Consider the following 72,089-nt stretch of genomic DNA (forward strand, 5'->3'; position numbering starts at 1 on the left):
CAGGCCAGATAAATTGTCCCAGGATCATGAGAAGCCATAGAATCTTAATGGAAACATCAGTGCAGCTACTGGAGATCTGAATTCGAGTTGGATACAGTAACTGCATAGAATTTTAGGATGTTTCTCTGGAATGGGAGTGAATGTATTCAGTGTGAGGAACAAGGGATTTACAGACATAGCAGATGTGGCAAAGACAAAAGATGTATTTGTCTCTTAAAAACTCATGCTCCCTTTCTATGGTGTAGAGTTGTTTCTGGGAGGCATGCATGTGTCTGCATCTCCCAGCATCTTTCGCTTTCAGGCAGGGCTTTTCCATTAGTTCTCATCAATGGGCTATGAGTAAAAATAATCACTCTTATTTCTGGGTTGAAATGTTTAAGAAGCAGGGATACCTTCTTCATTTTTTCTTTTCCAGTCCACTGGCTGGATTTGAATGACTCGAGTCCTACACGGTGGGGCGACAAGGCAGAAGCAGTCTAATCCACCTCATGGAAACATGCTTACTGAATATCAACACTGGACTCTTGTGTGACCAAAGGAAAACAATTCTATTATGTTAAATCATGAGCTTCGAGGTTTATCTGAATCCGCTGCTACTCATACTAGATAATTATAATGGACACATAGTTCTAAAAATTATTTTGTGGCTATAGGAGCAAATATATATTTATATGTCTCTCCCTGTATATTTCATACACATATGAATTTAAGGACAAACAAAAATTTACTTAAATTTATACATTTAGATTTTAGAAAACGGTGCCTGACTAGCATGCAATTACTTCAGGGCAACCTAAATCTAAGAATTTACCAGTTTATCCTTTTAATTTAAACCCAAGAGGTTAAACATAAAAAATGTGATAGGATTTAATAAGGTAGGCAATGTGTTTTAATATCATTGTATCCTTGGGGGCTTCCCTGGTGGCTCAGATGGTAAAGAATCCACCTGCAATGTAGGAGACCTGGGGTCAATTCCTGGGTTGGGAAGATCCCCTGGAAGAGGGCGTGGCAACCCACTCCAATATTCTTTCCTGGAGAATCCCCACAGACAAAGGAGCCTGGCAGGCTGCAGTCCATGGGGTCACAAAGAGTCTGACATGACTGAGAAATTAAGCACAGCATAGCACATCCTTCACAGCATCTATACAGTGATGGAAAGACAGTATTTTTTGAGTATAAGATAAAGAAGACAAATGCTTTTATGGATTGGTGATAGGAATTAGTAGTAAATCCATACATCATGCAAGATGACTGCAGGGTCACTAGCTACTGTGGAGCTAGGCCCCAGAACATCGAATCATTATAGTCTTATAGAGTTAGTGATATCTTTGGGCTTCCCTAGTGGCTCAGATGATAAAGAATCTGCCTGAAATGCAGGACACCCAGGTTCTATCCCTGGGTTCCGAAGATCCCCTGGAGGAGGGCATGGCAAACTGCTCCAGTATTCTTGCCTGGAGAATTCCACGCCCAGAGGAGCCTGGTGGGCTACAGTACATGGGGTCGCAGAGAGTCAGACACGACTGAGCGACTAACACTTTCACTTTATTCATGGCTCTTAAAAACAACTTTTAGTTGGTGCTAAGTGACAAGCTCAAGTCTATAGCAGGGACAATATCAGGGAAAATATCAAATGTATTTCATGCCTGTCATTTGTCTATTTATTCTCAAATCCATTCCTTTCCACTACACTGCTCAGTTCTGTATCACCAGGGGCTGACCCTGCAAACTACGTGCAAGAAAAAGCTATTCATAAATGATACTTAATTTGTGAAATGCCTTAAATTTTTATTAAATACGTACACTGTCAGACCTTTTCAGTGTCCTAAATTTATACACAGGGCAAAATTAAAAATTATCACATAATCACTTCTATTTTAAATGTTACTGCTGCTGCTGCTGCTAAGCCACTTCAGTCGTGTCCGACTCTGTGCGACCCCATAGACAGCAGCCCACCAGGCTCCCCCGTCCCTGGGATTCTCCAGGCAAGAACACTGGTGTGGATTGCCATTTCCTTCTCCAATGCATGAAAGTGAAAAGTGAAAGTGAAGTCGCTCAGTTGTGTCTGACTCTTAGCGACCCCATGGACTGCAGTCTACCAGGCTGCCCATCCGTGGGATTTTCCAGGCAAGAGTCTGGCGTGGGGTGCCATTGCCTTCTCTACAAGTATATAAAATTATGTTTATATGGGACAACTAAATGTGTGAGACATTTCAGAGTCATTATCCAATCTCTTAATCTTTTTTCAGTACCCATACATTTTTAGTTTTGCTACCTTGGGAGCCCTACTTCACTTACTAAGAAAAATTTGTTCAAAAAATTTATTTACATTAGGGTTTTCACTGAAAAATTCCATTTAAGATTTCACCACTCCCTTCCCTGGAAATTTAATATTTATTTTTCTTAACCAGTATATACAGCACCATATAACATTATGATTTATTTAAAGTTGTTTATAGAATAAACATTTTAATGTAAAAATAATCTTAAAAAATAGAACACATTCTTTCCAGTTTTACTCAGTATTTGGGTTTAAATGTCTGCATAGTTTATTGATTTAAAAACAATAATTCAAAGCACAATGTATAGTGAAGGCCACCAGTACAAAGACTTCTCCATAAATTAAAAGCTTAAGCTACAGCTTTGAGCATTACAGTGGAAGACAGAGTAAGATAAATGATATTCCTCATACCTATATCACTAACTGGTTTGTTACCGCCACAAGTTATGAACACGATTGTGCCTAATTGTACAACTTAACTTTTCTTAGATTTTCACTGATGTTCACTTCTTGGTGTTTTTCAAGTATGTGGACATCTAGACAACAGTTCCTCATATTCAATCCACTCCTTAAAAGTGAAGGTAACAGATCTCTATGGCAGAATTAAAACAGAGCCATAATCTGACAACTCACCAATATCTCTAAGAAATCCATACTAATCTCACATGGATGGATTTTGCTCCACCTGGGAGCTTAAGAGCTAGCAGGCAGAATGAGGTACTTTTCAATATTTCTACAAGGAAATGATTGATTTGGAAATCTTGCATGTCATTATTATTAGCATTAATTATTGCTTGCAAATAGCATTACCCGAAGCAGGTGCATTTAATGATCCTGTCTTAAAATACCTGACAGGAAAAATGGCAAAATACCACAGCTATTTTTACCTCTTGTTATTATGGCTTTGAAAACACAAAAACAATCTTCAGTTGAGGCTGTCACAAAATTGGTTTCTTCTCAACATCTCTACATAGAACACTGAGTGACTCATGAAGATTAGAAGAAAAAAAAGTTTTACTAAAAGCAGGCATTTTTGAAATTGGCACAAATAAAGAAGGAATCTGAAAAAAATTACATTTGTATTTCTTTCTTAACAAGTGTGTCTTAAATACAACATTTTAGGAGTACTAACTATGCTTTTTTGCTATAGCTATTAAAAGTTTCATTCCTGAGATTTTTGGAGTCAAAATTTTTAAAGCAAGCACAGAGGAAAAGATGTTTTCACCAGATGGAAGGGTGAACTGTAGATCAACACCCCAGCCAGTTATTTTTTTTTCATTTTTCCATACATTAGCTTTTTCATTTGGGATATATTCATACAATAATTTACTCCTTACCTACTGGGCCCTACATATGCCATGTTCTCAAAGAGCTGAAATAGTCAGCTGAAAGATGGTGCGTAAGTAAAAGTTATTGTTACTAAATATGTGCCATTGTAGGTACCTTCCTTCTCTTAAAGTGTGAACATAGAGACAAAATGAGCTTTTTACATCTGCTTTGACTTAAATAACAATTCAAGTATCTCTTTTAAAATGAAGTTCTGAAGAATTAACATTTATGAATCACAAATTTAAATATATCTTCTGAAAGGCAGAATATTCCTGGAATATCCCTTGTTTAGACTATAAAGATCAAAACCTAGCTTTGGTTCATGTCATATTTTTGATAGTTCCTCATTTTTTAAAGTCTATATACTTAACTAATAATTTAGAGAAAATGAACATCACATGCGTGAAAGGAAGGCTTAAAACAGTAACATTTCACTTAAAAAGCTATATTCAATAGAAGATGGAGTATGTCATTTGTGCTTATTTTCAGTTAAAGCTGACATATAAGATGTTCACTGCATTTTCATGTGAAATGGGGTTGTGTCGTAATCTTGAAAATGAATTCCCTTAGAAGTTGTGATCTTCATAATAGCACCATTCAAAGCATCATCCTCGATGAGTGTTATTAATCCATTGGCAATCATTGAAGGGCTAAATATAAAGGGAAAATCAATATTTTAAAATTAAAGAATAAGCCATAATTGTCACATCACTTTGAGTTATTTTTGAAGTATCTATTACCTTTAATGAATAATTGGGAAATGTATGTAATGCAGCACTGTTACCTGAGTTTTTAATTCAATGAGATATTCACTGAATTATAAATTTCTGTAGATGTCCACACCTAAACTTCTGTTATTTTGATAAGAAGGATTCATAAATTTATCCTTATTATTTACATTGAGTAAATGATTATTTTCCCAACTTTAGCCTACAGAAGAATTTAGGCCTATCAGAAATATTCTTAGAGTAGAAATTTAAAGAATTGTCAGTTTAGTTACTCAGTCGTGTCTGACTCTTTGCCGTCCCATGGACTGCAGAATGCCAGGCCTCCCTGTCCATCACCAACTCCCAGAGCCTACTCAAACTCATGTCCATTGAGTCGGTGATGCCATCCAACCATCTCATCCTCTGTCGTCCCCTTCTCCTCCTGCCTTCAATCTTCCCCAGCATCAGGGTCTTTTCCAATAAGTCAGTTCTTCGCATCAGGTGGCCAAAGTATTGGAGTTTCAGCTTCAGCATCAGTCCTTCCAACGACTATTCAGGACTGATTTCCTTTAGGATGGACTGCTTGGATCTCCTTGCAGTCCAAGGGACTCTCAAGAGTCTTCTCCAACATCACAGTTCAAAAGCATCAATTCTTCGGTGCTCAGCTTTCTTTATAGTCCAAGTCTCACATCCATACATGACTACTGGAAAAACCATAGCCTTGACTAGACGGACCTTTGTTGATAAAGTAATGTCTCTGCTTTTTAATATGCTGTCTAGGTTGGTCAGAGTTCTTCTTCCAAAGAGCAAGTGCCTTTTAATTTCATGGCTGAAGTCACCATCTGCAGTGATTTTGGAGCCCAAGAAAATAAAGTCACTCACTGTTTCCATTGTTTCTCCATCTATTTGCCATTAAGTAATGAGACTGGATGCCATGATCTTCGTTTTCTGAATGTTGAGTTTTAAGCCAACTTTTTCACTCTCCTCTTTCACTTTCATCAAGAGGCTTTTTAGTTCTTCTTCACTTTCTGCCATAAGGTTAGTGTCATCACATATCTGAGGTTATTGATGTTTCTACCAGCAATCTTCATTCCAATTTGTGCTTCATCCAGCCCGGCATTTTTCATGACGTACTCTGCATGTAACTTAAATAAGCAGGGTGACAATATACAGCCTTAGCGTACTCCTTTCCTGATTTGGAACCAGTCTGTTGTTCCATGTCCAGTTCTAACTGTTGCTTCTTGACCTGCGTACTGATTTCTCAGGAGGTAGAATTGTAGAAGGAGAAAGAATTTTAGAAGGAGAAAGAATTGTAGCCAACATTTGTTGAATGTCTATTATTTATCTGCTGCTGTTTTAAGTAACTTCCATTTATCAACTTGTTTGTAGACTTTTCAAAGTCCTGTAAGCTTGTTTTACGATCACTCCTATTCTACATGTGGGAAAACTGAAGTACCCAGAGGTTGACGGATAAGTTTGTGGTCGGTGGTGGAGTCAGGATTTGATACCGATGACTCCATCCTGTGAAATGTCAACGGCTTTAACTCAGACATGGTTAGGAAAGTGGTTGAAGTTAGGGGGCCACATGAAATGTCACGAAGGGTATATTTAAACATTGTTTGAATTCAGGCAGATAAGGTATCACTTCTTCGAAAGACAATTAAACATCACCTTTAAAAAAAATACTTCCTTATGGCTAAAGGTATTAATAATGCATTCTCTACATCTAAAAACAAAATTCATGATATATAACTAAAGTCTATTCAGAAACCCAGAAAAAAGTTTTTTTGCAGAGATTTTGCCAAATCAAAACTTTGAAGCTTGCATGAGTTTTTCAGATGTAAAAGCTAATATTTTTCCCTTTTGATTGCTCATGTTTAGACAGCCCTTTGCTTTGTCATATTAAAGGAAGACAGGTATAGCTTTACTTACTCCAAAATTCCATAGTATTTCATCATATCCTTGATAGGACCCATGTATTCTATATATTTCCCCATGTTTTCTTCTTTTTCAATGGATTTGAGGATGGGCGTATCAACAAAGCCTGGGCAAATTGCGTTCAGTCTCACACCACTGTTCATGAGATTAGCAGCCATCTGTTAATTGGAAGTAGAAGGTTGCAGGTTTCAGGAGTTTCGTAAATGTATCATGTAGGATAAACTGATAATTAAAGCTAGTTAAAAGACTCTGATGTGAAAACCGCTAAACAGCTATCCTTCTAGCTCTATAAAGATGGCTCTGGTAAGGCTGATTTATGGCAGAAAGTAAAGGAATACAAAACTAAAGTGGTAAACTAATTCCCAAAAGCCTCACTTGATTACTTTCTAAAAAATTCAGTATTGTGCACTTCTGAAAATACTTGATTATCTAAAGTACTCTTACCTACTGAACACTGCAGGAAGCTGAAGGTAAGAAGCTAAGGCTCAGGTGGAAAGATGTATCTGTATGACTGAGCCCCTCCACTGTCCACCTGAAACTACCACAACACTGCTAATCAGCTATACCCCACCACACACATAAAAAGCTTAAAATAAAATAAAAAAAGAAGCTAAGGCTTTAGAATTGATATCCCAAGTTTTCTTTGAAATGGGTTGTATTAAAGTATTCTTACTTGCTTAAAAATACATTTAGTGGAAAATTTTAGGACTTTGATTATTCTAAAGACATTTAGTAATTGACACTATCTGGAAGACAATTTTTAAGTATTTTCAGACTAACATCTTTTGGCTTAATTTTCAACCTATAGATTTTATCTGAACTATTTGTAAAACAAAATGTAAGTCGTTTGTAGATTCTTTTTTCTTCCTTGCTAAAATTTACTCTTAAGACCTCAAATCAATACTCACAGCACTTTCAAGTTTATCTGTGGACAAACACAGAGTAGAAAGAAATCTGAGTTGCCTGATGTGGACTAGGGTCAAACAAAACGATGCTCTGCTTTCTCGTTTCAGCTCCTCTACCATAAACACGCATCCTTTTCAGGGTACTTGCCCAGGTTTTTCTCATCTTTATGCTTTTTGTTGGTGATTTTACTATTTGAAATGCTTTCAAGGCATAGTGCTAAAGTGCTGTCTAGTATTTCTAAGTGCAAGAAGGCTGCAATGTGCCTTATGGGAGAAAATACATACATTAGAGGAGCTTTCTTCAGGTGTGAGGTACAAATGCTATTGGCCATGCTGTTAATAATACAATACATATTACACACAATACATATTAAATAAGGTGTCTTTAAATAGAAATATACTTAATGCTATTGAACAAGACATTGTGACAAGTTCCTTGCAGGAACTTAACCCCAAATTTCCCTTAAAAGCAATAGTTCAGTATCCTCTAATTCAGTGTTTGCAAGTGATTTTACAGAACATAACTAATGAATCATGAGCATCAACTGTACAAGTTCCAGTCTTGTAACTGTAAATGCAACATTTCTGGTCTTTGCTTTGATTTACTTTGCTTCCCTGGTGGCTCAGCAGTAAAGGATCCACCTGCAATGTAGGAGCTGCAGGAGACATGGGTTTGATCCCTGTGTCAGGAAGATCCCCTGCAGGAGGGCATGGCAACCCATGCCAGTTATTCTTGTCTGGAGAATGCCATGGACAGGGGAGCCTGGCGGGCTACAGTACATGGGGTCGCAAAGAGTCTGACACCAGTGAAGCAACTTAGCATGCATGCATGAATGTACTTTGCTTTGTAATGTGTTCATTAAAAGTTGATTTAAAGATTTAAGACTTTGCAAGGTAAAATTTCCAATCAGTTTCAATTAACAGTGTGACAGCTGCTCATCTTCCTTTTTTACTGAACATTTACCATTCACCATCTGCTTTCTCTATGCCTATCATTTCTTGCTATTAATGATTTCCTCGTCATCAGGCCCCTCTCTCTGTCTCAACTAGACTAACCACTGCAGAGGTCTCTCAACTGCTCTTTCGTCTTCTACTTTTGTCCTCTCTCATACATTTTCTTTGTTTTGTCTTTTGGCAGCACCACATGGCTTGAGGGATCTTAGTTCCCTGACCAGGGACTGAACCCTCACCCCTGGCAGTGAGAGTGCAAAATCATAACCACTGGATCACCAGGAAATTCCCATACATTCTCTAAATAGTAGCAAGAATGATCCTCTTCACATGGAAATATAATCTTGTCTCTCCTGTGCAGAAAAGACCCAATGACGGCTATACTTAGAATAAAGTCCAAGTTCATGACTTTGATCCATAAGTCGCCTTTGGTCTGGTTCTTGCTTACACCTCCGATCAATCATCCTTCTACTTTACCCTTGTTCATCAGGCTCCACTTAAGCTGTACATTTGTTTTCAATTATTATAAAAAGGTACATCATACTATCAATGCATGTGGTCAGTTACGGCTAAAATATTTTTCTAAGCTCCTCACACATTTACCCTATATCTCTATGGGGACAGAATCCTTGACAATGCTACCAGGTAAAAGCTAGCCTCACCCCTTTCTCCATCCTCCAGGCTCTGACTCATTTTTACCATATCGTCAAGATAAGTAATGCCTTGAGCATTTAAGGAAGTCTTATAGTTAATGGTTTTTTAATTTGGAGTCAATTTCAAAAATAAAGGCTATCTTTTTGTTTTTTTAATCCTTAAGGATTTTTTCAGTAACCTGTGTTTAGAATCTACTTCATGTTAAAATAATCTACTCTATAGTTGGCCCTTTATGTTACCTGGAAACTATTTTTAATAATAAATAAGGATGAGATGGTTAGCTAGTATCACCAACTCAAAGGACATTAATTTCACTATTTCACTAGTATCACCAACTCAAAGGACATTAATGTCACTATTTCTGGGAAATAGTGAAAGGCCAAGGAAGTCTGGCATGCTGCAGTCCATGGGATCACAGAGAGTCAGATGTGGCTTAGTGACTGAACAACAACACTGAAGTATAATTTACTTTTCTATCTTTAAATGTATCAAAAAAAATTTTAAAGCAAATTTTGTTGTTTTTTTTTTTTTTTCATAAAAATGTAAACATACAACACACTCTACCTGCACTTTTTCTGCCCCCTTTTTTTTTTGATCATACCATGCAGCATGTGTGATCTTAGTTCCTTGACCAAAGATTGAACCCATGCCCCCTGCATTGGAAGCGAGGAATCTCAACAACTGGACCACCAGGGAAGTCCCTAAATGTACTGAATTTTAACTCTGCTCCCCTCTACTTTATAGAGCTCATCTGTCACATTTGCCCAGAAAGAGAACGAGAGATTGTGGCTGTGTTCTCACCGCTGCCGAGCGTGTGAATCCAACTATGCCATGTTTTGAAGCACAATAAACAGGCTGCTGTGCAACAGGCATGAGCCCTGAAACAGACAAATAAAAACCAAAAACAATTTTATTAAAAAAAAGCAGACAAACCTCAACAATTGCTGTGAAAATAAATAATCTGTGCCTGTTCCATTTTAAGATTAATCTTAGAGAATACTCTAAGGTCATCATTGGACAACTTTGTAAAACTCACTAGTCCTAGCATCGTATACTTCTAGCATGACCTCTGCTCTATTGTTCTGAATTTACAGTTGGTAAGTTACAGCCTAGAGATACAGGCAAGGGTGATATAAAAGTTTATCTGCCTCCCTGACAAAGTCAAGAAAAGTTGACCTTATCTAAAACACCAAAAGAATCATCTTGAAATCCAGTAAGTTATTATCTAATTTTCAGTTTTTAAGCCTGGATTTTAAAAAGTGTATATTCTACATTTTTTAAGGCTGAAGGAATTTAGATAGCTTAAGCAGGATTTGGAGGGTTTTATTTGTCTTCATTTTAAGTTGGTCAGCGTTTCTCTGCCCTGAACTGCCCTGAAAGATGCCTCTAAGTGTTGAAGAAAATTAAAAATTAACTTCTTTTGATTCGGAGGTAGCAGATGCCTAGATCTCATTCCATGACTTAGGAAAAGAAAACCAGAAACAAAAATGTTTGATCCTATTTTATTTCCTTTCATAATTGCATGCTCAACAACAGAATTCAAGCAATTTTACAATTGGCTTAATTTTCCATAGACATGCAATAGTAACTGTTCAAATATATGATTAAATTCACAGTCCAGGAAAAGATAGCATTGTAGCATATATAGTATCTTTTCTCGCCTACCTCCCAGCCCAACAGCACCTCCCACCCAAAGAAACGAAAAAAGAAAAACAAACTTTACTGTAGATATTTGTACTATCAAACATTTTTTTTTGAAAATTTTTTTTCTGTTTTATGGGAGTATAGCCAATTAACAATGTTGTGATAGTTTCAGGAAAACAGTGAAGGGTCTCAGCCATACATATACATGTATCCAGGAGAAGGCAATGGCACCCCACTCCAGTACTCTTGCCTGGAAAATCCCATGGACGGAGGAGCCTGGTAGGCTGCAGTCCATGGGGTCGCGAACAGTTGGACACGACTGAGTGACTTCACTTTTACTTTTCATTTTCATGCTTTGGAGAAGGAAATGGCAACCCACTCCAGTGTTCTTGCCTGGAGAATCCCAGGAACGGGGGAGCCTGGTGGGCTGCCGCCTATGGGGTCACACAGAGTCGGACACGACTGAAGTGACTTAGCAGCAGCATTCTTCCCCAAACTCCCCTGGATGGGAGAGGATTTGGAGGGAGACAGTAGGTCCTTGTTAGTTATCAATTTCAAATATAGCAGTATGTACATGTCCATCACAAATTCCCTAACACAGGGAGGCCTGGCATGCTGTGATTCATGGGGTCGCAAAGAGTCGGACACGACTGAGCGACTGAACTGAACTGAACTGAACTGAACTATCCCTTCTCCCATCCTTCCCCCGAGCAACCTTAAGTCCGTGCTCTATGTCTGTGAATCTGTTTTCCAAGTAAGTTCACTTTTATTTCTAATTGTCAATTGTCAATTGTCTATCTCAATCAACAGTGAAACTTAATTACAGCCATTTTTCTATCTTGGCTTTTAACTTCCTGAGCTAACGTGCTCTATCATTTTTAAAATTTGTGCCTTCTCCAAATCAGGAAGCAGTAATCCCTGATTACTATAATGTTATTACTATCAAATATCATGCTAATACTACTAAATGATTCTGCTGAGACGTGCTCACCTCCACCCAGCTAACTAGTCCCAGAACAAGACGGATGGATCATGAGCCGGTTATGCCAAAGTTCAGCGAACCTTAACCACTTCCTGGGTGCCTGCCAGGTCTCAATTTATGAAGTATGTTTGCTCAAGAGCAGTTTAAATCCCTGGGATGGTAGATCACACAGAGTGCATCCACCCAGTGATCTCAAAGCATGGAACATGTGGTTCTCCTTTTCGTTTTGTTTTTGTTCAGTAACATGTGCAAGTTAATTAAGGTCTTCAGTGTCAGTCAACAAGAAAGAATTAATGATTCTTTCACAGATGTATTAGGCATACAGGTGTATTAAGAGATCAAGATAAAGCAAATAAACAGGTACAGTCAGACACTTCTGCTTCTTGTTCTTGTAAGTTAGTTACTGTTCTACCGTCTCCCTCAATGTTTATGAGGCCAAGGCAATGGTTGAAGGTGGTGTTCACAGACAGCAGGAAATGCAGAGTGAACCTGAATCAGAGATAAGCTAGTTGACAGCCACAAAACCCAGAAGGACTCTGTTCACAGATGTTGTCAAAGATGAAGGTGGAGTGAATTTCTGTTACATATGTGGGAGCAGTGAACTTCCGAACCCAAACTAGTTCTAAGTGTCACAGCAGTGAAGGAGATCTAATATTGTTGTGTTGCTTCTAAGGAGCAAGCTGCGAAACGCACTTTGCTTTAAAGGTATATTGGAGACGCAATCAGAATTTGTCTGCATCTTTGAAGTGGCGCTTGGTCTTGTAACTCTCCTAGCATTCCAGTGATATTTTCACTGTGATCCTGCGAAATGTTTCCTCTTGCTCTGCTTTCACTTTCTGGTATTAGATCAAAGGCTGCATAAATCCTTTTCAGACATTCAAAAACCAAACATCCTTTTAAGATATTTTTACAGCTTGGTGGTATAACTGGCATAAAATAAACTGCACATATTTAAAGTGTGTGGTTTGATAAGTTTTGACATATGTCGACACCCACGAAACCATGACCACAATCAAGATAGGAACACAAACATCCCCCAAAAGTTTCCTTGTGCGTACTCTGTCATCCCTTCCTTCTGCCTTTCCCTCCCCTCTAAGCAACCACTGATCTGTTCTGCGTCACTATAGATTAGAAGTTTATATAAATATAAGCACACAATGTAAACTTTTCTATCTGGATTCTTTCAGGATAATTCTTATGGGATTCATCCCATGTTGTAATGTCTATCAATAGCTCATTTCTCTTTCTTTCTTTTTCTGAATAGTATTACACTGTAAGGGTATACCTATCAATTGCGTATACCTTGCTCTTTTGATAGATATATTCAGTTCGGAGGATGATAAAAGAAAGAAAATTCTATTTTTCAATTATTTTATTTAGGCAAGTTGTAGTTAACTTAGTTAATAGTTTTTCTTTATCTCCCACTACATGCAGATTTTAACTATTGCTTTTTACGTTTCGAACAGCTAAAGATCCTACAGGGTTTTGTCCCCAGCTTGCCAACTGACTTTCAATGTTGACATTTGCTCTTTCTCCCTCAGTTTGCTGCTTTGGAAAGGAAGGCTAAAGGGAGAGAGAAAAGTGTTGTGTTTTTTTTTTTTTTGACAATGACTTTAACTGAGGTTGAAATGTTTCAGAAATCCAATATTTTCTCTTGGATCTCACGATCCAAGTATAAACATTATTTCTGTTGCAGTCAACTTCAGTGTTGGTTAACCATACTCTGTTACTGACCTTAGACTCACAGCACTAACATATACTCATATATGGTTTCTACATGCTTCACATAAAAATCTGTTCTGAGGCTAGAAATAAGGGTCAGCACAGAGAATTGTTCAGGGTGTGTCCAATATGACTCTGGGATCACCACTCACATGGTAGTTTGTAGAAATTGTGCCCCACAGAGTTCCTGCAGTTTATAACCTGCACAACCATGCATGGAAGCCCTCTGTGGTAGAGGAAGATGAACCAGTGGAGGTAGGAAGAAAACAAGTTAAGCATCGTGTCATAGAAATTAAAGATGGAAATATTTTAAGAAGCCTATATTGATTACTTTTATCAAGTGCAGAATCGAAAGAGAATCACTTTTCTTTGAGATATTAACAAGTCTCAAAATCTCTCATCTAAAAATTGTAGCTGTCACCCAAAAGTAAATAAAAATAAAAAACTGGTGCCAAAAAATCCATGATGAACAACAACAAAAAATCAAACTTAAAAAAATAAATAAAAATAGTAGCCCTCTTGGTTTCACCTCTCTCCAGCTACCTCTGCGTAGCTCCATAGTTCACCCTAATCAGGCTTTCATCTGACCAATCCAGTCAAACAGATCTTGTGGAGGTTGCCAGTGACCTATGTCTGCTAAGGCTAAGCCTTCATCTTCCTGGACACTTTCCTCAGCAGCAACCAACACAGTGAATTAAGCTCTCCTCAAAACACTTCCCTCCTTTCGCTGGTGTCCTTCTGCCTCACGCTTGCTAGCAGTTCCTCCTCCTCCTCAACCAGACCCAGGAATAGGCTGGAGGACCCAAGAGCTGACCTTGGCCCTCTCTGCCTTTTAAAATAATTTTTTTTATTTATTTATTTTTGGCTGCCTTGGGTCTTCCTTGCTGCGTGGGCTTTCTCTAGACTCAGAGAGTGGGAGCCACCGTCTAGTGTACAGGCTTCTCCCTGCAGTATCTTCTCTTGTTGCAGAAATTGGATCTAGGTGCATGAGCTCTATGGTTGCAGCTCCTGGGCTCTAGAGCATGGCTCAAAAGTTGTGGTGCACAGCTTAGTTGCTCCAAGGCATGTGGGATTCTTCCTAGACCAGAGGTCAAACCCATGTGCCTGCATTGGCAGGAAGATGCTTTACCACTCACTGAGCTACCAAGGAAGTCCCTGTCTTTCTATGCACACTTTTCCCCTATGTGACTTTATCCACTCCTGTGGATGAAATTCATTCTCTCAATGTCTCTTTCATTCTCCCTCTCTCACACAAACACACATGATTTTTAAATTTAAATTCCACATTTCCAGCCAGGATCTCTTCCTCTGTCTCGAGACTTCCCATTAGTTTTCTTCCCTTAAAACACAGTGTGTGCTAATTCAAAAGCTTTTATAGGAGTGAATTCATTTTAGAAATATGTGTTTGGTACCAATTAGGTGCCAAATAGAATGAAAACATGTTTTAAATTGTTAGTTATAAATGTATAAAACCAAGGGAAGGATCACCATTTGACCAGAATGTCGTCTCTTATATTATTTAACCATTTAAAAATGTCCTTTTAATTGAATTTGTTGAGAGGAATTACAGGAGTTTGGATCTGGGGTGCCAGAGTAGCTGATCTCAAATCCTGAATCCACCACAGTGAGCTCTACCTTTGGAGGGGTTACTTCTGGATACTGTGGTGTTTTCCTTGTGTGAACTTGAGGAGTAATAGTAGCCATTGTGAGTCCTAAATGAGCTAATTTACACAAAATACTTAAAACTGTGCGTACCACATAAGAAGTTCTACCTACCATTTGCTGTTATTTTTCTATAAATGCAAATAAAATTTTAAGATGAAACATCTCAAAGTCTTGTTTTATTAATTAGTTTACCTGTTTCTCCACAGTGCACCTTTTTATGAAAATGTATCTTTTACACTAAAATGCCACGAATCTGGTACAGGATCCTAACTGGATTTGGTTTCTGACCCTTGGCCAACTGTGGACTGTTGCTAATCCTAATTCAAAAGTCTTTACAGAGTGCCTTCATTTAAGAACTATGTATTCAGTAACTTTAAATACAAAGGATAATGAAGTAGTATTTCAAATATGCTCTGTTGAAATGCGTAAACCAAACTGGAGGGCCCCTTGTGCAGGGGTAGGGTAGAACTTTGATATTCAACCAGCCAGATGACCCCATCTGACTTCACAGGGAGTTCTGCCAGTATAATGACTGCAGGCGCAGTTGCTGGAATGAATTTAGATATTTTAAAATCTTGCAAATTAATTCCCATATGCACAGAGAGATTCTTTTGTCTTCATGTTAAAGGATTTAAGAATAACAAAACAAGGATTGTGACCAGGAGAGAACAGTCTCTAAAGAAATGTCATTTTGTTGGACGTTGTGGGGAATCCTCAATTGTGCTTAAAAATAGATGTCTTAAATTATAAAAAAGTTAGGAAGAAACTTTTAATGCTTATTTATTCTAGGCCCAGCACTGTGCAAGTTTACTTAAAGAACTGCAAAATGGCTCTCTCCAAAATAGAACACGTCTAATTAGTAGCAGGCTTATGTCTGTCATAACTGAGATTAAGAAAAATAACATCAACAAAGCAAGACATTCTATCCATGAAACAGAGAAATATTTTCTACAACCACTCAGGATAATAACACCAAATGACACAAACTGATGGAATAACGATCAAAAAATGTTTAAATACTTGGAAATTAAACATGCAGTTACAGAATAAAGTCATTCAGAAAGATAAAATATCATTTCCATTTCCACATTAGTTCTTCTACCTTTAACATTCTTTCTACCCATATTTACAAAAGATAGCTTCAATATCTACATTTCACGGAGAGTAAAAAGCTCAAAAGCACCATTTCACGGATGCAAAAAACTGAAATATGCTCAGATGGCAATTGTACTGAATCCATGAACATACTTGCTTTTAAGTGGATAGAAACCATGTAAAATAAACTATACAGAAGTGTTAAAGGAATTCGACTTAGGAAAGTAAATTCAGAGTCTAAACATACTGATGTCTTTGCATGATAAACTTTGGGCTCAGCAGCTAACTCTTCACATTTTCTACCCATCTCACAGTGTCTACCTATCTCTCTGCATTTGACCACCACTTCTCTAATAGAAGGGGAAGCGAGAACTAGTGAGAATGCATTTATCTATGTTTATGCAGAAAGCTAACTGAAGTAACTGGTGGATGTCTTCATTATATGATCTTTCACACAGTAGAACACCTTATCTGATGCTGCTATTTCCCCCTCAGTCTCATGCCTGCCATTAACAAATCATGCTTTGAAATGTGCCATGACATAAAAAGTGGCATAAATTTTCACAAAATGACTACATCTTCATAATAAAAATCTTTCCAAAAGGTAACTTCAGTAGCACTTTCCAGGGATTGTTAATTCTCAGAAAGTTGCCCCTAATATCCCATCAAAATGCCCCTTCCTAAAAGTTCAGTTATTGCCTATGCTGGGTTTAGAGGAAACCAAGATGAGCTTTTTAAGCCACTCGAAGAATGTCCCTGTGCAAACTTGGGGGCCAAGGACTGGCATCATAATTGCAGGACCCGCCCCAGAGTAGAATTTACCTCTAAACAAAGGTAATATCTTTCATATTGAATTCTGAAAGACTATTCATTTCCTTAACAGTCTTCCCCACCCCCAACACAGCTGCTGCTGCTGCTGCTAAGTCACTTCAGTCATGTCTGACTCTGTGCGACCCCATAGACGGCAGCCCACCAGGCTCCCCGGTCCCTGAGATTCTCCAGGCAAGAACGCTGGAGTGGGTTGCTATTTCCTTCTCCAATGCATGAAAGTGAAAAGTGAAAGTGAAGTCACTCAGTCATGTCCAACTCTTCGCGACCTCATGGACTGCAGCCTACAAGGCTCCTCTGTCCATGGGATTTTCTAGGCAAGAGTACTGGAGTGGGGTGCCATTGCCTTCTCCGCCCAACACGGCTAGGGAATGCTAAATTTTTTATCCATTTCTCAAAGGCCAATATATAAATATTTGACCTTTCCTACTGACTCATTCTAGTGTGTGTCTTCTTAATAATTTTAAGTCATAAGACAGCAAAATGGCACCATGAAGATGTTCTTTGGTACTAAAGGAGGGAGGTGGCTCTTTGGATCAGTGGAGATCCAGATAATGCAGAGTCATCCATTGTACAAGATACACTAAAATCGTTGTTGTTCAGTCTCTAAGTCGTGTCCAATTCTGCGATTCCAAGGACTGCAGCATGCCAAGCTTCTTTGTCCTTCACTGTCTCCCTAAGTTTGCTCAAACTCATGTCCATTGCTTTCTTTACTAATTCTCACCACTTTAACCAAGTTATGCAACTTGTTCAAGATGAGTTGTTCAACTATAAATTGTAGATAATTAAACAGGCTTCTATTGTAGGGAACTGTGAAAGTTAAATGTGACATTGTACAGCCAATGGTTTATCACAATGCCCGGCATTTGTGGATATGACAGGAACTTGGCATTTGCTAAATATGTTAGTTCCCCTTCTTTAAAGCAAGAAGAGTTACAGAGGGTTGTACCATGTGATAACCTGAAATTTCTGGTCTGTTGTGACATTGCAGCCCAAATGCTTCTCTTCAGGCCATGTGAATCTTAAAGACTTTCACTGCTTATTATGTTTCTGCTTCATCTATGCCATGATAACTAATGGGTTGGCCAAAAAAGTTTATTTGGGTTTTTCCATAAGACGTAACAGAAAAACCCAAATGAACTTTTTTGGCCAGCCCAATATTTAGTGCTACATACTTACAAGAGACACTGACATATAGCTCCTGGGGTATAAAGTTTGCTTTCATACCCCAATACCTTTCTGTAGATGTTCAACACGTTTGGTTAACTTGAATGTGTTATTTAAAGTGGTAACCTTAGCACTTTTAGTGTAACACAACAAATTATATTGTTCTAGATATGACATGGAAGAAAAGTTATGACCAACCTAGATAGCATATTGAAAAGCAGAGACATTACTTTGTCAACAAAGGTCCGTCTAGTCTAGGCTATGGTTTTTCCTGTGGTCATGTATGGATGTGAGAGTTGGACTGTGAAGAAGGCTGAACACCGAAGAATTGATGCTTTTGAACTGTGGTGTTGGAGAAGACTCTTGAGAGTCCCTTGGACTGCAAGGAGATCCAATCAGTCCATTCTGAAGGAGATCAGCCCTGGGTATTCTTTGGAAGGAATGATGCTAAAGCTGAAACTCCAGTACTTTGGGCACCTCACGCGAAGAGTTGACTCATTGGCAAAGACTCTGATGCTGGGAGGGATTGGGGGCAGGAGGAGAAGGGGACGACAGAGGATGAGATGGCTGGATGACATCACTGACTCGATGGATGTGAGTCTCACATGAGTCTGAGTGAACTCCGGGAGTTGGTGATGGACCGGGAGGCCTGGTGTGCTGCGATTCATGGGGTCGCAAAGAGTCGGACATGACTGAGCGACTGAACTGAACTGAGATATGACATAACTCAAATGGGTATGTCACTGGGCTAGTATTTAGCTACAAAAATTCTAAGATATCCAAATATTTTCACAGGACTCTTAATGTTTTCAATTCAGTGATATGACCTTCATAGTGTCACTCACAAAATGCCACTGAGTGCCTTATTTCTGAAGCACATAGATCACCTGCAGCAAACACCAAGACTGTGGTAGCTGAGCAGCCGGGAGCAGGTTTGGTGGGCTGATTCCTTTTCCTATGACGACTTCTCTTTTCCCACTATTTGAGTAACTAAGTATAAAGAAGCATACTTGACTCCTATTGGATGTCTTGGGCTTCCCAGACGGCTTATTAGTAAAGACCCACCTCCCAATGCAGGAGGCATGAGTTTGATCCCTGGGTTGGGAAGATCCTCTGGAGGAAGAAATGGCAACCCACTCCAGTATTCTTGCCTGGAGAATCCCATGGACAGAGAAGCCTGGCGGGCTACAGTCCACAGGGTCACAAAGAGTCAGACACAACTGAGCACTCACGCACACATATATGGCATGTCTTATGGGAGCAGAGCTGTTTGATTATCTGCATTAAACCAGACTTTGCTCTTCTCTGATGTTCAACTTTTCTTGCTTAATAATTAAGGATGAATGTGGCAAACTGAGTGCAGGTTTATATATTAGATTTATAGATGAAAGCTCATACAGAAGAGTCTATGTGGTTAACAGAGATTGGAACAACTTCCCTGGCTCCAGACTGGAGACACCTTTCCCTCAACACAGCAAAGAATCACTCTCTACTGTAACTACTCCTCTGTTTGTTAAACTTATTAATTGCATCTGATATTCTGTCTGCGTCAGTGGTCATTACTCATTAACTCCTCTGCCCAAACCAGTGTGTCAACTTGAGGTTTTACTATGACACTAAATGATTCCACTGGATCTGGACACGAGATCATGGGATGGACTCTGGTTGGACTGAATAGTACCCATTATTCCTTCAACAGAGAGAGCAGTAGGGGAAAGAGGAAAGGTCTATAGGGAAGGAACATCTGGAAAACACAGGAAGCAAGCACTAGAACTACTTTTCCTATGATTTCATTTGTCAGTTATATCTCATATAAGCTGAGAAGTAAAAACAAACAAACAAACAAAACTTTGACTCTGGTAATTCTCAAAGACTTTTTTGGTCAGCTGACGTCTGCCAACATGCTCTGACTTCAAGGGCACAAAATTTTTGATACTAATTCTGAGGAAAGTGTGAAGATGTGAGACAGCTACAATTTATTCTCTGCTATACTATTACAAAATCTTGTATTTTTATCAAACTGATTTCATTAAGGGAAGATCAGAGGCTCATAATGAGTGGATAAAACACAAAACAGTACATTTTTATTCTTTCTGAGATGAGAGAACCTCAGTGTCAAAGCCAAGGGTCAGAGGAGGGCTAGCAGGGGTTGCCCAGATGGGTCAGAGGCAACAAGGAAATGGTGTTAGATGTTGCAGGTATGGAAGATGGGCATTATGAAGGTACCCAGACAAGTGTAATGGACAGAGATGAACTAATGAACCATCACCAGTGGAATTACCCTGCTTATCGGGAGGAATAACAGAGGGAGAATCATTTTGGATTGCTCTGATTTTCACTAGATTGTAAGAGTATCAGAAAGTAACTCAAAGGCAGAATGGTATCCTCATTGAATTTCCATCCATTCATTGCTTTGTCTACATGACTAGCAAAAGATTCACACATGCTTCCCAATATTAACTCTGGGATAATGAATAAGAGTTCATTAACACTCAGGATAAGAAGTGTGACAAACCAAGCTCTTAGCCAAGAAAGGCGAGTGGACATCTAAATTGCTCTTCTGTTTGGCATGTTTTGACTTGTGACATTGGTAATCTCCCCACATGGTTCCAGGGCTTTACTCTGTGTGTGTCAAACAGGGCAAAAGCTTAAGCTTTCACTGAAGGTTGAGTAAGTAGTCCTGAGATTAAAATAGTGCCCAGGAGTCCTGAATATACTGGGACATCACACTGGCTTAATTAAGCTACAGGACTTCAGTTTCTCTTTCTTTATAGTTAGGCTAAGAGAGACATGGAAACAGACACAGATTTAACAAACTTATAGACAGAAGAGATAGAAAATCTTGCGGTTAAGGCATAGGGGATCTCCTATCAGGCTGCTATTATGAGAATTCCAACTCCCAAGCTTCCTTGCATGTAAGATTGTGCAAGATACTTATTATGCTCTCCAGACTAGGCTCCCTTATCTTCAAGATGGAGATTATAGAAACTACTGCACAGGGCTGTTGAGAGAATTAAATGAGATAAGGACTTCCCTAGTGGCTTAGTCAGTAGAGAATCCACCTGCAATGTGGGAGACCTAGGTTCAATCCCTGGGTTGGGAAGATCCCCTGGAGAAGGGCATGGTAACCCATTCCAGTATGCTTGCCTGGAGAATCCCGATGGACAGAGGAGCCTGGTGGGCTACCATCCATGGAGTCACAAAGAGTCGGACACGACTGAGTGACTAAGCACAGCACAAGGTGTCCATAGTATTTAGAAGAGTATCCTGTAAATGGTGAGTGCTCAGTTAAAGTTAATTGCTGTTATATGTTTAAATAATTTCATTGGATAAGAGGCAGTACTACATTGCATTTCTCTACTCATGCTCTTGGGGGAAATTGAGCCTCTTCTGCTACAGAATCTCTCCCAGAGAATCCTATATTGTTCAACACTGAGGGCTTCTAGTCCTCTTGAGACTGAAATCAGTGCCTCCAATGATACAAGGTCAAGGGTCTCCCACTATATGGCATTCATGGTTCTCAAAGTGTTACTAGACCTCTTAACTTTAAGAAGGAATTCATGGAATTACCTTTTGATTGCCACCATAGGTTCTTTCCACGTTTATATTTTAATAAACTATTAAACATTTTTCTTAATTCTCCAATCATTTATATATTTTTCTTAGGATTTTATTTCAAAGGTGTATAGATTTAGCCTTGACAATTTCCCTTTAGGATTCCAGTCTCTGAGAATCTAAACTTCAGCCCTCTCTAGGATCAAACATGTCTTTTAAGTACTTCCCATGCTTTCACCTTTTTCTTGGACTTGAAATATTATAATTTGTAAGTAGATGTCACATTAGGAAAACTAACCAGATTACCCTGAACAGTTTATACAACTATATTTATAATAACTCCAGAGATGTCATTTTTGTCTTGAAGCAACACAGAAAATGAAATGCTAGTTTATTTTTGAGAATCTCTAAAGAAGGAGATGTCTACATTTCTACTTGGGTGAAGTTCACAGTGGTTTAAGCACTATCTGACAATGATTCCCAATGGAATGAGAAAAACGCAGAGCCTCAGACAGGTATGTGATCACAGGCACCTCTAATGCTGATGCTTGCAATGGTACTAGAGCTGAGAGGTGGAGAACAGGAAGTGGGCACACTGTTCTGCCATTACCACAATAACTGAATCCAACCTGATGACTGAAGAAAGTCTCGTTTTTGGACAGATAGTTTAGACTTGGTGTCCATATTGGTCAGGTTTCTAAAATTTCATGACTCCACTTGAACTATTCAAGAACCATTCATGATGATTTTCCTAGAATTTTCAAAGTGAAGTCTTTTGCTCCAAAAGTTCCTGCCAAAAGGATTATAGCTGCTGCTGTGCTGTGCTGAGTTGTGCTCGACTCTTTGTAATCCCATGGACTGTAGCCTACCAGGCTCCTCTGTCTATGGAATTCTCCAGGCAATAATATTGGAGTGGGTTGCCATTTCTTATTCCAGGGTATCTTCCCAACCCAGGGATCAAACCTGCATCTCTAGTGTTTCCTGCATTGGTAGTGGGTTCTTTACCACTGTGCCACCTGGGAAACCCTAATGGTTTATGGCTTATACCAAGTAAAATGATATCAGCTGATCGCAAGTCACATAGCCCTGAATAAAACACAATTTGAATGGCATATTGTGGAAAGAATGATCAGCTCTCTGCTGATGTCCACCCTTAGGCACACAACTCGCCTGCATTTCCTAGACTCCCAGCTTCAGCCAGCCTGGTTTCCCAAAAGGCTGCGTACAGAAAAGGTTTCCTGCAGCGAGCATCTTGCCCTAGGTTGATCCAGGAGTGAGGAATAAGTTTGTGCTATATTTAAGTCACTACCCATTTGGGTCTATTTATGAAAGAAGTTTAGCACTGGAGGGAGGTGGAGTATGGCATCTCAAAATATGTCACCTGGGCATAAGGGTGACTTTTGAGCTAAAGGCACTTGTAAAACAGCAGGTGCAAGGGAACACTTTAATCTCTCTTTTCTTCCTGAAAACAGGACACAGAACTTCCATGTAAAAGATGCTGTCCCAGTCCCAGGAGGAAGGAAACTTCATCATCAGAGACTGGTGTCAAGGAGAAGAGACATCTATACAGATCTTGTTAAAATAACTCTTATCTTTCTTGAGTCTCCTCAATATTTTAGTTACTTTCCTGCAAATGCCTCGCTTCACTCAACCCAGTTTACAAACACTGAGGTCTCACCATTTCTTTGGATCTTCATTTTTCCCCTGGGGGCTCTCATGGACATGTGAGAACCTGTATGCTTTGCTCCTCTGTTGATCTATCTTATGTCAATTTAATTCTTGCACTGGGCTAGAGACACTGAGAAAGAGATGAAGTTTGGTTTCCCCCACAGTATATCCCAACTAACTATATATGCCGTATTTTATAATTATACACTCTTACTACCATCACACATGAGTAGAGATACCTTAACTTCATTTTAGTCCTTTTTAGTTCAACAAAGGTGTTTTTACAAACTTTACTGTTTAGGAATCTCACAATAACCTTTGACAAATAGCAACGCTAGGAAAATATATATGTATAGTCAAAGCTATGGCTTTGTCAGTAGTCATGTTTGGATGTAAGAATTGTACCATAAAGAAGGCCGAATGCCAAAGAATTGATGCTATTGAATTAGGATTCCAGTCTCTGAGAATCTAAACTAAAGTCCTCTCTAGGATCAAATATGTCTTTTAAGTATTGCCCATGCCTTCACCTTTTTCTGGAGAAAAAGATCTTCTCCACCTTGTGCTGGAGACTTTTGAGAGTCCCTTGAACTGCAAGGAGACCAATCCAGTTGATCCTAAAGGAAATCAACCCTGAAATTTCATTGCAAGGATTGCTGCTGAAGCTGAAACTTTAATACTTTGGCCACCTGATACAAAGACAACTCATTGGAAAAGAACTTGATGCTGGAAAAGATTGAAGGCAAAAGGAGAAGGGGGCAGCAGAGAATGAAATGGCTAGATAGCATCATTGACTCAATGGACATGAATTAGAGCAAACTCTGGAAGACAGCGGAGGTCAGAGGAGTCTGGTGTGCTACAGTCCTTGGGTTTGAAAGAGTCAGATACGACTTAATGACTAAACAACAACATGTTTCTTGAAAACAGCACTGTATTAAGTAACTTTAGAGTCACAATTTAAAACAAAAGAAAGAAACTTTGAGTTCAAACTTTTGATATTATGAAACAGAAAATCCCATAGAACCAGTAAAAAGAAAAGTAAACCAAGTTGCCATTTCAAACCTGAGTTGGTAATAAATACACTTTGAAGAGACATTTCTGTGGTCCAAATGACCAATAAGAAATCATTATTAACATCATAATTGTCCTTACCTGCTAACGAGGACATATTAATAATGATGCCACCTTCGCCTCCATTTTGCTTGCTCATGTAATCCAAGCCCAGGTAGGTTCCACTGATCACAGAAACCTAGTCCAGGGGCAGAAATAGGAAAAGCAACAGAACCATTATATTTTATGATATAGTCACACCCCAACGTTTCTATTGCTATCTCAGACACTGATGGAGATTCCTGCAAAAGTTATCAATGAAAGGTTATGAAATGGCTGTGTTTTGGTTTTAAGCCAGTAATTAACTCTTTTGTTTGCCTAAACTTGTAGAGCTCATCACATTTCTGCAAAACTTCACTTAGTTGCCCAATTTCTGAGATTTTATGATAAATGTTATATTGCAACAGTATCTTATTAACTTTCATTAATTCATAGCATCTTCAAGAATTCTATATATTCTTTTTCTCTTCTAAATCGTGGATACAAAATTTATTCACCCTGTTTAGCCCATAGTTCTCTTGCCCAGGTATTCTGTGGCACATCCATCTGCTGTGTTTCATTCTCTTGCCTCATGGAATATATCATAGTGGATACCCTTGATTGCCTGTACAGTTCTCATTTCCTTCTTTTTTGTATTTGTATCTACTTCTTCATGTAATACAAAGGAAGGCGATCTCCCTTGCTTTAGTGCAGACAGTGGTTAATCTAATTGAGTCACAGAAATCCCATTCACCTTGCCTGTGACTGGTTTAGGAGATAAAAGTGACCCATTTCCCAGCCAGTAAGACCAGAGAAGGAGTCAGCCGCAAGTGGGGTCCAGATTGGGGAGGGTGATGAAGGAGGATGCTACAGAGAAATTTTTCAGTGCTCTTAAGAAAACCAAATGATTGCATTACTCCTTTTTCATTGCTTTGTACGCAGGGAATGGCAGGGACATTACTTTGAAAAGCAGAGATATTATTTTGCCAACAAAGGCTCAGTTCAGTTGCTCACTCATGTCCAACTCTTTGCAACCCTGTGGACTGCAGTACAGAAGGCTTCCCTGTCCATTACCAATACCCCAGAGCTTGCTCAATCTCATGTCCATCCAGTAAGTGATGCCATCCAACCATCTCAACCTCTGTCATCCCCTTCTCCTCCCACCTTTCCCAACATCAGGGTCTTTCCAATGAGTCAGTTCTTCGCATCAGGTGGCCAAAGTAATGAAGTTTCAGCTTCAGCATCAGTCCTTCCAATGAATATTCAGCACTGATTTTCTTTAGGATGGACTGGTTGGATCTCCTTGCAGTCCAAGGGACTCTCAAGAGTCTTCTCCAAAATCACAGTTCAAAAATACCAATTCTTCAGTGCTCAGCTTTCTTTAGAGTCCAACTCTCTATCCATACATAACTACTGGAAAAACCATAGCTTTGACTAGATGAACCTTTGTCAGCAAAGTAACGTCTCTGCTTTCCAATATGTTATCTAGAATGGTCATAGCTTTTCTTCCAAGGAGCAAGTGTCTTTAAATTTCATGGTTGCTGTCACCATCTGCAGTGGTTTTGGAGCCCCAAAAAAGAAAGTCTCTCACAGTTTCCACTGTTTCCCCGTCTATTTGCCATGAAGTAATGGGACCAGATGCCATGATCTTAGTATTCTGAATGTTGAGCTTTAAGCCAACTTTTTCACTCTCCTCTTTCACTTTCATCAAGAGGCTCTTTAGTTCTTCTTCACTTTCTGCCTTAAGGGTGGTGTCATCTGCATATCTGAGGTTATTGATATTTCTCCCAGCAACCTTGATTCCAACTTGTGCTTCATCCAGCCTGGCATTTCTCATGAGGTACTCTGAATATTAGTTAAATAAGTAGGGTAACAATATACAGCCTTGACATACTCCTATCTCAATTTTGAACCAGTCTATTGTTCCAAGTTCGGTTCTAACTGTTGCTTCTTGACCTGCATACAGATTTCTCAGAAGGCAGGTCAGGTGGTCTCATATTCCCATCTCTTTAAGAATTTTCCAGTTTGTTGTGATCCACACAGTCAAAGGCTTTGGCATAGTCAATAAAGCAGAAGTAGATGTTTTTCTGGAACTCTCTTGCTTTGTCTATGATCCAACGGATGTTGGCACTTTGATCTCTGGTTCCTCTGCCTTTTCTAAATCCAGCTTGAACATCTGGAAGTTCACGGTTTACATACTATTGAAGCCTGGCTTGGAGAATTTTGAGCATTACTTTGCCAGCATGTGAAATGAGTGCAATTGTGTGGTAGTTTGAACATTCTTTGGCATTGCCTTTCTTTGGGATCAGAATGAAAACTGACCTTTTCCAGTAGTCATGTATGGATGTGAGAGTTGGAACATAAAGAAGGCTGACTACTGAAGAATTGATGCTTTTGAACTGTGGTGTTGGAGAAGACTCTTGAGAATCCCTTGGATTGAAAAGAGATCAAACCAGTTAGTCCTAATGAAAATCAGTTCTGAATATTCATTGGAAGGACTGATGCTGATGATGAAGTGCCAATACTTTGGCCACTTGATGCAAAGAACCAACTAATTGGAAAAAACCCTGATGCTGGGAAAGATTGTAGGCAGGAGAAGGGGATGACAGAGGATGAGATGATTGGATGGCATCACTGACTCAATGAACATGTGTTTGAGCAAACTCTGGGAGTTGGTGACGGACAGGGAAGCCTGCCATGCTGCAGTCCACGAGGTGGCAAAGAGTTGGACATGTCTGAGTGACTGAACAACAACAATGGCTGGAATGAAGTTATAGAGATAGCATCCTTAAGAGGGAACCACCATGAACAATGGCAGATGGGAGAGATGACAGGGACTGTCCTGATGATATCACAGAGCTGCAGCATCAAGCAGCCCTGACTCAGTGTCCTGTGAGATCACATAGCTGTTTCACCTAGACTGAGTGGGGGATTATTGTTCCCTGGACACATGGTCTTCAGTAATGAAATCACTTAATTTTGTTCATCACTCTTGCAGCTACCTTTTTGATAGCTTATTCTTATTACTGACACCCACATATAGGCACCTTTTCGGTATTATTCTAACATTTAAGAATTAATTGGCACTTCCATGGTGGTCCAGTGGTTAAGAATCTGCCTTGTAGTGCAGAAGACACTGGTTTTCCCCCTGGTCCTGAAAGATCCCACACGCCACAGAGCAACTAAGCCCATGTGCCCAACTTCTGAGCCTGTGCTCCATGACAAGAAAAGCCTGTGCACTGTAACCAGAGACAGCCCCTGCTCTCCACAATTAGAGAAAGCCTGCGTGCAGCAACAAAAACCCAGCACAACCAAAAATAAATAAATAAATAAGAACTAACCACTATCAAAAGCAACTTGTGACATGCAACGTATTTGAAACCTTACATTCCCTTTTAGATTTAAGAACGCCTCTCCCTTCCAACTTAGACTTTTAAGAGAAAATTTCCTTTTGACATCTTAATTCCTATGACTTTCATTTTTCACAATACTGCAAAGAAAACAATGTAACAGAGAATGGGATAACGAGTCTGAACCTGAGGGCATATATTGGTGGTAACCTTCTTTTTATTTTAAAAATTCCTTTTGGAGTTTTCTTGACAAGCATCCAGAGTTGCCTCTATACCTAACAGTAGTTTTAGCACAAAGAAGTAAACTGAAGATTCTATTCACTCAAGCCATACATCAGTGTGATATTAAGCAAACTCAGGGAGAATGCATAAAACTTGCACGTGATTCCCTTTTAAAAGGAAAAAAAAAAAACCTTCAGTGGTTTATATAAGAAGGATTAACAAATGTACATGGCTGGAATTACTGAAGTCAGATTCTGTGTGTTTCTGACCAGGTCTCTAGCATGTCTGAACAGAACCTCTGTTTATGTGTATTGACACTACTCTTTTATTCTCAGGTATTTACAGCTTTGCTGACACCTGTTTTGGGTTTTCAACATCTACATGAGGCAGCCAGATAGAAGATTGGGGAATGTTTTTTTAAAAGCCAGATTTATTTCCTGGTTTTTGATGGAGGAGGAAAAATAATGGTCGTGCCATCTATTATCAGGTTAAGAATTGAGTAATTTTTCAAATGAAAGTATTCTTCAAATAAATCTACAAGAAAAAAACCCTAATGTTTTAGCTGAACATATATGATATTTTCACCTCTTTTCCTTTACTATGACAATCTTTTCCACATCCCAGATCATATATTAAGGAAAATTCAATGTCTAATTTTACGTGTGGTTAGTCAGTAAGTTGTGTCCGACTCTTTACAAACCCATGGACTGCAGCCTGACAGGTTCTTCTGTCCATGGGAATTCTCCAGGCAAGAATACTGGAGTGAGTTGCCATGCCCTCCACAGGATCTTTCCAACCCAGGGATCTAACCCAGTCTCCAGCATTGCAGGTGGATTCTTTACCGACTGAGCCACCAGGGAAGCCCTAATTTTACATAGTGAGAATAAGTAAAAACTTGACTATTGACAAAATAATCTAATGAGCACATGCTTACTCAATATTTTTGGTTATGAAGAGAGAATTTTTATATGTATACTGAAATTACAATTGTTTAGTATTCCAAATCTTAAAGTACTTTTTTTCATGAATTAAGGCATTCTGTAACTTAAAAATCACTCTCATAAATCCCCCTATCCTGGAAATAATTCTCTAGTAATAAAGATAAATGGATAAATGAACTTAACTCCTCTCATTAAGCATCATGTCTTCTATTATACACACATATATGTATAGATAGGCTTCCCTGGGGGCTCAGCAGAAAAAAAAACCACCTGCAATGCAGAAGACCCAGGAGATGTGGGTTTAATCCCTGGTTTGGGAAGATCCCGTGGAGGGGAGCATGGGCTTCCCTGGTGGCTCAGACAGTAAAGAAGAATCTGTCTGCAATGCAGGAGACCTGGGTTTGATTGCCAGGTCGGGAAGATCCCTGGAGAAGAAAATGGCTACCCACTCCAGTATTCTTGTCTGGAGAATTCCATGGACAGAGGAACCACAGAGTCACAGAGTCAGACACAACAGAGCAACGCACAGACACATATATGTATATATGTTCCATTTATATTTGTATGTGTGTGTGTGTTTACTACTGAAATTTTCTAATCTGTTATTTCCTTTATCTCATTTCCCTCCACTCTGCAGTTGCTTTCAGTTTATTTATGGTTCTTGTGCTACATAGTAAGTAAAGCAATTATAAAAAATTCTGTCATATAATCATAAAACTCTACCTTTTATGTTCTTGTTTTTCCTCCAGTCAGTTTTCAAGGGATACTAATAGACATGATCATTTTTTCTGAAATCTATTTTCATCTTTTTTTTCTTCCATGTTCAATCTTTCAAAATTTCTGCTTATTTAGGGGGTAAATATGATTTTGTTCCCCCTTGCAGAAGCTACTTATAATTCAGGAAGCCTTGACTAACTAACTAAAATAGTTCTATAGGATCTTTAGATATGATAGAGATGCAATAACAGAAAGTAGTTATTAATTTAAGTTGTAATCAGCATGCTTGGGAGCCAAGAAAAAGGAGTATGCTTGACAACAGGGTTTCAATCTGTTTCCTCAACACTTCATTAGAGGCAGAGTAGAGCAGAAAAGTCTACCTCATTTAGAAATGAGATGGTGGGAATGAAGAAAATGTGACTTCATACAAATTATGCTTTACTGAAGTTTAACCAACTTTAGAGGTAAAAGGATTATTTTCATCTTTTCCCAATCTGGGAAATACAAAATCAGAAAAATGAAATAAAAATTCATAAACTTTAAAAAATATTTTATTTATTTTACTTTTATTTATTTTTTCGGCTGTTCTGGGTCTTAGTTTCGGCATGTGGGCTCTAGTTCCCTGACCAGAGATCAAACCTGGGCCCCCTGCATTGGGAGCATGGATGCTTGCCTATTGGACCATCAGGGAAGTCCCAAAAGTTCATGAGTTTTAAATTCAGGTATAGAACAAATCCTTTTAAAGAATCCCCAGTGATAGCCATCAATTTTATTTAATTTTTATTTGAATATACTAATGGAGTCAATACAAGTTAGTCATATGCCCAAATTAAGTCGTAAGTCCCACCCAAGTGTGAATGAGTTATTTAGGTTTATTAAAGTTTCAAATAGTGAAATAAATACATTACCAAATGACTTAATCAGTATTCAAATACTTTATCAGTATTAAGTCTACCTCTGCTCAATGGCCAGACCAACAGATAGTTATGTAAAAATTATTTCTTTCCTGAATGTTCCTTGTGAGTCTGAGCAGCTATAAATAAGGCTCCTGTGGCTGATTTCAGTCTGAAAAGGAAGGACAGAGAAGTCTAATGGGAAAAAAAAGACTGGGAAGAGGTTTACTGGAGCTCTTGTGTGGGACACATGGTGAGAACCACTGTCTGAAGAATGAAGAAGGGATAAATTTGGTAAGGAATAAAAGTGGAAGGATAGACGATACTGTTTGCAACACTGATGTAATAGGAAACCATACAAACATTGTACTGAACACAAAAATGAATATCTGTGTCTGCAAAATATCACAGGATAGTGGTTTATTTTTCTAATACATTTTAATTGAACATCTACTAAGCATGCAAAACAAAAATGTTCTGCCTTGAAAGAACTTACAGCATATTATCATACGTTGTACATGTATCAAAATAATTCTAATAAAATTTCAAAAACTGATATGAAAGCCCTATGAGGATAAGTTATGTTGTATAAGCTTTCAGAAGAGGGAATGATATGTGGTGAGGTTCTTTAACTAACTGGTGACTCTCTGACATGGACAAGAATATGGAAAAAACATGGAAAAGACCACACACAGAATTGTAAAATTCAAGGAAGCAAATTATATTCAGAGCAGAATTGAAAAAAAAGTATTATACACTAACCACACACAAATATTTGCATTCTACTACCAGAGATAATCAAGTTAGGAGGACAATGATTAGTCAGACTCTAATCTACTCTTGCAATGCGTATTGTAGGTAGCAGTGAAGGAACTTGTTTTTAAGTTATATATGGGTGACAAAGGTTATAGCTTGTTCTCTTTCCATAACATTAAACAAATGTCATCAGTCTCTGGAGTTAAGCTAAGGAGTGGCCTCTGTCAGCAGAGTTCAAAGAAAAGTAAAGGCCAGTTGAGTTTCAATGAGGAAGAATCCTGGAGAGTGAGCTATAACCAAAGGGAACAAATAAAATTCCCGCCTTCCAGAATTCTCTATTTGCAGACAATGCAAGAACTTCCCAGCTTGGAGCAGATGTTTATTCACCTGTGTATTTATTATAATAAAGCAAACATGCCCTCTCTGCTGGATGAAAACAGATCATTAGAATCCAATCCTATCCCCCCGTGATATCTCTTCACTATTTTCATGTTTCTTTATATTAACTCTAATCATTGCATATGTTTTCTGACAGCTGATTTCTCAGAGAAAAGACACAGTAGATACCCATTATGAATGAACTGAATATGGAAAATTTACATCCTAGGGACCTCTATCTATAAAATGTCTGGAGTTTTACAGATGAAACTAAAAATCATAGTGATACACAAGGGAAAGAACTGTTGTGTGATTTTTTTTTTTATTAGTATAGCTCAATTTAAAAAATTTGGTCACTTTATGTGGTTTCAGAGAGTGGCATAAGTTCATAAAAATATATCTTCTTTAAATTCCTAAAGTTTCCAATTGGTTGCATGTTCAAAAAAATTTTTTTTAAGTCTGGCAACCAAAGGATATACTGAAGTATGGTTCACAATCAGTCAGGGATAACCACCAAAGAGTACACATAAAATGTACTATTTTCTTACCAGCCAAAGAAAATTAAGGCTATCCAGTGGAATTTAAGGTAAGAATGGAAACAGAACATAGACAAAAAGAAAATTTAGTGAACATGAAGCATGAACTAAAGCAAAAGGAATAAATCCTAACAGAAGAGTAAAAATAAATGAGTGGCTTAAATTCACAAATATAAAAAGTAAAAAGTTCTAGGATGTGATTTGAAAAATAAGATTTTACATTATACTGTTAGCAAGAGACAAAATTAACATAAAAGGTTATTTTCATTTTCAAAATTAAGAAACAGAAAAAAGTATGCCTAGGTAAATGAGAATCAAAAGAAAACATGGATGCCAATTTTATATCTGGAAATAGAAAACACATAAAAATTCCCAGGTTGCAATAGGGTTACAACTTGAAAAAGTCAACAGTCGATAAATTATGATCACCAGCCATTTATGCAGAATTAAAACTGACAGGATGACTGAAAGAGGTAGGCGAATTGACAATTGTCATTTGAGATATAACTACATCCTATTCAGAAACAGACCAATGAAGGAGATAAAGTAAGCACAGGAATAACTGACAGCCAAATCAAATAGAAATATTTTCAGAAAATGATAAGATCTTATCATTCACAACAGAGACACAAATGTAAAATTAAATTAGATGTTAACTAAGCAAAATCAATGGTATTAGACATTGATACACTGTAATAAAGTAAGATTTAGCCAAGAGATGTAACTATGGTTCACAGAAGGAAAATATTTCATTTTACTTAACTATACTATTTGTGTAAAGTAGAAGAAAATCAAAGAGTTGTCTCAACTTAGAAACAGCAGTTGTGAGGTCTCTAAACGTACACACATCAGAAACATTTTGAGAGACACTTAACAAACACCTTTTAAAGTTATTTCTAACACCATACACAAAAATAAACTCAAAATGGATTAAAGATCTCAACGTAAGACCAGAAACTATAAAACTCCTAGAGGAGAACATAGGCAAAACACTCTCCGACATACATCACCACAGGATCCTCTATGACCCACCTCCCAGAATATTGGAAATAAAAGCAAAAATAAACAAATGGGACCTAATTAAACTTAAAAGCTTCTGCACAACAAAGGAAACTATTAGCAAGGTGAAAAGGCAGCCTTCAGAATGGGAGAAAATAATAGCAAATGAAGCAACGGACAAACAACTAATCTCAAAAATATACAAGCAACTCCTACAGCTCAACTCCAGAAAAATAAATGACCCAATCAAAAAATGGGCCGAAGAACTAAATAGACATTTCTCCAAAAAAGACATACAGATGGCTAACAAACACATGAAAAGATGCTCAACATCACTCATTATCAGAGAAATGCAAATCAAAACCACTATGAGGTACCATTTCACGCCAGTTAGAATGGTTGCAATCCATAAGTCTACAAGCAATAAATGCTGGAGAGGGTGTGGAGAAAAGGGAACTCTCTTACACTGTTGGTGGGAATGCAAACTAGTACAGCCACTATGGAGAACAGTGTGGAGATTCCTTAAAAAACTGGAAATAGAACTGCCTTATGACCCAGCAATCCCACTGCTGGGCATACACACTGAGGAAACCAGAAGGGAAAGAGACACGTGTATCCCAATGTTCATCGCAGCACTGTTTATAATAGCCAGGACATGGAAGCAACCTAGATGCCCATCAGCAGATGAATGGATAAGAAAGCTGTGGCACATATACACAATGAAGTATTACTCAGCCATTAAAAAGAATACATTTGAATCAGTTCTAATGAGATGGATGAAACTGGAACCTATTACACAGAGTGAAGTAAGCCGTAAAGAAAAACACCAATACAGTACACTAACGCATATATATGGAATTTAGAAAGATGGTAACAATAACCCTGTGTACGAGACAGCAAAAGAGACACTGATGTATAGATCAGTCTTATGGACTCTGTGGGAGGAGAGGGTGGGGAGATTTGGGAGAATAGCATTGAAACATGTATAATATCATGTATGAAACGAGTCGCCAGTCCAGGTTCGATGCACGATACTGGATGCTTGGGGCTGGTGCACTGGGACGACCCAGAGGGAGGGTATGGGGAGGGAGGAGGGAGGAGGGTTCAGGATGGGGAACACAGGTATACCTGTGGCAGATTCATTTTGATACTTGGCAAAACTAATACAATATTGTAAAGTTTAAAAATAAAATAAAATTAAAAAAAAGTAAAAAATAGTTATTTTGAAATATGATACCCAGGAATGCTTGAGACAAATCTTAGATAGAACGAGAAGGAGGGTGTTTGCATTTTAAAATAGTACCTTTTGATCTGGGTCAAAGGATTTTAGGGATCTGTCAAGCTTGGGGTGCAACTCTGTACCTTAAAAAAAGTAGTGCTCACAGATTACCTTTTTTCGCGAGTTAGGGTAATTTTCATCAATTCTATCAAGTTATTACAGTTAAGTCATTACTCATGAGAATGTCAATTCAAGTCAAATATTTATGGACTAAGCACTATCTTCAGGATATCATGTTGATTAGTGAGGGAAGAACAAAGAAAAACATGACATGGTACCTATTTTTAAGAAGTTGGATATGGTGAAGTAGGGAGCACTCCCTATGTGTTTATATACACACCGTGGCCCCTCTGCACTTTACACATGCCTGAGACACGTGTACCCCAATATTCATCGCAGCACTGTTTATAATAGCCAGGACATGGAAGCAACCTAGATGTCCATCAGCAGATGAATGGTTAAGAAAGCTGTGGTACATATACACAATGGAGTATTACTCAGCCATTAAAAAGAATACATTTGAATCAGTTCTAATGAGGTGGATGAAACTGGAGCCTATTATACAGAGTGAAGTAAGCCAGAAGGAAAAACACCAATACAGTATACTAACGCATATATATGGAATTTAGAAAGATGGTAATGATAACCCTGTATACGAGACAGCAAAAGAGACACTGACGTATAGAACAGTCTTATGGACTTTGTGGGAGAGGGAGAGGGTGGGAAGATTTGGGAGAATGGCATTGAAACATGTAAAATATCATGTATGAAACGAGATGCCAGTCCAGGTTCAATGCACGATACTGGATGCTTGGGGCTAGTGCACTGGGACGACCCAGAGGGATGGTACGGGGAGGGAGGAGGGAGGAGGGTTTAGGATGGGGAACACATGTATACCTGTGGTGGATTCATTTTGATATTTGGCAAAACTAATACAATTATGTAAAGTTTAAAAATAAAATTAAATTAATTAAAAAAAAAAAACTAATAAAAAATATTACCAAATAAAAGAAATTACCAAGGGCATAGTGACCCCATGCCCAGCCCAGCTCTGACATCTGGCTTTAGCTAAAGTTTCAGTATTTCTAAACCCCAGTGGTTTATGTCATGTGTTTATAAAATGGGATAATCTGTAAGCTTGTAATACAATGCAGAAAAAAAATTTTATTTCCTAATTCTATATTTTCACAGTTCATGAAATAATTAAATTATCATCAAACATTGTAGAAATGATACACATACATGCACACACACACATACACTGACATTAATAATAAAAACCTTAATTATTACAAAGTACAATGGTCACTTTAGCCTTTGTAGTCCTGGAATTAAATTTAGTTTTTAAATAAATAATGTGAAGCAGAAATTGGAAAGATTTTTTCTGAAAAAACTCAAATGGTAAACATTTTAGGCATTGTGTATCACAGGGCCACTGTCACCATTATTCAGCTCTATTGTTGTAGCAGAAAAGTAGCCAGAGACAACATGTGCATAAACAACCTTGGCTGTGTGCCGATAAAGCTTTACAGACACTGAAATTTGAATTTCATATATTTATACATTTCATTTTTTTCTTCTTTTCTTACTATTTTTTCAACTATTAAAACATGTAAAGCCCATTTGTAGCTTGCAGGTCATACAAAAACAGGTGGCAGGCTAGTTTGGCTGGAGATCATAGTTTGACAACTATTAAGTTATTTGATAAATGATGGTTTTTTTCCTATTTCCTTTAATATTTTAAGACAGATTTATTTTCATAATTGGAAATCTCAAATGTCTTCCTATTTGTGAAAGGAAGTGCTTTTTTCCCCTAGCTTTTTGTAAATTCCCTTTTTCTAAATTGTAGGTCATTATATTGTTTCCATGGAAAAAAACTCTTTTTTCCTTTTAAGATATCCTTTTATGAAATAATTGTAGAGAATGAACATGGTTTAGACAGCTTACCAAATTAATCTGCAGAGTTTTTTCCCAGTTTTTCTCATTATTCACTCCAGCATTATTGACCAAGATGTCCAGCTTTCCAAAGTGGTCTACAACTTTCCTAAAAGTATCTAATAAAAAAAGAAGACATTATAGATCTGTTCTTATTTTGCCCAGACACATTTATCACAGTGTATGCCCTGAAATGATGTTTTAACTTATGCAGTCTTCTGGTGAAAATTACACTCTTAGACTGTGGCTTATTGCCTTGCTTCTCAGTGTGGTTTGCGAGCCAGCACCATCAATCAGAATTACCTGGGAACCTGTCAAAAATGCAGAATCAGTGGTCACCACAGACCTACAGAATCAGAATCTTAACCTTAGTAAGATCCATAGACAATTTGTATGCACATTAAAGTTCTGTAAGCAGTACCTCAATGGAGTAAATTTTAGAGAGCTGAGGACCCTGTGCTAAGTGCTCTTGGAAGTCAGTTTGGGCAACCAGCATCTCTGTCCCTGAGAAGTTACTGAAGTCCTCTGGCTTAGCCTATGACAAACATCCTTTTAAAAATAAGCCATATTATCTTCAGAAAGTGTCATACTAAGCACTCGTGTATTCAGATCCATTACGACCATTTCCATGCATCTAGTACCTAGTGGGCTTCCCAAGCGGTGCTAGTGGTAAAGAACCTGCCTGCAAATATAGGAGGCACAAGAGATGTGGGTTCGATGGGGAGAAGGGCATGGCAGCCCACTTCAGCATTCTTGCCTGGAGAATCCCATGGACAGAGGAGCCTGGAGGGCTACGGTCCACAGGACACAAAGAGTTGGACATGACTTAAGTGACATAGCAGGTACGCACACACTCTTCAGAACTCCACAACCACCTTACAGGAAATTAGGTTGTCAAATACTAATGGCTTCTCACTTCTGGGCTCAAGCAACTTACAATCTAGGTTTTGCTGACATTTAAATGCTGTGGCACCCTTTATACTTTGTCTAAACTCTTCCTGTTGCTTTTTTTTTTTCCATCTGTAGGTCATCTCCAAGAACTTTTTCACCTCTGTATTTTTATGATTTCAATGACATCTCTTGGGCCATGTGTCTACATAGTTTTAAAAGTTGTAGGCCACACTAAATCCTGAAACTGGAAAAGCCAATGCCAAGTTTTCCTAAAATGCAAATAAACATTGATATCCAGAAAACATGTGGCTTTCTCATTGACCATCATGCCTTCTCCTGGTCACTCATTATGTGTCTGGTTTCCTCCTCCACAATCAGTTATCCTTAAGGAACATGTTTACAGCCAAGGTACTAATTTTAAATACTGGGAAGCAAAACAATTAAGGTTAAATGTCATGTGCCAAACTATATAAATTCAGACAGAAATAGCTTTCAGATGACCTCTACTGTTCCCTATTCTACCAGCATGGCTGTTGGGATTTGACATGACTTTACCCTTGAAGAAAAATACCCTGTACAATCAGCAAAACTTTTTCCTCTGGCAAAATACATTCCTCTGGCACTGTGTTTACAGGTCTCTTCTGCTCACACTTATAATCCATGTTATGGGTCTTTATAAAATTTTCAGAGTTTAATTACATAATTTCCTTTAAAACAATTTCCCTGAACAATTTGTTTCCTTCGAACATACCACTTCATTTTCACTCTTTCACAGAACACTCCAACATTTAAAAAAAAAAATTACACACAGACTCATCCATTTTAAGAAGAGAAGTACTAAAGTGACTTTCATGAAAGTTTTTTGATCCGTTAATTAAAGATGTGCCTAACAAATTTTTTCACTTAGTCTTCCAAAAAAAAAAAAAACTTTGTGAAATACAAATGTTCTATTTTCTCATTTTTCCTTGAAATACACGTATTTTCTCATACAGATCTGTTGGACTTCTAAATGATCAAATCTGTTTTTTTTTTTTTTGTCTACACCAATACTATTTCTAGATTGGTCAAGTAGATCCATCTGTCTTAATCAAGTAGACAGAAACAGGAAAGCATTGAGGAAAGTCTGATAGAAACTTTTCTTCTGCAATTCTAACTCTGCAATACAACTATTACTGTTTTTAAAGTATTTCATAGGGGAAAAATCAGGGAGAACATCTGGTCAAAAGCATCCAGCACAGCTGTGATGACAACCCTTGACCTTGCATTCTAGCATGTTCCAAGGAGAAACACTGCCACATTTGATTGCCATTGGATTCTGCCGTCTTCCAGCTTTCTGGGAGAAGTAGTACACCGTAATCCCCTAGCCTACTTTATCTTTCTAAGTTCCATTTGCAAGCTCAATCATTTAATAACTACTGAAGCAGCACTATCTTGGAATACACCAAGGAATTTTGATTACATTATGTGCTGCCAAGTGACTAAAAGAAAAGGATTTCTCAAACATGCTTGGCTTTTCTTCCTCCTTAGTTTTTTTATGTCTATTGGGATGTCAGATATCCCTTCCTCCTTAGTTTTTTTTATGTCTATTGTGATGTCAGGTAGCAGTCGGCTATCTCTTGGAGCTCGGAGGTAGCTGCTCTGCAGGAGGTAGCCCCTCTGCAGGAGATAGCCCCTCTGCAGAAGGTAGCCTGCCGCCACCCCAAGCTGGCTCTCTGGCGCAGGCTGCCTTCAGGTTGCTACTTGCTCAAGGCGCGCTCCGCGCTGATGGATTGATTTTCCCCTCGCTTACCTCTCAGTTGTTCCTGATCGGCCACATCGCACTGAATAAAGAGAGTCTTCTGAGGTTCAAACTGCTCATCCAGGGCGGCTTTACACTTGACACCTGCTTCGAGATTCCAATCGACCAGCGCTACCTACGGACAAAAGGGGAGGAATCGAGATCCTTCGCTCCTGGTAAAACTGACAGACAGACCGACAATACAGAGACAACAGGAAGCTCCTCGTTTGGACTTGAGACCGGGCAGTTTACAGATCGGGTTCTCTGCCAGCGCATTCGAAGTCCGCTGGAGTGCGCCAGCCTGGACAGCTCTGGAGGCGGCAAGGAGAGCACCGGGTCGCTCACTCTCCGGGACCTCGACTGGAGAGCGGGTCTCGGGTGGGCAGTGCGCCTCGCCGCGCTTACCTTGGCGCCCTTGAGCAGCAGCGCCTCGGCGAAGGCTCGCCCGATGCCCTGGGCCGCGCCAGTCACCAGCGCCACTTTGCCGTTCACGTGCATGTCGCCGCCTGCGCTCGGTGGGCAAGCTCAGCGTCTCCGCGCGGCCGCGGCTTTTAAGGACCCTGCGCGCGCGCATGTGTGGCCGGGCCGCGCTCGCCTGCCAGTGGGCGGGGATGAAGCTGTCAAGCCGCGCCGGCACCCAGGACTGTGTCACCTGGCCCTAAGCACTCGGCCCGTCGATCTTTGCCTTCCTGACTCGTAGCCGAGCCTAGGAGCCTCCCCCTGCACTAGGGCATGAGACATACGGTAAATAAACAGCTCTGCCTCTGTGGAGCTTGTAACCTAACTAGCTGGGGAGATGATGATTTGGACGCAGGCTGGCTGGTTAAAGAGCAAGCAGAAAGGTTACTCCCCAAGAAGAGATCCCTTCCGTGCGCTGAAGACCACCCCATAAAAGGAGGGCAGAGGAGAAGCTGAAGAACTTGGATTCCTCCTCTGTGCCCAGATCTTCCTCACCCACCCCACTCTCCCCCAACACCCCCACCCTCCAAAAAATAGAAAAAGAAGGAACAAAGCAAAAAAACAAAAACAGTAAAGCACAATTTTAGGGACTGCGCTTTTGTCTTAATCTAAGTTTTTAAATTCTTATCTCATGGACATCGAAGTGGGGATGGAGGGAGCAAAGGTGACTAACACCGTTTTTAGGTTTCTTCTTTTATTTTTTTCCTTACTGAACTGTGCTCTGAACAGAAACCCATGGATCCTGTCTTTCAAGGATGGAACTTTTAGGAGTCTTGTTGACACTCGTGTTTCAGATCAGTGTCAATTCTGGGTCACCCTGAGAGTGCCCAGCAAGAACTGTCATCACTGACTGCACTGGGCTTCCAGCCTCGCTGTCAGCCTGGTGAGGCGCAGGTTCAATGGAATGTTTGCTGGTTGAGTCATACTCGTTCTGGAGGCTTCCAGTTAAGTATGGGACAGAGGTTCCTGGTCCTCCTGAGCTTGAGCTGTTGCATTAAGATGCATTCAGTTGGGAGTATTCCGCTGACTTTGTCTTTCTCTCTTTCCTGTTGTCATCTGCAGGCTTCAGGTTCTAGTTCTGTAAACTGAATACCTGCCCGGCATTTATTTTCATGATCAAAGAAATCTAAGTACTTGGGGAGACAGAGGTCAGGCAAAAAGCTTACACAACAGGGATGAATCCTTTGCGTACTTCTTTGTTGCTCCCAAGGGGCAGCAGATTAGGTAACTGGCACGCAGGCATGTATGGGGAGGTTGTGTGAAATATATGTTGTCAGCACACCACTGGAACAGAAGACTTTATATTGAAAGAGAACAGCAGAGGATTTAAAAAAAAAATTAAAAGGAAGCAAAGGAAAACCCAAACCTCTAGAAGCACGTACAGAACATAGCAGAAAGGAAATGTTTTTCTTTATCAGGAAAGAACTAACATAAGAGCCAGAGAAGGAGCCGCTGGAGTGACACAGGGACATGTTGGAAAAGCATATGGAAAAAGAGTTTCAGGGAATAAAGGAGTTATTACTAACGCAAAGTACTCTGATAAGCACAGGGAAAGAAGGATGAAGAAATACTTTAAAATTTTCCAGATAATAATTGGTGTCAGTATATTTGCCTTTTAAATTTGATTTTTGTTCATCATGGATTTTTTAAATCAATGTTTATGTTTACTTATATTTTGGCCACATCCTGTGGCTTGTGGGATCTTAGTTCCTCAACCACGGATCAAACCCATGCCCCTGCAGTGGGAACACAAAGTCTTAACCACTGGACCCCCAGGGAAGTCCCAGCGTCAGTATATTTAGATGGCACAGAAACCAAATGCTGAAATTTAAGGACAAAAATGATGACAAGGTGAACATTGCAGAGGTTTAAGACCAACATGACATGGAAAGCAATAGATTGCACGGTGTTGGAAAGACTAGTAAGCAGATGAGTTATTCTTTTAAGAAAGGACAGGGATGGATTCAGGTTAAAAGCCAGTCAGTGAGAGTGAAAAACAGGAGAATAGAAGCAGAAAGGGGGTGGGTGGGTGCATGGGTGGGTGGGTACATCAGCTGGAGATTCAGACAAAGCTGGTTTGGGTCTTGTCTCTCTGCTCCTGCCTAATTGTGTGACCTTGAGCTAGTTGCTTCAACTCTGTGTTTCAGAGCCCTTATTGGTAAGTAGCAGTTCCTATCAGACTTTAGGGACAATGAAATTAGGTCAGGCATAAATTGATAACAATTTTAGCTCATATGAGATGGAGAAAAATGTGAGAAACAGTTTTATTAGTAGAAAGGAAAGACTGTGAATTCGAGCACAGTTAGTAACCCCCACGGCTTTCCTTCCCCTTGGTTTCCATGGTGACTGTCTTTGTTCAGACCCTTTATACTTTCTCTTCTGACACAAATAGCAGTTAGACTCCTGAATTATTTCTTTGCCTCCAGATAGCATTGACATATATATGCTACCATGTGTGAAACAGATAGCTAGTGGGAACCTGCTGTATAGCACAGGGAGCTCAACTCAGTGCTCTGTAGTGACCTAGAGAGGTGGGATGGCGAGTAGGGTGGGAGGGAGGTTCAAAGGGAGGAGATATATGTATACATATAGCTGATTCACATTGTTGTACAGAAGAAACTAACACAACACTGTAAAGCAATTATCCTCCAATTAAAAAAAAAAAAAAACAATTTAGTTTCCACACTCCTTCCAATAAAAATCCTAAAACACAAATCTGATTATGTTTAGACATTCTTATGTTTAAAACCCTTAAAATATCTCAATCCTTGGCATGGCATGGGAGGCATTCCACACCCCTTATCTTTCTTGTAGCTCCTCTTTGCAGCCTGGGAAGCTGCATCCATTAAAAAACTGACCTCACTGGCCAGGCTCAGGCCTTTGGCATACCAGTACAGTATCTGCTCACCCAAGCATAGTCCTTTCCTACCTTCTTCACTCATCTTCCTACTGAGCTGAAGAACTACAGTGGAAACACCGCTCACATTATTATAATTACCTTCCTGTCTCTGAGTGTCTTCAAGGACAGCTGTGTCCTGAGCATTCAGGGCAGGACCACCCAAAGTGAGTACTGAGTAAATGTTAGTAGTTTAGTGTTAGTCACTTAGTCATGTCTGACTCTTTGGACCCCATGGACTGAAGCCTGCCAGGTTCCTCTGTCCATGGAGTTCTCCATGCAAGTATATTGGAGTAGATAGCCATTCCCTTTCCCTTCTCAAAGGGAATCTTCCATACTCAGGGATCGAATCCAGATCTCTTGCACTGCAGGCAGATTCTTTACCATCTTTACCACCAAGATTGTATGAAGAAAAATAATAAGTGTGATATGTGAGATAAATGTGAGATCTGTGTTTGAGAAAAGACAGAAAATTTGAATTAGATGGTGAAAATTCCTATATACTGTGATTACTTTTTTACACAACTTAAACATAAGATTGGAAAAAAAAATGCATGGGTGTTATATCTTTGGAGAAGAATGTTTTGAAATCTTATTATATTTTATATGAAAGGTACATTTTCACTTAAAACTATCTATAGGATATTATGTATATTTGAAAATCAAAAAAGGTACTCTTTATTCAGTAAACAAATCCTCCATTCCTCTATGACTTTTTGATAAACATTTCTCATCTTCTGTGCTCCTAACATTATTTAATTTCATTTACATTAACTTACTGTGATTCTATCATCAATGTAATTTATGTAATTAAAAACATAATTCTTAGTTAAAATTAGGCTAAATCTGAAACAAACCATATTCATATGATTTTTGAAAGCATTCCTATTGATAGGTTATGCTTTAGTTTGTTGTACAAAGTCCTCTTAAAATAAAAAACAAAAATTAAGAGTCAAATTAAGAGGATTATTTTTTCTTTAATGCAATTGTAAGTATTAGGTTATGACCAACATAGAGAGCATCTTAAAAAACAGAGACATTACTTTGCCAACAAAGGTCCATCTAGTCAAAGCTATGGTTTTTTCCAGTAGTCATGTATGGATGTGAGAGTTGGACTATAAAAAAAACTGAGCGCCGAAGAATTGATGCTTTTGAACTGTGGTGTTGGAGAAGACGCTTCAGAGTCCCTTGGACTGCAAGGAGATCCAAGAACTCCATCCTAAAGGAAATCAGTCCTGAATATTCATTGGAAGGACTGATGCTGAAGCTGAAACTCCAATACTTTGGCCACCTGATGCAAAGAACTGACTTATTGGAAAAGACACTGATGCTGGGAAAGACTGAAGGCGGGAGGAGAAGGGGACGACAGAGGCTGAGATGGTTGGATGGCATCACCGATTCAATGCACATGAATTTGAGTAAACTCTGGGAGTTGGTGATGGACAGGGAGGCCTGGCATGCTGCAGTCCATGGGGTCACAAAGAGTTGGACATGACTGAGCGACTGAACTGAACTGAAGTATTAGGTATTTACTCAGAGGCAGGCATTCCATAAAGGCTAAATGTACAGCCTCTGGAATCCAGCTCCACCAACTACTCCTGTGTGACTCTGGGAAAGTGACTTAACTTTTCTGAATCTCAGCTTCCTCCTCAGTAAAATGAAGCTGATGATAGTACCTATTTCAAAAACTTGTTATGAAGACTATACCAAATTGAATATATGTAAGTCAAGTTCTTAAGCCAGTGACTGACACATAGCAAGTGTTATGTAAATGCTATTATCATGAAGCACTGTACGTATATAATTGCATTTATTATTTACAACCAAACCATGAGGCAGTTATTATTGTGTTATTTTACAGATGAGGAAAACCAGTTTGGGGAGGTTAGGGAATTTGGCCAAGGTCACTTATCTCGAAAATTGAAGGAGGTGACTTTGACTCTAAGTGTGGCTGACTCCTGAGTGGTGCTTCTTCTTCTTTTTTTTTTTTTCAATTAAACTTTTTATTTTTTTGAAAGTATTGTAACTGAGCAGTACTTGTCACCATGATTGAATAGTGATTTCTTTAAGAAACACAAATAGACTTTAGTTCAAATCAGAGTTCCTTGTTCACTTTATATTTTCACACGGCATGAGACTTTGTTTGCTCAGCTCTGACTTGTCGAGATGGGCCAGTCTCCACTTGATTTTCCTTTGTCCTGTTCTAGAGGTGAGCACAGACATCCCAAAAGCACCTAGTCACAGGCCCCAGCTTAGACAGAGGCAGATCAGTCACTTAAAAGCCTATTTAATTTATAAATGATCACATATAAATCAATAGAGAAATAGGCTTATTCTTTATTGAAACTGAAGGGCCTTACTGAAACAAGCCAATTTCTGCTGATATTGGCATCAAGGATTCTTTTCTTGGCTTTGTCTCTGAGACAAGCTACAGTAGAGGGGTTGACCACTTTTGAATATCTACTGCATTCTTATTCTTCTGCATATTATCTCATTTAATCCTTTTTCCAATCTTGCAAAGTAAATATCACACTATCCTCATTTTACAGATGAAGAAACTGAGCTCATGGAAGACAAATAATCTGACTTAAGATCAGACTTGGAGATTTAGCAACACTTCTGGGTTCAAGCCTTTGCTCCTTCTACCAAACTCAGCTCTCACAGAGATGCACTTTCAAATGTCATCTCTATCTTTGTGCTGATGGTATGATCTTGGGCTGATTACTCAATCTGTGTGGTCCTAAGTGTCCTGGGCTGTTATGTGGAGAATAAATTGGCATTCATGAAGCACCCATTACAGGGCCTGCCCTGTATACGTTGACCAATGAATGAATCCTTGTTATTAGGTTCTTCCTTGATGTTCATATTTATTTCTAGATTTAGAGGTAAAGACAGTTGAAAATGGAAAAATAATGATTATATGGGTAGATTTTCAGCTCCAGAATGCAAGTTAAATATTTCTAACTTTTCATAGTGTACCAGTCTGCTCGGATTGCCGTAATAAAACACCATAGACTCTGTGGCTTCAACAACAGATATTTATTTCTCACAGCTCTGGAAGCTGGAAGTCCAAGATCAATTAAGGTGTTCAGTTCAGTTCAGTTCAGTCGCTCAGTCGTGTCCGACTCTTTGCGACCCCATGAATCGCAGCACTCCAGGCCTCCCTGTCCATCACCAACTCCCAGAGTTCACTCAGACTCACGTCCAACGAGTCAGTGATGCCATCCAGCCATCTCATCCTCTGTCGTCCCCTTCTCCTCCTGCCCCCAATCCCTCCCAGCATCAGAGTCTTTTCCAATGAGTCAACTCTTTGGCATGAGGTGGCCAAAGTACTGGAGTTTCAGCTTTAGCATCATTCCTTCCAAAGAAATCCCAGGGCTGATCTCCTTCAGAATGGACTGGCTGGATCTCCTTGCAGTCCAAGGGACTCTCAAGAGTCTTTTCCAACACCACAGTTCAAAAGCATCAATTCTTCGGCACTCAGCCTTCTTCACAGTCCAACTCTCACATCCATACATGACCACAGGAAAAACCATAGCCTTGACTAGACGAACCTTTGCAGGAGTGATTTCTTCTGAGGCCTCTCTCCTGGGCCTGCAAACGGCCACCTTCTCCCTGTGTCCTGACATCGTCTTTCTCTGTGCGTTACCTGATGTTACCCTGTGTGTCCCAATCTCTGGTTCTTATACAGATAATAATTAGATTAGGGCCCCATAATTATGGCCTTTACTTTAACTTAATCCCTCCTTTAAAAAACCCTATCTCTAAATACAATCACATTTTGAGGTCCTAGGGTTTAGGGTTCCAACAGATGAATTTATGGTTGGTGGGAGGAGAGAGTTCATCCCATAACAGGTTTTCCAGTTTGAAAATGGAATTCCATTTATTGACTCTACCAAACTGGGAAACCTTGTAATCTACATGGCATTTGAGGCTGAGTTAGTCTTGTGACTTGTAATTGACAAGGCATCACATTTTTCTGTGGGCGTTTAGACCTGGAAGGCAAAGGAAATGGGAGAAGGAGAGTTAAATGGTCAAGGTCACAGCTGCTAAATGCATCACTTGATCTGTGATGGAGGTATAGGGAGCAGAAAAGGAAATTCCTCACTTGGTGATGATGGTGGGGGTTGAAGTAATGGCAGAAGGTAAGGCCAGATCCCAGGAACCTTTTAAGTAATAAAATGAACATCAGATTTCACTCTCGGACATTGACAAGTCACTGAATGGCCTTAAAAACCAGAGATTGCTCTCAGATTTAAGTGTTTAAAAGTTTATCTTTAGGAAAATTATTTTTAATGTTGATTAAATGTTTGATGGAGGGGATGTACTACAATGATGTACCAACAATTCCTCAGCTGTTGAAAGCTAAATTCGTCTCCACTTTTCAGTTAATGCTATGATGAATAAAGATTATTAGACAACAAATGCTGAAAAATTAGAGAATCTTCTGATATAGCAGTAAGCTGGAATCCTAATGGAATGGAGTGCTAAACTCTAAATACAGCCAACACCCAAATCTTGATTAAAAATTATGTATATTGCTTGTGAAAATGGAACTGTTAGAAAATCTATCAATGCTTTAATGGTGACAGTTTTTTAGTGGTGAGATTTGGGGTAATTGCTATTTCCTTTTTTACCATGCTGTCTACTAAAGAGAATATATATATATAGTAACAACAATTTGAAATACTTTTTCATTGCTTTATGATTTTATGTAGTGGAGTATAGTCCAAATGAAAGATTCATTAAGCATTTTTTAAAAAGTTTATCTTGATTCCATTTGGAGAATGAGTTGAAGTTGAGGGCAAGGGAATAAGATCAACTGTATTTATCTTGTTTTACACTGACAGAGTCTAGGGGTTTGGGAGGAACAGTTCTGGTGGAGACAGCAAGAGAAGAGAAGATTCCTTCATGACACTGACCACAAGAATCCACCTGGCAAGATAGAATCAGGAGGATGCGTGTCAGTGAAACCTCCTGGGACAGCCACCTAGTCACATTTCCATTGAATTGTTTCCTGTTTTTGAGTTTGTAGCACTCTTGATAAATGACAAAAAATATGTTGTGTATGTATAATGCTGGATGTTAGGGCTTATACATCTGGTTTTTAATCTTGGGGAAGGAAATTTTCTTGGTACTTGGCTGAGCTGCTTTATCTTTGGAATATTATTTATTCTTTTTGAATTTTTAGGTAGTGTCCTAGAAAATTATTTAAGACTAGCCCTTTCCTTAAAATTTCTTATTTATTTTTACTGAAGCGTATTTGCTGTATAATATTATGTAAGCCACGGTGTTCAATATAGTGATTCACAGCTTTCAGGATTGTTCTCCATTTATTAGTTATAAAATATTGGCTGTATACTCCCTGCATTGTACAACATACCCTGTAGCTTATTTTATACCTAGTGGTTTGTATGTTTTTATTTGGAAATTTAACCATTCTAGTCACAGAAGGGTAATCAGATTAGCCTTTTCTAGTGCCATAGTATGATGGGGAAAATGAGAGGCAAGTTTCCTGCACTGAGGGTTTTCTATGCAATTTTTAGACCCTCCCATGCACCGTGGAGAAAACACTTCCCCACTCTTTAGGTTCTCCAGTAGGAGGACTTACCAGACAGGGAGACTATGAAAGGTTCTAGCAAAACTGGCCTGTGCCTCACTGTGCTCAAATACACAAGCAAAGTCTTCTTTGGAGGAAAGATTTAAGAGTTCAGAAGTGTATATGTTGCTCATGTTCCATTGGTGATCTGAGATTTTTTTTTTTTTTTTTTGGTTGTCAAAAAGGGCCCTGCTCTTTAGCACCTAGTAATGGTTTTTGTGTTATTGTTCAGTCGTTCAGTCATGTCCTACTCTTTGTGACCCCATAGACTGCAACATGTCAGGCTTCCCTGTCCTTCACCATCTCCCAGAGCTTGCTCAAACTCAAGTCCATCGAGTCTGTGATGCCATACAACCATCTCATCCTCTGTTGTCCCCTTCCCCTCCTGCCTTCAGGACTTCCCAGCATGTGGGTCTTCCGATGAGTCAGTTCTTTGCATCAGGTGGCCACAGTATTGGAGCTTTAGCTTCAGCACCAGTCCTTCCAATGAATATTCATGACTGACTTCCTTTAGGATTGACTAGTTTGATCTCCCTGCAGTCCAAGGGACTCTCAAGAGTTTTCTCTGACACCACAGTTCAAAAGCATCAATTCTTCGATGGTCAGCCTTCTAGTAATGGTAGAGGACAACTTTCAGAGATATCTAGTGCCTAGACTTGCAAGGGACTTTTAAAATGCGTGATTTCCCATGTTTTGTAAATTTGGGGTCAGAGCGTTAAGGCAATCGATTTAATGGCCTTTATAAATGAAGGTTGAAAAATGTTCCTCAGTGAAGCTATTTTTGGTTCTGAGAGTTAGAATATACAACAGAAAACCAAATTCAGAAACTTCTAGGATCTATGACTTGGAAGCCTGGAGAATTTGCCCCTCTGTAGGCTTTGTGGGTATTTGCAAAGTGAATCCTCAGTTTTCTGGTCCTGAAGATTAGGGCTTGGGGAGATGGGAGAGCTCCTCCCTAATCCCCCCATCTTCTTCCTTCTCTCTTTCTCTGCCTCTTTCCTCGCCTTTGCCCTGTACTCCAATTCAGGCTTAGAATTCCTTGAAAATAGGGAACAAAGAATGGAGGCAGGACAGGGAACAGGGTACCAAGTGGACTTCTTCCTTGGTTTGGAGGCTTTGCATGTGCAGGTTCGGGACAGGTCCCTCACTGTCCCATGAGTCCTGGCTAAGGTGGAAGATGGGAGAAGCCATCGTGGAGAGTGGGGCAGACAAGTTTCAGGGGTTCACATATGTCCATCCCACCTACCACATGCTCTCTGCTCTTGAAATATTGGTGAAGATCAGTGACACATGACAGCAACACAGAGTCATTTGAATGAAAAAAATAGGTTGAACTAGATATAGCATTTGGAAGTACTACAAAATTCGAAGTGTATGTCTCAGTTATCTTGGATCTAATACCACTAACACATAATATATATTAGGATATGGAATCAGGACAAGCCATCTCTATACCAGAGGCCTACGATCAGACATCTATTTCAAATAGGGACAACTAGGTTAACTTTTATTTTGGAAAAAAAAAACAAAACATAATAAAGTCTTTGATCCAGAGCCATTAATATTTATGAACTGACTTCCTCAAGATGCTCTAAAGATAAAGGCTAGTTATGTGCTATATAATTTATTGGTTACATTTCAGGAACATTCTCTTATTGATCTGGGAACACAGTGGAATTTCTGGAGCTCTATCTGACCAAAGAAGCCTTCTACATTCTCATTTGCCCTTTGACTCACATAAGGCCATAAATAATTGGAGAAGTTAGGCAAGTGTATTTTTCCAGACACCCCTTAAAATGTTGTAGTTTGTTTAATTTTGTTTTAAAATGTATCTGGACACACCTAAATAACTCAAACAATCAGGCTCTTTAATTGAAAACTGATACTGAGGTTGTCTTTTCAAGACTTTAACCTTTGGGAAAATATGCTAGCTTGCTTTCCCTCTGCTTTGGAATTTAGTTTTCTTAATTGCTGTCAAATTTTGGAACCAATAAGGTGAGACCTTATATTATGCTGTCTAAATAACAATGGAAGCTAATAATGGAAAAATTCTTGTTGACAGGCACTATGGGTTTTAACTGTAACTATGCAAGTAACCTGGGTATCTTGTGGAATTAAGGTCAATAGTCTGGCTTAGAAAGTGAGAGAGAGAGGACAGAGGCAGAAGCTGAAAGAAGACAGAAGGAAGGAAAGAGGGAAGGAAGGGAGGAAAGGGGGGAGAAAAGATGGATGGAAGGAAAAAATTTCAAAAGAAGGGGGATGTAATTAGATAAAATTAAAATCCAAATACTTTGGCTGGGTTTCCCAGTAACTTTTTTTTTTTTCACAGAATGATAAATTTATTTAAAAAAATTTTTCCCAAACTTTAAACTTTTTATTTTGTTTTGGGGTATAGCTGATTAACAATGTTGCGGTAATTTCAGGTGAACAACAAGGGGACTCAGCCATACGTATGTGCTCTGTGTGCATCCTGAGTTGCTTCAGCAGTGTTGGACTCTTTGAAACCCTGTGGACTGTAACCACCAGGTTCTTCTGTCCATGGGATTCTCCAGACAAGAATACTGGAGTGGGTTGCTATACCCTCCTCTAGGGAATCTTCCCAACCCAGGGATTTGAACCCGCATCTCTTATGTCTATTGCATTGGCAGGCGGGTTCTTTACCACTAGTGCTGCCTGGAAAGTCCAGCCATACATATATATGGATCCATTCTCCCTCAAACCCCACTTCCATCCAGACTGGCTATCACCAAAAAAAAAAAAAAAAAATTCACAAATAACAAATGCTAGAGAGGGTGTGGAGAGACGGAAACCCTCCTACGCTGTTGGTACAAATGTAAATTTGTTCAACTGCTATGGAGAACCGTATGGAGGTTTCTTAAAAAACTAAAAATAAAGCTACCATATGATCTAGAAATCCCACTCCTGGGGTATATATCTGAAGAAACACATGTTCCAAAGGATAAATGCACCCCACTTCTCACTGCAGCACTGTTTACAACAGCCAAGACATGGAAGTAACATAAATGTCCATCAACAGATGAATGGATAAAGAAGATGTGGTACATATATACACTGGAATATTACTCAGCCATTAAAAAGAATGAAATAATGCCATTTGCAGCAACATGGATGGTCCTGGTAACTCTTAAATGAAAACAATAAGAAAATGTGAGTGATTTGGAGTAATGAATAAAATGACATTTAAATGAACCAGAAAGAGGTGAACTAGATCTCCCTTATTACTGGGAACTAGTGAGATGACAGTCAAGACTGGAATACGGCAGGCTAAAAGCTTCCTTGTATTAGATCTCTAAGAACAGGGACAGGGGAGTAGACAGCATGTTCATAATTTAAATTCCAAGAAGGTAAAGAAGAAATAATTGGTCTAAGAAAGAAGGAACAAGAATATTCAATTCAATTTCACCTAAAGCTACTGTTCCCATTTATAGTCAGACTCTGCTGCCTAGTGGTGAGGATTTGAAAAAATGAGTAAATGAGTCATGACTTTAAATAACTTACTCCCTGGGAGCCGTGAGTAGAGCAGGTGGGCAACACTCGCCCAGAAGGAAGACAGGAAGACAGGATGATGGGGTAGTGGATTGTGTCTCTTTTCAACTGAAAGAGCAAGGCATGTGAAATATATTTGATTTTACTCATTCTCAATCTCAAGAGAGATGAAGCCAAAAAAGGAAAAGTGCAACAATGTTGCATTCTAATCTAAAAGGAAGAACTGATTTGTATACTGAGATTTTGTAATAAGTTAGGCGTTGGACAAAGACATTGGACAAAGAAAGAAATGCTAGAATTAGAATCAGTCTTGAGACTTCCCTGGTGGTCCAGTGGCAGACTCAGAGTCTGTTTCTGTTTTGTAAATAAGTTCATTTGTATCATTTCTTTTTAGATTTTGCCTACAAGGGATGTCATACACTATTTCTCCTTCATTGTGACTTACTTCACCCAGTATGACAGTCTCTAGATCCATCCGTTTTGCTGCAAATGGCATTATCTCGTTCTTTTAAATGGCTGAGTAATATTTCATTGTATATATGTACCCATCTTTTTATTTAACAGCATTATTTTAATGACACACATTACTCCATGAAAGGAAATATCTTATTATTGGATATTTCAATTATTTGCATTTTTACTTAAAAAAACCCTTTCTAATTATTTCCTTAATTTAAATTCCAAAAAGTAAAAGTTCTGAGTTAGGATATACCAGATTAAATTTCCAAAAATGTGATACCAATGTATACTCCCACCAACTGGTATAAAAGTGACCATTTTCCTACTAGCTAATGCTGTCACACTTTTAAATCTTTGCTAAATTTGAGCAAAAAAATTTATATAGCTGGTTGTTGGTTGTATTTGAATGTGTATATCTTGATTGCTAGTGTAGTTGGGTATTTTTTGTATGTTTATTGGTCAAATTTAATTTTTGGTGAATTGTAAACTCCTTCACATTATCCATTTTTGGTCATAGTTTAAATATTTGTATTTTGTGTGATAGCTACTCAGGTTATGAAATTACATTTTAAAAATACACTCTGAAGAGGTTATGCATTAAGTGACAGGATGTCTGGACTTATAGGTAAAATAACCCTGTAAGGTGGTGGAGACTGATGATGCAAGAATGGCTGTAAGATGACAGTCAGGGAAGGACTAGGGCTTCATAACAGGGTCCTCACCGTTTGTATGGACATATCAATATCCACTGCAAGTGAATATCCACTCTGAGCGTCCCTGCACCAACAATCTTACAAGTCACAAAGGATGGATTTAAAAAGGCTCAAAAGAGACTTTTGGTGTCAAAGATTTAAGCATGTATCAAAACATCAAATTATACATTTAAAATCTGCAGCTTTCTCTGTAATAGCCCCAAACTGGAAGGAGACCCAATGTCCATCAACAGCTAAGTAGATGAACAAGTAGTAGTATATCCAAACAGGAGAATACTACTCAACAACAGAAATAAGAAACTATTCACATAAATACTGTTTTTGAACCTGAAAATAATTATGAAGCATGAAGAAAACCAAAATTTTTTTAAAGCAAACGTTATGATTCCAGTCATGGAAAATTCTAGAAAGTTTAAATGAGTTTATTGTCAAAGAAAGTAAGTCAGTGGATTCCCAGAGGGCTGGTGAGGGCAGGATGAGATTATAAAAGGGCACAGGGTGAATATCGGGGCAATGGATGTGCTCGTTAGAATGGTTACAATGGTTTCATGGATTTATATGTACCTCATACAAATCCCAGAGAAGGCAATGGCACCCCACTCCAGTACTCTTGCCTGGAAAATCCCATGGGCGGAGGAGCCTGGTGGGCTGAAGTCCTTGGGGTCACTAAGAGTCGGGCACGACTGAGCGACTTCACTTTCACTTTTCACTTTCCTGTATTGGAGAAGGAAATGGCAACCCACTCCAGTGTTCTTGCCTGGAGAATCCCAGGGACGGGGGAGCCTGGTGGGCTGCCGTCTATGGGGTCGCACAGAGTCGGACACGACTGAAGTGCCTTAGCAGTAGCAGTAGCATACAAATCCAACTGTACACTTTAATTATGTGCAGTCTATAGCATGTCAGATGTCAATAGAACTTTTAAAAAGTGATTCAGTATAAGTTTCTATCTATATTTTTTCCAGAAACCAGAGGCTTTGGCAAGCTTATAATTACTTGACCTTCTGCCTCTCCGTGCCTTGGGAGAGCAACCCTCCTTAGTAGCTGGCCACATTGGCAAGCAGTAAAAATCATCTCTATCTGAGTCAACAAAACTCTAGCTGCATGATAAAAGACTATAGGATTTCTCTCTCCTCTATCTTCATTTTCTTGACTGTGCAGCAATAGCCTTAAGGTGAACAGTCTGGACGCTATGAGAGTGAACAAACCCTTATTTGCTCTGTGATCTCAGTTCCTGGAAGAGTCCTAGTATGGGGTGTACACACTCATCTCTTATAGACTTAGTCACTGGGACATCTGTGGATGCACTTTCAGAAAAGGCACCTTCTCTCTAGTTCAGGGCAGTCAGCTCCAGACCTATTAATCATATGCAGTGTCTCTGCACCAATTATGGTTTCAGCCTGGCCCCTGTCAACAACAAATGATTCTAGCAAACCAAATTCTGGACGTCAAGGTGCACGCTCCTTTACAGTATCCGGGAACGCTCTCCTCCTGTGTATGCCGGGTGTTATGTGACATCCCCTGGGGAAAAGAGAATCAATTCATCCTTCTCCTGAAAGCACTAGAGACTGTCACAGCTTCCCCCTCCACAGGGTGACCTCTGGACCCTCAAAAAACCATGGCTTCCGGAACACAAAATAGTACCACAGAGCCCTGTAATCTTTCCTAGGTGGGGTTTATCAGCAACTCAAATTAGATTGAAACTGGAAGAACATACATTTTTTTGCAACTTGCCAGCAATATCCAGTCTGGGTCTTATTTTCCAAAATGGGGTCAGAACCATGCCCTAACTAGTCAGAACGGAGGAACGAGCTGTTCCTAAGAGGTAGGTTAGGTAATTAGATGCACTTTTGACTTTTGATATTTTCAAATTACGATGGGCTTATTGGGACACAACCCCATCATAAGTCGAGAGAAATCTGTGTAGTTACTGATCTTCATCAGAGGAGCAAAGACAATATAATGGCTTCAAGACAGTCTTTTCAACAAACAGTGCTGGGACAGCTGGAACACATTTTTCCATGTGCAAAATAATGAACAGGCACAGACCCTTCACAAAAATTAACTTAAAATGGATCACAGGCTTACATGTAAAATGCAAAACTATAAACTCCCTGGAAGGTAAAATAGGTGGATGTGTAGGTTGACCTTGGGTTTGATAATAAATCTGTACATCCAGCATGATCCATGAAAGAACTGATTAGCTGGACATAGGAGGTTTCCAAACTTGCACCTCCAGATCTTCAGGCATTCTGCTTGCCTACCTGGCATCTCATTTTCTCTGATCCTCATCTTTTCTGGGCTTCCCAGGTGGCACAGTGGTAAAGAATCTGTCTGCAATGCAGGAGACATGGATTCAATCCCTGAGACAGGAAGATCCCCTGGAGTTGGAAATAGAAACTCAATCCAGTATACTTGCCTGGAAAACTTCATGGACAGAGGAGGCTGGTGGGCTACAGTCCATGGGGTTATAAAGAGTCAGACATGACTGAGCAACTGAGCATGCACACACATATTTTCTAGGATCCACAACCCATTAGTGCATTACCTTCTTGCCAATTACCTAAGCACCAATGTTCATCTACTGGATCTGTAATGACAAATCTATCCAACTTCTCTATTTTCAAATTCAGGCTGCTCGGGTCCTACGAGGGCATCAACTCTAATGATAAGAGTGACCCTCTTGGCAATCCTCTCTCTCATGCCCAGCTCTTTGCTGTCCTCTCATACTCAGGTGTAATAATTCAAAGTATCTGCTAACCCTTCTATCTCTATACTTTTCCTTTTACTGTCAGGAGGAGACCTTATAATTTCCCTGAAAGCCTAAACTGTTATTATCATAATATTATTATCTTATTATCTCTCTTATTATTATCACACCCATGACTTTTTATTCCTTTTTCCTTGCATTCAGATCACACTAGCAATGTCACGTCTTTGGCATAACTCTAATTTTTCCATCTGTACTTTATTTTTTTTAATTTTTTTTTTTTTTTACTTTACAATATTGTATTGGTTTTGCCATACATCAACATGAATCTGCCAAGGCTGTACACGTGCTCCCCATCCTGAACCCCCCTCCCACCTCCCTCCCTGTACCATCCCTCTGGGTCATCCCAGTGCACCAGCCCCAAGCATCCTGTATCATGCATGGAACCTGGACTGGTGATTCATTTCTTATATGATATTGTACATGTTTCAATGTCATTCTCCCAAATCATCCCACCCTCGCCTTCTCCCACAGAGTCCATAAGACTGTTCTATACATCTGTGTCTCTTTTGCTGTCTCGCATACAGGATTATTGTTACCATCTTTCTAAATTCCATATATATGCATTAGTATACTGTAATGGTGTTTTTCTTTCTGGCTTACTTCACTCTGTATAATAGGCTCCAGTTTCATCCACCTCATTAGAACTGATTCAAATGTATTCTTTTTAATGGCTGAGTAATACTCCATTGTATATATGTACCACAGCTTTCTTATCCATTCATCTGCTGATGGACATCTAGGTTGCTTCCATGTCCTGGCTATTATAAACAGTGCTGCGATGAACATTGGGGTACATGTGTCTTTTGGGTACACGTGTTGTCTTTTTCAATTCTGGTTTCCTTGGTGTGTATGCCCAGCAGTGGGATTGCTGGGTCACAAAGCAGTTCTATTTCCAGTTTTTTGAGGAATCTCCGCACTGTTCTCCATAGTGGCTGTACTAGTTTGCTTTCCCACCAGTAGTGTAAGAGGGTTCCTTTTTCTCCACACCCTCTCCAGCATTTATTGGTTGTAGACTTTTGGATCGCAGCCATTCTGACTGGCATGAAATGGTACCTCATTGTGGTTTTGATTTGCATTTTTCCGATAATGAGTGATGTTGAGCATCTTTTCATGTGTTTGTTAGCCGTATGTATGTCTTCTTTGGAGAAATGTCTGTTTAGTTCTTTGGCCCATTTTTTACTAGAGCTAATCAATGAATATAGTAAAGTTACAGGATATAAAATCAACACACAGAAATCCCTTGTATTCCTATACACTAATAATGAGAAAATAGAGAAATTAAGGAAACAATTCCATTCACCATTGCAACGAAAAGAATAAATTACTTAGGAATGTATCTTCCTAAGGAAACTAAAGACCTATATATAGAAAACTATAAAACACTGGTGAAAGAAATCAAAGAGGACACTAATAGATGGAGAAATATACCATGTTCATGGATCAGAAGAATCAATATAGTGAAAATGAGTATACTACCCAAAGCAATCTATAGATGCAATGTAATCCCTATCAAGTTACCAATGGTATTTTTCACAGAGCTAGAACAAATAATTTCAAAATTTGTATGGAAATACAAAAAACCTCAAATAGCCACCTGTACTTTAAAATCCAGTCCTTTCCTCTTCATGGCAATGTTAGTTCACCATTTATCTGCTTTCTTTCCCCCTTATATTCAGTTCCTCTTTCTCCGTTGGCATCAATCCTATGTGAACATTTTAGAAAAAAAAAAATCTGTTGCTGCCACATTGGCTCAGCAGTAAAGAATTTTCCTGTAATGCAGCAGACCTCAGTTCAATCCCTGGGTCTGGAAGATCCCCTGGAGAAGTAAATGGCAACCCACTTCAGTATTCTTGCCTGTAGAATCCCATGGACAGAGGAGCTGGTAGGCTACAGTCCCTTTGCAAAGAGTTGAACATGACTTACTAACTAAATAGCAACAATAACAATTTTGATATTGGTATATACTAATTATCTTAAATTACTTCCTATTTATTCTTTGATCCATTAAAATTGATTGAAGAATATAAAATTTCTTTTTACATTTATAAAAATAAATACAAAAATTATTAATTTACAATAAAAAGTATTTTTATTGTCTGTCTTACCTAATTCTGGCAGGGATGCACCACAAGGGCAGGGGTTTGGGTCTTTTGGTTCTGATGTAGCCCAAGCCCAAAAGCGCATAAAAGAGCTCCTTTCTTTCAAAAAATTCCATTTCTTGGGACATAATAGACCCTCAAAAAATATTTTTTGAGCAAGCAAATGGATGGTGGATCCCAAGCTAGACTCCCCACTGAGAGTGGGGAGAGGAAACAGAACTGTCCTAAATTTCCCTTGAGGTGACAACAATACCCGCACCACAGGCCCGTGCACATTTCAGTCTCGATCACATTTACTTATCTTACCCACCTGACCCTTTTTATAACTTACCTATTGAAACATTTTCTTGTCCTGAATTTTCCTGACCTTGCACTCTGCGTTTTTCCCCTCCAATTTTTGAGTCTTTTCATGGTTCTTTGCAAAGTCTTTTATTGATCTGTTGAAGTCAACTTCTAAATGTTAACACCTTCTCTTGGTTTCACACATTATGCAGACTCCCTGGTTATGCATATGCATTTTCTGGCATCAGTTTTATCTAAATATAGACCATTTTCAAATCTAAAGTCCAGTTCTTGAACCTGAAATTTCCTCTATATAGATCACTCTCCCCTTCTCACCTCGAACTTCAGAATTAGGTCCTGCTCATGTGTGCTGTGTCTCTATCACTTCCCCAAATCAGAAATCATTGTGATACACTTACTATTTCTTCATCTCTTGTTCCCTTTCCTAATCATTTTTCTTATCCAGTCAGTTCAACTCTGCAATATTTTCAGAATGACAGTAAGAGCAATAGGTATGTGAATACTTTCTACTCACTGACAATCTTAAATTTACCCATTATTGTAGAAATTATTATGCTGTAGTATAATTGTTCATTGGTCCCTTTCACTCAAGAAAGTGTAAATTCCTTAGTGATAAGAATGTTCTCTTTTATATTCCCAGCTTCTTACACCTGGTCTGGAAGTTATGTAATTAAAAACATTTGTTGGAAGGAGAAGAGATTCTAGATAAATTATTCAATTCAGTTCAGTCGCTCAGTCGTGTCTGACTGTTTGCGACTCCGTGAATCGCAGCACACCAGGCCTCCCTGTCCATCACCAACTCCTGGAGTTCACTCAAACTCATGTCCATTGAGTCAGTAATGCCATCCAGCTATCTCATCCTCTGTCATCCCCTTCTCCTCCTGCCCCCAATCCCTCCCAGCATCAGAGTCTTTTCCATAGTCATGAGGTGGCCAAAGTACTGGAGTTTCAGCTTTAGCATCAGTCCTTCCAATGAACACCCATGACTGATCTCCTTTAGAATGGACTGGTTGGATCTCCTTGCAGTCCAAGGGACTCTCAAGAGTCTTCAACACCACAGTTCAAAAGCATCAATTCTTCGGCACTCAGCTTTCTTCACAGTCCAACTCTCACATACATACATGACCACTGGAAAATTATAATCCTATTTAATTGTTTCAGTATTTTTGAGCTTAATAGTATGGAGTACATAATAGCTGAAAGTGTATATGGGTCAGATTTTAAAGATTTATTTTGATAGATTTGATAGATATATATTTTGATATATATTGCTGACAGTTTCAGCAATACAGATTCGAGTCAATATATATATATATACATATATATATGTGTGTGTGTGTATATATATATACATACACACATATATATATATATATATATATATATATATATATATACATATACTATTTGAGGGACTTCCCTGATGGCTCAGTGATAAAGAATCCACCTGCCAATGCAGGAGACATGGGTTCAAACCCTGGTCCAGGAACATCCCACATTTCATGGATCAACTAAGCTTGTGTGCCCCAACTATAGAGCCTCTGCTCTAGATCTCAGGAGCCTAAACTACTGAGCCCACGTGCTGCAACTCCTGAAATCCGAGCACCCCAGAGCCGGTGCTCCACACAAGAGAAGCCACCTCAATGAAAGGCCCATACACTGCAATAGAGATTAGAAAACCCCCACTCACCCCTCACCCCCAGCTCACTGCAACTAGAGGAAGAGCCCATGCAGCAACAAAGGTCCAGGACAGTCAAAAATAAATAAATATTGGCATACATATTATTTGAATATAATCTATTAGTGTAATAAATTCATTATACAGGTTATTAAAAAGTTCACATAGAATCCTCAAATACTACTACAACTAAACATGGAACTCTTCCCTTGCAAAAACATCCACTGTGAACATTAGCAGGCTGCTGACAGGCAGAAAAGCATGTTTAGAAGCAGGGAAGTTTCCCTAAGGAGAGACTTGCTTTGCCAAGTAATGATTATTGGCAGTGTGTCAGAAATGTAAAGAATCTGAGATAGTCAAAATATAGCTTGGCCAAATTAATCTTAATATGCTGACACTGGAGTTTTTAAATACTCTAATGGCAGTCGTAAAGTTTAAGAAAAAAATTTAACACAATTAGGGATGTGAAACAAAACCGTGACCCCCACCCCTTACGCATTCTATTTTTCAGGACATCTTCTAAGTGAGTAGATTTGAATTTTTAGAGCACTTTCAGGTTTGCAGAAAAATTGAACAGGAAGTAGAATTCCCATGTAGCACAATGGAAACAAATTATCTGAAGAGGTGGATAAGTGGAGGGTAGTTCAGTGTTTCCCAGAGGAAATGATTTTTAAGCTGGGTTCTGAGAGGATGGGGTTTTGCCAGAACGAAAGAGTCATCCATCTCTTCTACTCTGACAATTCCAGGGGCCATTTATACCATGTTTCACACACACCACAACTGGAAAACCACACCCCTTCTGTATCTCCTTGATACAATCTGGGATTATAGCGACAATGTTACCTGGATACAGGACAAATTGAAACAAGAGAGCAGGATTTAAAAGTCTTGCAGTACATATGCAAATCATGATGTTATTGGCCCAATCTGCATGTACTTTGACTTGGTTTTCTGTCGCTGATGATATATTTGTGATAAATACAGCTGGAATCCTTTAAGGATGTCAGAGATTATAAAAGAAAGTCACCTGTCACACAAAGAAGCTAAACATATGACCTTTAGCCCTATGCCAGAATAAACTGTTAAATGGCTTAAGGGTTGTTTGTTCAAACATAAATATATGTACAATATATATCCAAAAATATTCCTGATTTTTCCTCTAGTCAACTTCTTACAAATTTACAAAAGTCTACAATTTCTCACAAAATTAATCCAATAAATCCTGATAGACTATTTTAAGTATTTTTATTAATTTCCATGCCCCTTTAGTATGCTTTGAGTATACTGTATACTCAAAGTATACAGTGTATATGTAATTATAAATGTGAGTTGGGTTAAAAAAAACTCATAAATATATGTTGGATAAAAACATAAATACAAGATTCATAATCCAGAGAATAAAAAATGGGAAAGTAAATATCACATGGAGATTTTTTAAATTTTTTTTTTATGTATTTCCTCCAATTCCTTATTCGTACCCTCTAATTTGGACCATATAGTCTGGATCATTGCAAATAACTCTGAAGACATGGGGGTGGGGGTCTTAGCATTGACTTATTACTTGAGGTAATTGAAGTAAATAACTCTTTGGGTTATTGGGCACAGCAATCTCATGGAGAAATTTGTAGGTGATGGGCATGGCTTTAATTGGCTATTTGCCTGAGATCTGGAAGACTCAACCTTTAGTCATGCTTTAACTAAAAAGAAATAGAGTGGCTCCAGTCATTTCCTGTACTTAAAACATTTGGCAAAACTGAGTTCCAGGGTTGTTAAAGCTGGCCTGTTCTATTTTGGCAGCTTCTTTTGTCCTTAGGGTACGTTGTAACATCTGCTATTCCATAGAGCGTATGCTAATCATGAGATGTCTTGCTTTATTACTGGCTTTTTCAATCCTTAAATATAAGGGAAAATAAAACTTACAAAAGCCTTCTAGGGTAATGATATGGTAAAATTAATTTATTTGTAGACAAGGTAGGGAAAAACTTTTTTTTCTTCATTTAAATCTAAAATGTATGAATTGAACATCTACAAAATAAAATTTCTTTTTTTATGCAAAAAAAAAACCCTTAATAAAATGAAGAAACACATTTCCTGAATTGCGTTATTGAAGACAGTTTGTGATGACTGTCAAAGGTAGAAGATGCTATCCCAAAATATGTCCCTTTGGCATAGTGATTTTTTGATATGAAGGTAAATGAGAAGTAGACATAAGAAAAGCTCTCTACTCTCTCATTATTTGCCAAGATCAGGATATAAATTTGTATAGATGTCTCCTCTCTCCTTTCTACCAGGAAGATCAGATGATAATTACCTGAGACAATGCTAGACCTATGTCAGCCCAGAGGCAGCACTAGAAGAATCTATACAACAAACATTGCTAAAAGTAGCTCTGATCTACCATCAAGTTCCCCTATATATTAAGTCCCCTACATATGAACCTTTAAGCTGCAAACTTTGAAAGAGGCAAATGTTCATTGACCTGTCCAGTCAGGTGAGTTAGTTCACGTGTCTGGTGTACATTGTTATGTGCATGAATCCTCTACAAGTGGCTGTGCTTTTCTGTGCTTTCCTGTATACTCCTATATAGAGTACAGTAATACAGTATCTTTATTTCAAGCCCAGGATGTCCAGAAGCAAGGGTAAAACCAGCGATTATGTAGGTAGTACAACTATGCTTTTCAAGGTACTGTACTATAAGAGTAAAAATGTTTTCCTTATTTTCTGTGTTTGTTGTGTATTATTTATATGAAAAGTATTACAGACCTATTACAGTACAGTGTTATATACCTGATTATGTTAGTTGGGTATATAGCTGATTCTATTAGTTGGGTATCTAGGCTAACTTTATTGGACTTAAGAACATATTGGACTCACAAGCATGCTTTCAAAATGGAACTTGTTCCTATGGAGGAGACCTCCTGTGTTTGCCTTCCCAGAATTCGGTTCCCTTAGAAGCTCAAAGCGGGGCTTCCCTGTTAGCTCAACTGGTACAGGCAATGCAGAAGACCCCAGTTCTATTCCTAAGTCAGGAAAATCCCCTGAAGAAGAGATAGGCTATCCACTCCACTATTCTTGGGCTTCCATGGTGGCTCAGATGGTAAAGAATCTGCCTGCAATACAGGAGACCTGGGTTTGGTCTCTGGGTTGGGAAGATCCCCTGGAGGAGGAAATGATAACCCAGTTCAGTATTCTTACCTGGACAATCCCCATGGATAGAGGAGCCTGCCGGGCTACAGTTCAGGGGTTGCAAAGAGTTGGACATGACTAAGCACAGCCCAGAAGCTCAAAGTCTTTCTTCTGATTTGCCATTTCTCTATAATATCATCCTTTTTTTAAGATGCTATATAAACCCAAATTCTAACCACCTTTTAAAGTTACTCATCACTGGGTGTTTCCATTTGTATATGCAATAAACATGTTCATAAACTTCTGCTTGTTTTTGTCTTGTTAGTTTTTTGTCAGTCTGACTTACAGAGCCCTAGCCAGATAACCTAAAATGGGTAGAAGGAAAAGACATTTTTGCTTCCCCTACAAACTGAACTCCCATTGATATGCTCTGAGTATCGGTTCTTAATGGGGCTTCCCAAGTGGCACCGTGGTGAAGAATCTGCCTGCCAATACAAGAGACACGAGTTTAATCCCTGGGACAGGAAGATCCCCTGGAGTAGGAAATGGCAATCCATAACAATATTCTTGCCTGAAAAAATCCCATAGAACAGCCTTGTGGACTACAGTCCATGGGGTCACAAAGAGTTGGACACACACACGTGCGCGCACGCACACACACACACACATCAGTTTGTAAGATATTTCTTCCCAGATTTGGGCACTTCTTTTCTCTCTAGCTAGGAAGGATATGTCCCATGAGCCACAGAAGCCCTTGTGCAGCCATCTCTGTGATTAAAAAACAGCTACTCTAGTGTTAATGAACTACACGTTGAAGAGAAATTGCAAGCTACTCCCTTGCTAACAAAAAGTCTTGGGTTTTAGAAAGCAGCCTCTCTCATAGTCCAAGGAACAAGGAGATGTAATCTTTAGCCTAGGCATCCTACAGCTCTGGCATGTGCACAGGCATGTGTACTTTAATATGAATTAAACTTAATATAAATAGGATTTCACATGCATAGTTTGCTAAGGGATCATTTATGCCTATATATAAACAGCTATTTTTCAAACAGATTTCATTTTTGAAAACAGTTTCAGGTTTAGAGAAAGATCATGACAGAACTGAAAGTTTCCCTATAGTTTGCATCCAGTTTGCGCTATTATTAACATCTTAAATTACTAGCATACATTTGTTACAGTTAATGTACCAATGCTACCTATTACTGTTATTTTAGGTTTTGCTTTTAGATATTTTTTGATGCATTCCACTTTAAAGTCTTTATTGAATTTGTTACAATATTGCTTCTCTTTTATGTTTTAGTGTTTTGGTAGGGAGGCATGTGGGATCTTAGCTCCCTGACCAGGAATCAAAGCTGCACCCCCTGCATTGGAAGTGCAGAGTCTTAACCACTGGAGTGCCAGGGAAGTTCCACCTATTATTATTAATAAAGTCTATATGTTATGCATATTGTCTTAGTTTTTAATCTAAGGTAGTTTTTTTGTTTACCAAAGTCTATCCAAGATACTCCACTGCATCTGGTTGTCAATATCTCTTTAGCCTCCTCTTGGCTGTGATAGTTTCTCAGACTTTCCTTGTTTTTGATAACCTTAGGAGTTTCCGGGAAGGCTGGTCAGGTTTGTTTGTTTGTTTGCATATTTTTTCCATTAACGACTCTCCTAAGAACTGACTCTGGCCATAGCCATTGGGTACATTTTGCTTAGTGTAAGTTTAGGGATGTAGCAGGGTTGGCAGTACTTTCCTTGAGGTGAACTCAATGTCCCCATTGCCAGATCTCATTTGCAAGAAGCCTCAAGAAGCCTTTTTGGTATAAGGGCTTCCCTGGTGGTTCAGACAGTAAAGCGTGTGCCTGTAATGCAGGAGACCCATGTTCGATCCCTGGGTCAGGAAGATCCCCTGGAGAAGGAAACAGCAACCCACTCCAGTATTCTTGCCTGGAGAATTCCGTGGATTGAGGAGCCTGGTAGGCTACAATCCACGGGGTCGCAAAGAGTCGGACATGACTGAGCGACTTCACTTCACTTCACTTCTTTGGTATAAAAGATTAGATTTTCTTCCAGAATTTCTGCTGTATGAAAACAGGAATTTTATCCTATTTCAAATTCCTAAAAGATCCTCACATTTTTAGGGGCCTTCTTTTTAAAATACATTTTGTGCAGTGTCCTTGTAAACTGTGAAGGTACTTCTATGATGACCTACGTGGCTATTGAGGCAATCAAGGGCTTTTCAGTTAACAACACTCAGGTATTTGTTGTTGTTTAGTCATTAAGCCATGTCTGACTTTTTGCAACCCCATGGACAGTAGCCTGCCAGGCTCTTCTGTTCATGGGATTTTCTAAGCAAGAATACTAGAGTGGGTTGCCCTTTCCTTCTCCAGGGAAGCTTCCTGACTGAGGGATTGAACTCATGTCTCCTGTGCCTCCTGCATTGGCAGGCAGATTCTTCACCACTGAGCCACCTGGGAAGCCCTTTTGTATATTATACCAAAGTTTGCAGCCATCTTTTATTCTAAGATATCTGAATTTATGTGTTAAAGAAGGATGCATATATTTGTAGATTCCTGGGACTTGAAGTCTTTTATTCAGGGACCATGCCAGGTCATTCTAACTCTTTCTCATATATTTAACAAGAAATGTGTTTCTCTTTTTAAGGACCCACCTAAGGAGTCTGTAGGCAATTTTCTTTTCATCAATTATACAATTGCCCCTCTGCCTCTTAAGAAAGTAATAACGACTCAAAACACTTATTTTTCTGGAGTGGAGAGCCGGGGAATTCTTCAAAGTAGTGTCACTATGGGATCTGTCACCAATCCTTCCCACCCCCCACGGAATTTTTCACCTTCAAGCAGAAGGCGGAAGCTTTGTGGATAAAACCTAAATACTCATAGAACACCGCATTTATAAATGTGTAATGAGAAATGAATGAGCACATGAAGCCCATGGGCCAATTTCTTTCTTTCAGCATCATAAATGTACTATCCTATAGAGATCAAAAGAATGAAAGTGGTGCCTAACTCATAGACAGGAGCTCCCTCTAACTTGTGCAGTTCCCAGTTAGTAACAGTCATGTTTCTCCAGCTCAACCAGCCATAGAACGTCTTTCCTTATTCGGATGCCAGTAAACCAATAAAATGTAGCAATTTCTGGATCAAGGTCCTATGCGATAAAAGCAGAGACTTTAATAATAGCAGTTTATTGTATTTGTTTGCTAAGGTTTCCATAGCAAATTGCTCTAAACTAGGTGCCACTTTTAGCTTTTGGGATCCTCAGTTCCCCAGCCAGGGATCAAACCTGAGTACTTGGCCATGAAAGTGCAGAGTCCTAACCACTGGATCACCAGGGGAGGAATAGATTGGGAGATTAGGGTTGACACAGACAGAGGAGTCTGGCAGGACATAGATAGATAGAACCCCTATCTATCCCACATACATAGCCAGTGGGAATTTACTGTATGAAACCCACAGTCAGTGCTCTGTGACAACCTAGAGGGGTGGGATGGGGTGGGAGGTGGGATGGAGGTACTAGAGGGAGGGGATGTATGTACACCTATGGCTGATTCATGTTGATGTATGACAGAAACCAACAGAATATTGTAAAAGAACTATCCTCCAATTAAAAAAGAAAAGAAAGCTAATAAATTCTTTAAAAACCTAAAATAACATGTTGTCTTTTCTGCTAGGATCTATCAAGATAGTTCCTGAGGCATATATAAGTACGTTTCTATGTAAGAACCTATTTCTGAATCAGGACAAATTGTGATGAACATTATGGACTCCTTGTTTCTTGTTTAGCAATAACTTAAACAGGCATTGCAAGATGTTCAGAAATGGTTTCATGCGTGTAGCTACTGACTAAGCAGGAAAGCAGAGAAAACAACTAACAGGCCCCGCTGGTTTCTCAGAAGCAGCTCTGAATATTTTAAGAGGCCTTCCTTAGGAATCCTGCAGCTGAAAGTCAAACAAGCTCACGCCTCTGCTTTCAGTTTCAGTGCTGCAAAAAAATCTGCGCAACTATCACCATCCTAATGCGATCATTTTGTAAGAGTCCTCATCCATCGTTTGCATGCCTTGGATTGCATTCCTCATTACTATCTACCAGGCTTCCTTTCACACTTTCAGAGTCCTAAAACGTACCTCCCCTCCCCCCATCCTGGGCATCTGCACTTTTGTTGACTAGCATGGACCATTATGAAGTCGTTTGTTATGTTGAGCAGCAAAATACTTCCTAACTTGAAAAAGGTCTATTGTTTTAATTCTATCCCCAGGGATGACAGAGACCCACTCGGCTTCCCCCTTCCTTGTGTTCTCTCAAATACTTGGAAGCAACCATGATTTCTGCCTAGATATTCTTGTTTTCATCATAGCTATTTATAGTTTATTCATCAGGATGTTTCAAGTCTCTTTACAGTCTTTTCTATTTTTTTTCCTCTGACCATATTTCAAATTAGACAATATCCCAATCTGAACACTAAATTCTAATATGTGTGCTGTGTGTAATAATGGGGGTGGGGGTGACCCATCAGATGGTTTGATTCTTATGATGAATGAAATGTTAAATGAAAGTGTCAACTATTTTTCAGATACATTATCTTACCTCTTTCTCTGTATTGCATTTTAAAAAACAATCAATTTGCTTTTTACTCAATATTTGAATTTTAGGGACCTCCCTGGAGTCCAGTGATTTTCGCTTTCCAAAGCAGGGAGTACAGGCTCGATCCCTGGTCAGGGAGCTAAGATCCCACATGTCTTGTGGCCAAAAATCCAAAACATAAAACAGAAGCGATATTGTTACAAATTCAATAAAGACTTTAAAAAATGGTCCACATCAAAAAAAATCTTTACAAACATTAAAATTTTTTAAAACTTTTATTCCCAACTGTGTGAAATCTGTTGTTATAATGTAATCTTCCATGGATACCTTGGGTGTCAAATTTCTCATGCAAAACTTGTCTCTCTTGGTCACCTTATGGCAATTTGGTTTTCGTGTGTATTTGAAGATTAGAGATGCATTGGTTTCGCTTCACCCATTTCACAGTCTGTGAAGTTGTACTGTAGGCTTGTGGCTGGAGCCTGTTCTCATTTCTTGATGCTCAAGGCAGACCAGTTCTTAAATATTTTGAATATCATCCACTCCTGCTTTTAGATATACAGCAAAGGAACTGAACATGGATTGAGAGCTAGATTTAATATTGAGAGCTAGAGCTAATTTTAATCAGAAAAATACCCCTAGTACTCTCCTCTGCATGACGGAGAAAATAAACTTATAAATTCTATATTGTCTCTAACATCCACATTAAGAGCTGAAAAAAAATGATTTTAATTACTCAATTTATCCATTTCTGAAATGATGCTAGTTACAAAAGTCACATATTACCCAACCTTCTAGAGTACACCTATTTGATTTTTTAATATTTCATCTATTTTAAGTAAAGTGTATTTTTTGAAGTGTTGAGTTCTCTCTGGATAGTTTGGTGAAAATGTAAAATAATACATTGTTTTCAGCTCAATGCTTCTCCGTGACTATCGTCTATCAATCTTTGTCGTGCGTGCAGTTTTGAATCCGGATACAAAATTTTCCTGCCAGAAGTCAATGCTTACTTCTCATTTGTTTTCATTTCCTGTTGCCTTCAGAGCTCCACACAGAGAAGGTGCTGGATCTGCTATCTCTAAGACATTCTCTTTTCCCAGGCAGATTGTTTATTTAATGAAAAAGATAGAAGAAAGGTCCACTCTATTTGTTTGGAGTTATATAAATATTCTTAAAAAGGAGGATTTCCTCATTTGTTCCACTTCAGCCTTCCTGTTCAGGAAGAGTTTTAAATGCACTTTTCATCACTATATGATGACAGCTAGAGTTACAGTTTTGTAATTGTACCGAATATATTAGAGACATTGGAAATAAGGAAGGCAAGATGCAATAATAATTCTGAATTTCTTTCCATATATATTATAAACTCAGGATTATCACGTATATATTCAAAACCAGTTTATCATTATAAAGCCAATAATAAAAAACAGTAAAGTGCTATAATAATAACTAAAATGTGGGTGTAAATTATGAAACAAGAAAATGATAAATCATTGTTCTGTATGTCAGTCTTATGGTTTTATTTTCCTCTTTATTTCACATTCTTCTTCACATGGAGTTTGCTCACCAAGTTGTCATTGCTGCTTAGTGGCTAAGTCATGTCTGACTCTTCTGTGCCCCTCACGGACTGTAGTCCACCAGGCTTCTCTGTCCATGGGATTTCCCAGGCAAGAATATTGGAGTAGGGTTCCATTTCCTTCTCCATGACCACATTGTTGCTATTGCTAAGTCACTTCAGTCGTGTCCAACTCTGTGTGACCCCATAGACGGCAGCCCACCAGGCTCCCCCGTCCCTGGAATTCTCCAGGCAAGAACACTGGAGTGGGTTGCCATTTCCTTCTCCAATGCATGAAAGTGAAAAGTGAAAGTGAAATCGCTCAGTTGTGTCCGACCCTCAGCGACCCCATGGACTGCAGCCTTCCAGGCTCCTCCATCCATGGGATTTTCCAGGCAAGAGTACTGGAGTGGGGTGCCATTGCCTTCTCCGACCACATAGTAGTTGAAGTCAAAAAATTCTGTAAAAAGGATCATAATAGAAGAATATTCTCAATTGGAAACAATTGATTTTATATTCCCCTAGACATTATCTTGTGACTTAAGTTTTAAAATAAACATAGAACTCAGTCCAGTTCAGTTCTGTTCAGTCGCTCAGTCCTGTCCGACTCTTTGCGACCCCATGAATCGCAGCATGCCAGGCCTCCCTGTCCATCACCAACTCCCGGAATTCACTCAGACTCACGTCCATCGAGTCAGTGATGCCATCCAGCCATCTCATCCTCTGTCGTCCCCTTCTCCTCCTGCCCCCAATCCCTCCCAGCATCAGGGTCTTTTCCAATGAGTCAACTCTTCGCATGAGGTGGCCAAAGTACTGGAGTTTCAGCTTTAGCATCATTCCTTCCAAAGAAATCCCAGGGCTGATCTCCTTCAGAATGGACTGGTTGGATCTCCTTGCAGTCCAAGAGACTCTCAAGAGTCTTCTCCAATGCCACAGTTCAAAAGCATCAATTCTTTGGCGCTCAGCCTTCTTCACAGTCCAACTCTCACATCCATACATGACCACAGGAAAAACCATAGCCTTGACTAGACAGACCTTTGTTGGCAAAGTAATGTCTCTGCTTTTGAATATGCTATCAAGGTTGGTCATAACTTTTCTTCCAAGGAGTAAGTGTCTTTTAATTTCATGGCTGCAGTCACCATCTCATGACATAGAACTCAGTTACCATTGTTAATGTCTTAAAATATTTTACATGATTGCAAAGACAATTCTCAAATATTTAACTAAGATGGGACACACGGCACTACAGAAAGAAGAGAAATAGCAATGATTAAAATAATACTAAAAATATCACCTCATAATAAATGTCAATATTTCCTGTAATATTTGATATATACTATTTCTATATATTACTATATATATACACTGCATTTAATATTTATAATGCATATATTGCATTATATTATATATTTAATACATCTTTTATAATGTATAATAAAAATTGTACTATTTATAAGACATATCTATTTAATATAATAAAATAATAACATGATAGTATTTTGTGATTGATGTGTTTCAAGACCCATGTAACAGGCTTTACAGATCATCTCTTTCATGGTTGTACTTCTCAGTGAGGTAGGCCCTATTTATCTCCTTTCTTCACAAGGGGAACCAGGAGGAAAGGTGTTAAGCGTTATGTTGACAGCAAGACAGATAATAAGTGGCCTGGGTGAGGCAGTGTGCCTGTTCAGTTGCTCAGTTGTGTATGACTCTTGCGACCCCTTAGACTGTAGCCCACCAAGCTCCTCTGTCCATGGGATTTTCCCAGCAAGAATATTGGAATGGGTTGCTGTTCCTTCCTCCAGGGGATCTTCCTGACCCAGGGATCGAACCTATGTCTTCTGCATTTCCACAGTGCAGGTGGATTCTTTACCACTGATCCACCAGGAAAGGTGGGGTGGAGAAGCAGACAGTTCAGAGAAGTATTATCCTGACTTTGTGATTTGTCACAAGACCTTAAGTTTAAAATTAGATTTACCTTAAAAATTATGTTTAGCTTAGTATAATATTGAATTGATTTTGCCATTCAAGAGCAGAGAATTTGCTGAGTGACTAACACTAACCAGGGCTGGGATTGTTACCTTGCAGGGCTAACCTACAAAGTAAATTATTAACCTATAAAGTAAATAATTGTGTGGATAATGGCAAGGACTCCCATTAAAAACTGGGAGAGAGGATTTTTTTCCCCATTTTTTTAAGGTCTTTATTAAATTTGTTACAGCAGTGCTTCTGCCTTATATTTTGGTTTTTTGGCCATGAGGAATGTGGGATCGTAGCTCCCCGATCGGAGATCAAACCCACACCATCTGCATTGGAAGGCAAAGTCTCAACCACTGGACTGCCAGGAAAGTCCCCAGGACAGAGGATATTCTGAATGATGGTTTTGACAGGACTACCTCTATCCATTAAAAGTGATTTAATAACAATAAAAGAAACTTGTTATAAGAATAGGTTATATTTACTATCATGTCTATTATTATTATTATAGACAAGGAAAAAAGTCCAGATGAAAATAAAAGTAATAATCAAGCAGAAGTTATAAACCATGACCAATGTTAGTATAATAGATATCAATAGATACTGTGTTTTCTATTTTATTGAAAAATCTCTACAGGCACTGATGGTAAAATCATTTGATAATAAACTTATATGAGAGCATAGATGTGAAAAATGCAAAATCTCCAAGAGTTCATTATCAGACTACATTTAATTTCCAGAAATTAGCATACAGATAACTTTGAGGCACTGCTGTGCAGGAAGAGTAAAAATGGAGACCAGATCATGAGGTATATGTAATTCAGTCTTTAAAAAATTACATCTGATTTCTATTCAGTTAATAATATGCTTATTAATCTGGATTATAAATATCACTTACACAATATCTCTGTTACCTGATGGAGCTTTAATTTATACTTCTTCATTATTAAGGAAATAAGCATAATTTAATTTTCTATTTGAATTGAACAGTTACATTTAATCTCAGAATTCCTAAAGAATAAGGGCCTGTATCCTTTTATATCAGCTTTATCTTTTGACTCTAAGACAATATGAGAGTAGGCTAGATGTGTTGGAATTTTGTTCTGTTGAGGTTTGAATTACATTAGGGCTTTTTCATTCTATAGGGTGAATTAAATTGTAAAGATGAATATCAGCTACTTGTGTTTTTTTTCTTTTTTAATTCTCAGAACATTTTTAAAGTACATTAAACATTCTAGTATAAAAATAATGAAGTAAAAATCACCAAGCTGATTATACTAGCCAGCATAATTAAAGAAAATAAGGCAATAGTAGTAAATAATTTTATCTAAATCATGATACCCACAAATATAGATGGCCTTACTTAAAGAGAAAAGGAATATATTCAAACCACCATGACACAGAAGAGAAAGAAAAAGGTCATGGATTCAATGTCATGTAAGACACAACATGGTTTCTTTAAATAATAAAAAGAGATTGTCAGGTGTTTTATCACAGTCCCTTGAAGTTGACACAT

General features: G+C 38.8%; 1 protein-coding gene across 1 annotated transcript; it reads right to left on the reverse strand.

Annotated features, from left to right (window-relative positions):
* Positions 1-2,522: 2,522 nt before the first annotated feature.
* HPGD (15-hydroxyprostaglandin dehydrogenase) lies at positions 2,523-39,444 on the reverse strand. Its single transcript, XM_019965788.2, has 7 exons — positions 39,254-39,444; positions 38,861-38,984; positions 36,193-36,299; positions 24,238-24,334; positions 9,564-9,640; positions 6,247-6,410; positions 2,523-4,257 (listed from the first exon to the last, which is right to left on the reverse strand). The coding sequence occupies exons 1-7, from the start codon at positions 39,344-39,346 to the stop codon at positions 4,119-4,121; spliced, it is 801 nt and encodes a 266-aa protein (XP_019821347.1). The 5' UTR covers positions 39,347-39,444; the 3' UTR covers positions 2,523-4,118.
* Positions 39,445-72,089: the final 32,645 nt, after the last annotated feature.

Source organism: Bos indicus, chromosome 8 (genome assembly GCF_029378745.1).
Source record: "Bos indicus isolate NIAB-ARS_2022 breed Sahiwal x Tharparkar chromosome 8, NIAB-ARS_B.indTharparkar_mat_pri_1.0, whole genome shotgun sequence".
NCBI lineage: Eukaryota > Metazoa > Chordata > Mammalia > Artiodactyla > Bovidae > Bos > Bos indicus.

Excerpts from the sequence above, each read along its gene's own strand:
- HPGD (XM_019965788.2), bottom strand. The coding sequence starts at position 39,346 with ATGCACGTGAACGGCAAAGTGGCGCTGGTGACTGGCGCGGCCCAGGGC. Across the intron at positions 36,300-38,860 it reads CGATCAGGAACAACTGAGAG|ATACTTTTAGGAAAGTTGTA; the intron begins GTAAGCGAGGGG and ends TTTTTTTATTAG. Across the intron at positions 9,641-24,237 it reads TAATATGTCCTCGTTAGCAG|GGCTCATGCCTGTTGCACAG; the intron begins GTAAGGACAATT and ends TGTCTGTTTCAG.